Source organism: Erithacus rubecula, assembly GCF_903797595.1.
Source record: "Erithacus rubecula genome assembly, chromosome: 2".
Classification (NCBI taxonomy): domain Eukaryota; kingdom Metazoa; phylum Chordata; class Aves; order Passeriformes; family Muscicapidae; genus Erithacus; species Erithacus rubecula.
Genome location: NC_136685.1, coordinates 83,456,557 through 83,528,231, shown reverse-complemented (window position 1 = coordinate 83,528,231; position 71,675 = coordinate 83,456,557). Strand labels below are relative to the sequence as shown.

General features: G+C 40.0%; 3 protein-coding genes across 5 annotated transcripts; 2 read left to right on the top strand and 1 right to left on the bottom strand.

Annotated features, from left to right (window-relative positions):
• Window positions 1-20,350: 20,350 nt before the first annotated feature.
• Window positions 20,351-42,345, top strand: RHOQ (ras homolog family member Q). Of its 2 annotated transcripts, none has more exons than XM_079298024.1 (5): window positions 20,351-20,639; window positions 20,795-20,853; window positions 35,659-35,823; window positions 36,561-36,656; window positions 37,394-42,345. In XM_079298024.1, exons 1-5 carry the CDS (start codon window positions 20,498-20,500, stop codon window positions 37,424-37,426), a joined length of 495 nt encoding a protein of 164 aa, XP_079154150.1. In that variant the 5' UTR covers window positions 20,351-20,497; the 3' UTR covers window positions 37,427-42,345. The 2 variants fall into 2 exon arrangements, with proteins under 2 accessions (XP_079154150.1, XP_079154149.1); XM_079298023.1 differs by having other exon boundaries at window positions 37,390-42,345.
• Window positions 35,605-55,689, bottom strand: PIGF (phosphatidylinositol glycan anchor biosynthesis class F). Of its 2 annotated transcripts, XM_079298022.1 has the most exons (6): window positions 55,301-55,689; window positions 53,599-53,690; window positions 52,638-52,754; window positions 48,763-48,871; window positions 37,968-38,103; window positions 35,605-36,624 (listed from the first exon to the last, which is right to left on the bottom strand). In XM_079298022.1, exons 1-5 carry the CDS (start codon window positions 55,526-55,528, stop codon window positions 37,990-37,992), a joined length of 660 nt encoding a protein of 219 aa, XP_079154148.1. In that variant the 5' UTR covers window positions 55,529-55,689; the 3' UTR covers window positions 35,605-36,624; window positions 37,968-37,989. The 2 variants fall into 2 exon arrangements, with proteins under 2 accessions (XP_079154148.1, XP_079154147.1); XM_079298021.1 differs by lacking the exon at window positions 35,605-36,624 and having other exon boundaries at window positions 37,727-38,103; window positions 55,301-55,685.
• Window positions 55,690-55,731: 42 nt separating this feature from the next.
• Window positions 55,732-60,419, top strand: CRIPT (CXXC repeat containing interactor of PDZ3 domain). The gene is made up of 5 exons (XM_079298025.1): window positions 55,732-55,825; window positions 56,606-56,671; window positions 57,084-57,138; window positions 57,800-57,903; window positions 59,944-60,419. The coding sequence occupies exons 1-5, from the start codon at window positions 55,810-55,812 to the stop codon at window positions 60,006-60,008; spliced, it is 306 nt and encodes a 101-aa protein (XP_079154151.1). The 5' UTR covers window positions 55,732-55,809; the 3' UTR covers window positions 60,009-60,419.
• The last annotated feature ends 11,256 nt before the right edge of the window (window positions 60,420-71,675 follow it).

Genomic DNA, 71,675 nt, shown 5'->3' with positions numbered 1-71,675 from the left:
CAGTAGTTGCTGTAGTTTTCCCATCTACTTTAGATGGGAAAAAAGATAGTGGTATTGATGTGATTTTGGTTTTATGTGGTATCTCTAGATCAGGTTTTAAAATCTGTGCCTGAGATTCTTCAGTAACCTGAAGAGGATGAGAGATTTCAGGAATGGATGCTTTGTCCTCTTGGTTAGCAGGAGTTAGTGAGAAGCCTGATTGCAGAGAATGCTTTGAACCTGGAATCATTACTCTGGCACTAAAATCTGTTGAGGACTTTCTTCTGCCAGCAGAGGTTATGCCAATCCTTGCTGTTCATTTGCTAATTCTCTAGGATCAGAACATATGTAACACTGCTATCTATCTCCAAAAAAACTTTAGAGTTTGACTTAATTTCTTGGGATTCTTCACTGCCAGCCACCTCCTGCCAAGTGTTTTTTACATTTACTTAGAGGACAGATTTCATACCTGCCATGTGAGATGAACTCTGGCTGCCTGTATCTGTGAGGTTGCTGATGTTGAGTAGTTGCTCTTTTCAGTGTCTAAAGAATCCTGAGAAATCAAGGCCACTTTTTCACAGTCAGGTAGTCCTTGCCCCAAAGAGCTTATCAAGCAGAAACTTTAGAGAGAGAAGAAAGAAGTTTTTTCCCCTGTTCTTGCTGACTGACAGAGTTTGGCAGACATGATACCCTGCTGTGATACAGGCAGAGGGGAGTGAGGAGCATAAAGCACAAATGTGGCTTTATGTAAATACTTTATTGTGGGCTACCCCAAGAGTGACCCTGCCCTTCAGCACTGAGTGTGTCAGGACATTCAGTGTTAACCACTTACATGCCTATCAACAGATGGGAGTGAGAAACAGAAGATGGAAAGGAAGGCATGGATACAGAGACAAGGTAAAGAACAAAGTGAACTGCTGCAGAGCAGCAGCATCTTATGAAATACCTCTGCACTTCCAGGGACACAAGGAAATGCAAGCTGGTGGCCTATTTGTGTTATGTAATGTGCACGTACATCTAGGAAATGACATTGCTGAAGTTACCACTAGAGGAGCACTGTAGTTACCACTATTTTACCATCACACCATCACTCATAAAACACAAAAATATGGATGCCTTATAATTGACTAATAATTATTTTTTGTCAAGTTTGACAACTGTATTGGAGCCTAGGACTTCTGAATTTTCTGTCAGGATGAAAATCACATACAAGTAAAGCTACATGCCTTTTGTGAAATTTCAGTGAAAGCTCCAGTTTGTAAATTGTGTAGTAGAATTTACACAAGATGCCAACATAACCTTGATATGCTGCTCTGTGACATCTACCTTGCTCATCATGTTTTTTCAAGTCACTATGGGGAATGCTGAGAACACTGCAGCAAAGGAAATAATACCAGGAAAACTGCCTGAGTTTTGAAGGAACCCAGTATTAGGGAAACACTGGGAATACAATGACTTTTTTGTCCTTTGGTGTGATTAAATGCATAAATGCTCTGGGTTTAAGGGCACATTGGTAACTCAGATGTTAGGGTATTTGAAACTGTGGGATATATGTCAGTTTAAGTCCAGATAGCTAGGGATTAGTATCAAAGCTTATTTTAATACAGAAGCCACACAGGACTAAAGGAACTGCTTGCTTTTCTTCTTATACAGAGAGGGTGAAAATAACTCCTGAAGTGCTCAAGATTTATGCATCATTTAAGTCCTGTTCTGATGCTGCTAAACAGAGCACTGTGATGTATCTCTGCATAAAGGTGACCTTAGCACACCAGGAGTACCCCAAGGTGTCCATCTGGCCCTTGCCAGGACATGTGAGAGAACTGAAACTCTTCTTAATGGCAGATTTATAGTACCAGCAAGAACCTGATTAAAGCAAGAATTGTCCAAGGGTTTTCTGGAAAAACCATCAACATAAGTATTTTATTTATATATTCATTGAATTCTATGCTGTGTCTCATAAAAGTTATTTGTATTATTTAAATGTCTTCCACATGACTACTTTTGAATCCTGCTTCTGATCTAACCCATTTAATCAAGGTCTCTTTATTTTAAATTAAACCTCTACATTGGGATTATGCAGTTTATTGCTGATTTATATCCTAAATCATTGGTTTTCTACAGTTTTCCAAAATTAGACCCAGACTGCCAGAGACTGGCATGATGGAGTTTCTGCTGGAGCCTGCCTGCCAGCAGATGTAAAGCAGTCTTCTGTGAGCACATGAGAATAAACTCCCTTTAAGGTCAATAGCACTGTTCTCCTGTGTTATTGAAACAAAATCTCAAAGAGTTTATAAAGTCAAAATATATATATCATGATGATCTAGTCTGACTTCTTCTAGAAAACTGACCAAAGAACGAACCTAGGAGTTCTTATTAAGAGTCCAGAGCTCTCCCCTGAAATGTAGCAAAGCTTCCAGGAAGATATCCTTTCTTGTCACAGAGACTATGAACAACAGGGAATTCAGTACACCAAACTATCCTTCATTGTTAAAAACATGCAGATACATGCACAAATTGCTACAAGAGTTTCAGATATTCATAACACACTATATCTCTCTTTTTTTTTTTTTTTTGAGTCTTCCTTCCCACCTTACCATGGGGTTTATTGCTAATCTCTGCATACCAAAGGCAAGCTCTTCTGATTATTTTTTTTCACTCCTTATGGAAATTGTATTTTGACCAGCAATCATGAATAAAAGCACAGAGTCTACAAGCTCTGAGTTCCTGGGAATCCATGGGAGCAGAAAAAGCATACTCATGACTATGAATGTGTGGGGCATCCATGCTACCCTTCTAGTTACTGCTGCCTTCTGTGGGTCCAGAAAATCCAGAGTCTGTGGGGAAGCAAGCAGGAAGGAAAACACCACATATGTTAAATCCTCAGCCTTTTCTATCAGCATAGAAAACAGTCATAGACTAGCTCCTGACACAAGAATGCAGAATCAGGTCATTGCTGTCAGTCTGAGGGACAGATAAATGCCACACCTAAATAGTTATAGAAGAGTTGTAATGATCTAGCTAAAAAATATTGCATTACACTTCTTTAGTTCAACTAGTGTGGTGGAATGTGTATGTATATACTCTGTACTAGTCTGAGGGAAACTTCACCAGGATCACCATGGTTTAAAGGGAGCACACAGTTAAATTGTGTGCAATATCATCCCTCTGTTGAAACTGATCCATTTCCTCTGTGTAATGAACTGGTTTTCAAACTCCACTGCCTTGTCTGCACCACCATTTATACTGACAAGAAAAGGACACTTTACCAAACCAGCTGGGGGGATACTTCTTATCAGACCAAAAATTCTCAAGGCAAAACCAAGGGTAATCTAATAATGACTTAATGCCTTTCCTGTTAGGCTTTTTATTTATAAAGCAATCCAGGAAATGGCAGGAACCATAGGTCAGTATGATTGATCTCCATAAGCCTGTGGGTATGGAGGTAATTGCTTATTTCATGTGTGTGTGTCCATCAGGTTTCTTAGATAAGCAAATTCCTCTGTGTAAATAATCTTGTCAAATGACACAGGGAGAAATTTTGTCCAGCCTGTACTTTATATGCAAGCTGCTAGCAATTCTAGGACTCTGTATCTGTAGATCCCAGTGAAATGAAACCTTGTCCAAGAGTCCATTTGACTACTACCATCTTACAAAATACAGTGAAGGTACTGCATCCTTCTGTATAACAGTGCTGGAGCAACTCTGGGATTCTGCAGCACCCTGATGTCCTGACTAATAGAACAGCTGGCTCCTACCCAGCCCAGTAATCTACAGTCCTTAGAGGCTGCCAGCCTGAAGAGCAGAGCCAGAGAGCACTCAGAAGATGCAGCATTTCACAAATTCACCCCTGGAACATGGCAGGGATCAACTATGTGTGTGACATACACACACATGATGTGCCAGCTCTGCAGTTGCTCTGTGGTTCACTCTTAGGGGAGGTGTTAAGCTGTGGAAAACAAAAGTAAAAGGAGGAGGTGAAAATTGTTTGAAGGTCTGTTCTATTTCATTTGCTAGATGGCCTACCAAACATACAATGCCAGAAAGGTCTAGTTCCTGCCCTTTGCTCCTTCAATACCTCCCATCTGCAACACGGGCTGAGTGGAGGGGCATATGCTCCATAGATAGCCAGCTAGCTGTGAACATGCAGAGATCTCAATGGTCTAAGAACTCCCCTTCCTGAGTAGCCCCAGTGGCCTGTGGGCATTGGAGTGCAAATTCTTGCCCTGCAGTCTCTTTAGCCCCAGGAACAGGGAGTCTGATGCATATGCAAGTTTTGAGGTAATCAGAGGCCACAATGCCATGCACAGGCACATGAGAGGAGCTGGGATCTGACACAGTCCATTTGGTTGTCAGCTCTATTCTGATACCTACAAGAAACATTATCCCTTGCTTTGTAAGAATAAGCTTATTTGCTCGAGATTTGAATTTGAGGCATGACTCTAACACTGTCTGCCTTAGTTATTTAGCAGGAAATCTGCAGTCTCTCACTGAAATTATAGCAAGTCCCATATTTGCTCTGTATATGTTATGTAAGAGTTACTATTCTGGGCTAAGCTAAATTTAAAAGAGAAATCTATCAGGGACTCCCACCAGCAACTTGGGCATTGAAATGTTCAGGAGAATCTCCTCCTTTGATTAGGCAGATTGTGAGCACAAAAGCAGAGTTTGAAGCTTAATTTACATGCCAGTTCAAGTCAAAAGAGAAATTTGTAAAACCCTAGACAAATTGTCAATGATACTGTCATTTAATTTACCCCCAGAATAAAATTTCAGTTACAGTGACACATAGCATTTATAAGGGGGCATATCGTGAGGCGCCTCACCAATAGATTAAATTCCTTTTCTAGACTGGCTGGGAAGGGTCTGTGAAAATTAATTCTCTTCATTTCTGAATGTTCATGGATTAGGTGGGGCTCACACATAGACTTGTACAGCTTTACCTCCTACAAGTGATTTTTAGCTACTTTTAAGTGGTTAAAAAGTCAAGTGAATGCCATAGAATATGTGATAGATTGCTTGTTGTTTTCACCCTACCCACATTTTACTAAATAGCAACAATAATTGGATAACTAGTTAATTTACCAGCACAAAGAAAATTAAGGGGGGAAAAAAGGGATAAATACCTAGAGCTACATGTTCAAATGTTTACTGGCACCTAAGTGTAAGACAAACTTACAGAAACCTAGATGTTTTGATCAATGTTTGTAACATAATGAATATACACTGTCTCTGAAAACTTTCCATTCAATGACATAGGACAGCAGATTGTCAAAAGGCTTGAATAACTCTTTTTGGAAAGCTTTAGCAAGAAGGCAGATAAAGTGAGACTCCCCAAAGGATGATGCTGTGACAAACAGGTCAATACCTAAAACCGTGACTGATCCCACTCTGCTCTCTACCCTATTCCAGGCAATCTCATTCAGTTCAAATCCAGCTCCAAAGGCTATGGAAGGCCTTGGAAAATGCATGAGCTCTCTGTCCATCGTTTCCTGAGTGCTCTGTGCCAGAGGGGAGCCCATTCCAACCCAGCTAAGTCAGTTTGCTCCAGCAGCGTCAGGGTGACGCTCCTGACTGCCACCAGCACTTGAGGAAATTAACCAACGGGTTATTTTCCCCAAATACTCACTTCCAGTTCAATGAAACACCTTATCATGGGCCAGGCTAGCTGCAAGAAACACACCTGAGGGTTTTTAATCTCGGTGAAATGCCGAGAGCTGTGTTTTTAGCTCTCATGTAGGAGGAGATGGGTGCAGGCTCACCATGAAAAGGAATTGTGAATATTTACCACCATGGGTTTTCACGTGTTGTCAGTGTGTTGTAGTGTGAGCAGTTCTTTGCTGCTGATGTGGTTTCCACTGGGAAGGTGCCTTCCTGACACTGGGAAGGAGCTGGGGCTCATTGAGTCATGGGAAAATCCTCATCTCCACCCAGCACAGGGCTACTGAAAGCGCTGCTGCTCGCTCGCTGTGCCGAGAATCAGGCGGCGGCACAGCACTTTGAAATGTTTGTATTTCTGCCAAAAACAAGGACAGCGGCCTCCCCGAGTGGCGCCGCGTCCCGCCCGCCACCAGCCCTCAGGGGCCACAAGATGGCGCCGTGCGCGGCTCCCAACATGGCGGGCGCGGGCGGCGGGAGCGGGACGGGCCGGGTCGGGGTGCGCTGGGACCAGCACGGATCCTTTCCCTGAGGGAAACATGGAGCCTGGCGGATGACAGCCCTGCGCTGGGACCGGCACGGATCCTTTCCCTGAGGGAAACGCGGAGCCTGGCGGGTGACAGCCGTGCCCTTGGCCTCGAGTGCCACGGAGGGCACCCAGTGCTCTTGCTGGGGATGAAGGCTCAACCAGCCAAGCACACTCCAAACAACCAGAAGACTCTTGCTTGTGGTCAATACTTTACCCACCTGTAGCACACACTCACACCTCTCATTGTCCCCAGATTTTCAGGTTTTAATTTTCTTTCACTTTAGAAACTAAGTAATACGAAGATCTTAAGCAAAGTCTAGTCAGCGACAAAGCAGGGCACGAGCAGCAGGGCACTGAGCTGCTGGTTCTTCTGGGAATGTTCGTGCTTCCACTGGGATAATCCAAATTACCACTGCTCTGTGCACCAGGACTTTTCAAGCAAAGACCTTTGTGGAGCTGAAACCCAAATGTGACTGAAACCCCCTGTCACAGAAATCCCAGCCAGATCTGGTGTGCTGTCAACACCAGATAAGCGGGCTATTATGGCTCCAAAGAATTACCACTGCTCTTATAGATGGGAATAATTGTATTGCATTTCAATCCAACACCAGGCAAAAGAAAAGAAGGCTTAGAGTCAAGTAGTTGTTTAGAAAATTCTTACTTTTTATCTTCTGGAAAAGTGTGAAGCTGTATGGAAAAGTTTCAGGTCTGTAGTCCATGAGGAGCTGCAAAATGCAGCCATTTCAATAATAAAACTCTAAAATATACAAAAATCTCTGCACTTTTGGAACACTTCCCATTGGTAACTTGTAATCAGGATCAGTGCCAAAGCTGGGATTTTAATTCAGGACTTTTACCTCTCAGCCAGTCTGATTCCTGTGTAATGGTGCTATCATAGAAAATTATCCCCATGGAGCCAATTGCACCTTTGGGAATTTGGAAAAGGTGGGGCTCCCCTTCCTGCTGAAGTGGTGTTCAGCTGTTGAGAGAGTATCATACTGTGTCTTCCACCCAGGACCCTTCTGGGAATTGCATAACCCAAAATCTATGCCAAAGGAGCGGATGGATTAGGAGTTCACTCAGTACCCTTGGAAAATCCCCATAAAGTTATATATTCTTCGTGGGTGCTCTCTCCTCCTGTGAAATCACCCTGCCAGAGCATCCAGAGTGGCTTCTGGGACAGCATCAGGGCAGAGGTGGCCTCCTCGTGGCTGCAGCATCTCTCACAGATCCCTGGAGGACACCAGAGCTTGCAGCAGCTCCACTGACTGCAGGATAAAACTCTGAGGAGCCACGGAAGCATTTCTTCCCTCTGCTGTACCTCCTGCAGATTTTTCCTTGGGAAGGGATGATCTAAGCCCATGTGATTTGGGATTCAATGTTTTTACCCTAAAAACAACTTCAGTGCACTTCCCAAGTGAAAGTAAAGAGTTTTGCTTCTCTGCTGCTGTCAAACAGCTGTTAATAGTCCTTACAAAGTATATCTCTGTGCCAAAATTCAGGCTTCTCCTTTAAATAAAGTACAAACCAGCCTTCTGGAAATGCCTTCTGCTTATTTAAGTGCCAGCACTGCCCTCATCACTGGGGGAGGGAGGAGGGGAGAGAGCCGAAATATGAGGTCATGCTCTAGTCATGTGACTGCTGCAGCATCTGTCAACTGTGATACAGATACTGAGCCATAACTGTGCTTTTATGACATTCAAACCTGCTCAGCAAAGTCTCTCCTCCTCTCTGGTGCCTTTGCCCTTTCTCTGACTAGGGATCATCTTAAAAGTTGCCTAAGCAAACCTGCAGCACAAGTCACAAAGCATACATTTTGGTAATCCTGTTGTACTGAATATTGAATTGTACCACAAAAATCACATTCTAATTAAATCCTTTCCCTGCAAAAAGCTTCAGGCCAATCTCTTGGGTGGGACTGTTTGGAGTGGCAAATTTAACTACTGTGTTTCAGGAGAGCTCTAAGCCTGTTAGGCTGGGCAGGAGTGAATGCAGTCTCCTGCCTGGAGAAGCTGAGGTTTGAGTCCTTTTCCCAAACTATCTGCAAGATTCTCACCTCAGCTGCAGGGTGGCTGTGGAGGTTATGCAATCACTGGATAAAGTAGTTCGGGATTTGTTTGTTTGTTTGTTTTTTTCCCAGTGACTGTTTTATGATTACAGGGATAGCCAGATCCATTGTGGTTTACGTCAGGAGGTGCAGCAGCACACCAGTGTTTTCTCTCTCTCTCTCTGCAGCCTGCCTTCTGTATTGCAGGCTCAGAAGCTTTGGCAGCACAGTGTGGACACATTCCCATTGTTTACAAGTTCCCATTTTTATTTGGTGAGCCGTGGCAGAGAAGATGAATACAGACTGGGTCACCCCTGAATTATTAGAACCATAGATAGATTTAATTGTATAGAATCCAGCAATATCCAGCAGAATTTGTTGCAAGTGGTAAATTCATCACAACTGTACAGGGCTTTATAGATTAGCCCCTGTATATAACAGAAGTTACTCACTCCATTAGCCAAATGTAGATTTTTTAGGAAAATGTAATACCAAAATTCAGCTAGCTCAGCAACTTAATCGGCAGAGGCCAAGGTCGATTCTTAGGGAACATTTCTCTCAGAAGAGTGTTTTTTCTCCCAGAACATTGTAGCACTTCTTGGCAAAGTTGAACAGTTTCCTGAGTCAGAGGTGGCATTTGGATCATCATATTTGATAGCCAAGGGTGGAATCAGCCTTCACAAATCTTTCCAATCTTTTTAAAGCACACTTACCCATTTTTGCTGCTGCAACTGGTGGTTATGAGTCACATCAGCATTAAGCACCATGCTAAAGCAATTGTTTTCTGATTGTTTAAAGCAGGCTGCCTGGCAATTTCCTTACTTTACAGTTCACATCAGTTCACATTTATCTCATCTGTTAAGCACCATAAAACCACTGGTCACATTTGATGAGTTACAAGATGATTGATTATTCTCTCCACACTCACTAGAGAATCAGAGAGAAAAGCTCCCTAAGTGGTGGGAAGAAGGACTGCAATCCTTGCTGGCAGCACTGGGGCTGTCTCTGTCAGCTAGCAGTGATGTGGGAGAAGAGCTGTACTCTGTAGCTACCCTACAAAACCCATCACATACCCCTGAAGAAATCTGGTAAAGGGGGGAATGGAGAACCTCTAAGGCTCTTATAGCTGTTTGTTGGAAAAGGTGAACGAAGGAGGAAAAAAGTTCACCAAAAATTCCCCTCAAAGCTTTGAATCCCTTCTGCTGCTGCAGAAAGAAACCAGACACTCAGCTCTATGCTCCTGCCCATATTCCCTCAACTGAAGACACCCAGGTGACAGTGAGTGTGAGGTTAAGGCAGGCTTAAGATCACAAGTAGGTGAACATACTAAAGGCTTCAAATTGGAAATTGCAATCTCTGGAAAATTTTTGATCCATGAATAATTTTTACAGAGCTTACAAAAATTGGCAGAGGCTAATGCTGGCAAGGGAGAGGTTACATGGACCTTAAATGCAATTTGCTAGCAAAAATCCTTAGTGACTAACCCAGCTCTGACACCAGTATCAATAACAGCAAGAGTGAGACCATCCTTTTGGCATACCCAAATCTGCATCAGCCTCATCCCATACTTTAGTGTTATAATTAACAGGCATGCCATGAATGTGATGCTTGCAACCAACTAGGGACAAGACTTGTATCACACCCCTTGGCAGGAAATGGAAGTATATGTCTGTAGGTACTTGACATAGGAGAAAATTCAAGGGAAAAGACCAATAGAAGATAAGGACAGACTTCATATTCACTCCTAGGTATTTAATGTGTTAAGAAGTGCTACCAGGCCCAGCTTCTGTTTGATTCTTAGGTGCAGTACACACTGAAGGCTGCAAGTCCTGACTGTGTCAGCTGTAGCAGTTGGGTGTGCACTCTGTCCTCTGCTTGTCTCCTGGTAGCTTCTGACTCTTCCTTTGCATTCTGTATCCCTGCAGAATGAAATCTCCTGACTGAAATCTCCTAGAAGGCAACAATATCTTACTGTAGGCCATAGTATGACAGAGCCTAAGACTGCAGCAGGAGATGTGTTACTATGAATGCTTTTGTTTGTATATGGCATATTTTGCATTTGATAAATAAGCTCTGCAATGGGAGAGATTTCCAGATGCAAGAAATTCTCTGAGAGCTTCCTTAATAGAAAAAGAATTTGATGCTTGAAAGAACATAGTAACAAGTTGGCACTGCATCTAAGCCTTTTATAACAGTTTAATTCACACCCTCTCTCCAAATGTAAATTAATCCAGATTGGGAAATGTTGGAAATCTGAAGCAACGTATGTAATTTCGTACTAGCATAGGGGTGGGGAAGGAAGAATAAAAGAAAACATCCTGCTCAGATCCTTGTATGAGCATTAAGCCAATGTTTTCAAGCCTTTTGGTCTTGAGACTAATAGCACTGCTGACTCCAACAATCAGAAACTGAGCATAGGGTCCCAAACTTCCCTCCCCGGACCTGCTGAAAAAATTCTCTAGCATTTAAAACTTTACTGTTCAGCTTTCCACCTCTTTTTCAAAATCAAGAGGGCAAAAATTTTTATGAAACCAAACTAAGTTTGAAAATTATTACTTCAGAGTACAGATTTTTGAGGAAAAAGAAATGTGTCAATAGAAACAATATGGCAGAAAAATGCAATTCTTGCAAAAAAAAAAAAAAAGCTTTTAATGCATGTGTAGGAAAAACACAGATACAGACTGAATCGGGTGGAAATGCTTTTGTTCAGTTGTATGGCTATTCTGTAACATGGCTCCATTAAAATATTCCTCTCTAATTAATGATTTTTTTTAAAAACAGGCTACTTCCCATTAAATGTTCCTAGTCATACCCTAGCAGAGCAAAGGCTGGCATCCTGCAGTCAGTCAGACAGGTGGTAGGGCACTTGCATAAAAGCTGCCATTAGCATAAGCACTCCCAGCTGGTTCTGCCTTTAGCACTTAACCCTTTTCCCTGCTCTTTGCAAAGGATGGGTGTATCATGTCCTGAACCTGGGAACCCTGAGAGTGAGTCTGCAGATTACTGAGATGACCTAGTGAACAGGACTCATTCACTGCAAGAGAAGTAAATGAATGGAGATAATTGTGCTAATCCAGCACCTTTGCATGCAAACACACAAAGCTGACTTCAACTATGCTACATCCAGCCTTACTGCCAGGAAAGAACCTGAGCTGTTGATGTTATCCCTGATTTCAGAGTACAGGTCATTCCAAATTAAGGATGTTCATAAGCACAGCAGTGTTAATATCTGAGGGGGAAGGTGACCCATATTATTTTCCTCTGATGACTTATAATGTGCAGTTATTTCTTCAAATGCTTGTTCCCCTATGTCTGTCTCTATGGATTTCTTGTGGTCAGTAAGATTCTAGAGACCCACACACAGGAAGTGGCAGCATCTTATATTTTCCAGCTAGAGGATAACTTGAAGATTGCAGTTCCATGTCTGAAAACATGCAGGAGAATTTTCTACTGGCTTTTAGGATAACATGAAGCTGGTTGGTGAGTAAGGGAACTGAGATTTGTCTGATGCCAACAGACAATTCTAGAACAACTCAACCAGCTTGACATTAAAAATATTTACAGTATTTTGGCAGTCATTCTAGTGAACAGATGATCAAATTACTTATTTCTGGGAAAGAAAGGGGGCACACATTAGAACATGTGAGGAGGTGGCCAGTTACATTTAGGAATTTGTAAATTCAAAAGCAAGCCTATTTTGACCTGGGAAGAAACAGTGCTCTGAAAATATTTTGCATGGTTTCAATCACACTTAATCACTGGTTGCCACAGAAATCTTCCTCTGGGAGAGTGTTGGAGTTGTCTGTGCTTGAATACCTTCTTTTCCTCTCCTGCACTGCTCAACTGAACAAAGACTATGTAAAATTTATTTCTAAAGCAAGATTTCCTTTGTTTGGATTAATCCACTGACCAAATTCAGATATCACAGGAGCTGATGCAACTGGGCTGACTCATGCCACTGCTGAATTCTTTTCAAAATCTATTACTATAATCTGAAGTCTACATCAGTTTTATCTCCTTGAGCTCTTGAAATTGCCCAGCATCAACCACCACTTTCTGATGATGGTTTAATGGGTGGAAGGAGCAGTGAGTTTGGTGGCAGGTGGCTCCTGCATATTCCTGAATATTCATGAACATATCTTGAGGTGTTTCACCATTCTTAAATTGGCATGATAATGCCAGTTTTCCAGTGGAAAACATTTCTTCATGCTATTCTTTGAATATTTCAAATGTTTGAATTGACTTTAAAAGATTTTGTTCCTTGGCCCTTGCCACCACAGCACTTTCCAGCCATCCTGAGAGTTTTCAGGTTGTGGAGATGGAAGGTCAAGAAGGTTTCAGTTATCCTTGAGAGACAGCTGTGGTATACAAGTTTATACCAGAGGATGGAAGGGGTGAGAGGTGTGCATCCCCTGTTTCCACTGACACAGCTGGTCCTTCCTCTTTACTCCTCTGTCAGCATGACTCTTTTGCCACAGCATTTCCATCCTTTTGCAGAGCTCTAGAAATGAAAAATTCAGTAATGAGTTTGTAGCTGAGTTTTGAAAAAACTTGAACTAAAGGATTAGATTATCTGGAGTCCTAGGTCAAGACTTCAGCTTCACTCTATCTATACACAGCTTGGATCAGTTTTCAAGGGTGTTCATGTACCTAACAAAGAGCTCACTCATATACTTCTCAAAACCCAACAGTAAAATGTGCAGTGAGATCCACCAAATATTTAGTGACAACTGTTCTTTTATTTCCTTTTTTTTTCTTTTTTTCCTGAAGAGATAGAAGCTGAGCTTAGTTGAAAACTGGTGCAGTGTTTTAGGCTTCAGACAGTTATACACACATTTGTAAAAGCTGGTTTCTCTATATACCTTCTAAAGGAGTCAGCTCATCCTTAACTCAGTGCTTTCTGACTCTCTTTTGAGACAGAACCCATGAGAGCAGTAAATAAAGTAGCAATATGGTGGTGAACACCATTCACCTGGTATAAAAGAGTCAGTCAGCAGAAAAGTGTTCATACTAAACTACCATCTCCCACACAGGAAAAAACTTCACCCAGTCTATCAATGCATCTAGTCCTTACTAAAAACTTCAGGGCCCTTCAGAATTTTTTTCTCATCCTGAATCGCAGACTGACACATTGCAAAGATGCTCTTTTAAATGTATTTTAAGAATCCAGGGAATAGTGAATATCAGGTTTTTAAAGCATCTTTCCTTTTTACTGACTGACAAAACCCCTTAATTAATGCAGATTTAGGATTTCCTGGCAGGATTTGGAGCTCTTATAAAATATCAGCTTCAGCAAAATTCAGACTTTTGGAAGCCAGGAAGTACAGAGTTTAGGTCAACATTCAAGCAACCTTTATATTTCCCTCCTGGGAGCTGGCAATGGGAACAGGGAACTGGCAGTATTTGCTGAGTTGATTATTGCTGTATCAAGTGTAGAAAATTTAGTAAACTATGATAGTAGGGAAAATGGGAGGCCATAGCTTCAGAAGGGGCTTCAGCCTTACAGTGCTCATCACTCCTGTGGGTGGGATCAAAAGTGCAAAGCAAAGTAGGAAAAATACTCTGTGGGCTTAATAATACATGTGTGACTAAATGGTGAGTCGGGGGGTGGGGGGAAAGATAAAATTTAATTGTCATGGAATTTTTCTCTAGGAAATTGGGTCAGAGCATGCATGTAGAAGAAGTGCCACTTTGAATACAGTCTTTCCAAAGACAAGGGATGCCTGAGCTATAGTAGTTATACACCATGTTCTCTGAAAATCACTCACTGAAAAGGTGAACTATTTCCATTACAGGTATAAAAAGATTGAATTGAATGTTGCTTTATTATCCTCTGTATTTCCTGATTTCTCAGAAGTTCAGATTATGCTGCTATCAACCTTATGGAAGCAAGTGAGCAGCCTTAACCACATGCCAGCAAAGTTTTCCAGTAAAGTAATGTTTTTAATCAGGACTTTTTTGTTTTATATCTTACTAGTTCTTTAGGTGCTTGTAGTTACTATGGCAGCAACAACACTAATGGAATTAAATGTGACTCTGAAGCCCTCTATTGTTCTCTCTGTTGTTATATGGAAGGAGGTTGTCACTAGTCACTAAAATCTTTGGCATGTGAAGTTACCAACACCACAATGAGAGAATCCTCAGAAATTACGGTTCCACTTTTAATCCAATAAATACCTAAGAAGAAAATTATGGGTCTCTTCCCCCCCTTCCCTCCATTTCCCATCAGGATATACAAAACCTTGCCTGAGAAAATTTCCAGCATGTTCTTCTCTTCCAGCCCTATTAAACCATTAGCTCTCTAGAAGCTATTAGCACCTAAGGAGTTTCTAATGCTTCACAGTGAGTGCTTACAGCCCATGCTCCCCTGAATATGTTAGAGTCCCCAAGACTGGATGTCTGTTCTCAGGTCTGTTCTTAATGCAATCCAGCTTTCTCCACATGCCAGATTACATGACAAGTTGTTGAAGAGGGCAGCCAAAGAACAACCTGTCTTTCCCTACCAGCACAAGGTGTGGGAATACTGTGGGGTTGCCTGCCTTCCCCCTCGCTTCTCTTGTTCTCCACCCCCATTTCCCACTATCTATGCACTATCACTCCTTAACTCCACATGGTGCTAGATTTTATTTCACTAGGAAATAAAATGTGGCTACCTTTTGACGTGTGTAACATCCTTCAATCAAGACATATCACCATTTGGCTTTACAATTGTATCTTACTGGTCTACAGAAGATTAACTAATTTAGGGATTTGTTTCTGTCTGTCAAGCAGATGAAGAATCAAATTCAGCATCAATTCTGTTGAAAGAAGTCCGAACTTCAGGAAAATTCAAACTTGAATCCAGATTTCATCAAAGGTTGGGGAAAATCCAGATGTCAGTTTTAGGGTCAGATTCATTTATAATGAGTGGAATTTAAAAGGTATTTTATCATGCAGGTATATCTAGAGCCGGAAGATTTGTTGGTTGCTTAGTTGTTTCTTGCACAAATGGGAACATTACCAGGTTTACCAGAATTAATAAATAATAATTACTGGTAGAGAATCAAGGGAAATTATTTGCATTGGATTAGTGAAGCTTAATAAAAATAGGCCCTGCAATGCCTTGCACTGATGACATCTATCCTAGTAAATAAAACGAACTCAGAGTTTATTATCAAATACTGAGACTCAATTATCAGCACCGTGACATCCCTACAACATTTTTTTGGGGGTAGTTTTGGGTGGAGCAACACCATGATTCTTCTAGGGAACTCAGCAATGCCATGTAGGAATCAATTTTAACTTTCCAGAACCAGATATTTTGGGGATTAGTTTTGTTTCAAAATACAAGAAGGTATAATCTCACCAGGTTTCCAACAGATTTATTCTCTCTGGTGCTTTAAATCCTTGTGGAGAAAACTGAATTTTATGTCAGCCTGAATAAAATACAAGATTAACTTTAGGCATGGGCCTGGATCCGTGGACTTCTCACATTTGAAATTTAGTACTCTCTCAGAAGTTATCTGAACCAGACACTTTTGTGGTTTTTATTTTTTGTTGTTGTTGGCTGTTTCTTTCTTCTTTTTCTTAATATCTCTTTTGCCCCTGCCAAGAGTATGAGGACATAAGCTGTTCAGAGGATAAAATTTCACTTTCATTAATATTTTTGAGATTTGTCTTTGTTCTAATTAGTAATGCAATATGAACATTTTGCAGTCCTTAAAAAAACCCCAAAACTTCTGCAAGAAAAATCAAGCTGATTGAAGTATTTAATGATGGCACCTTTTCATTTATGTTACACTGTATGCTAACACTAGGCTAACTTAAATTGAAACCATAGTAATTTAGAAAATAAAATGTTTTACTCTGCAAAAAATAAAAATTGAATGCTTTGAAGCTGCCAGAACATTTGTATGGCTTTCTTAAAACATTTTAATGGAATTGACATAATTTCAAAAGGTATTCTTCTCATGGGATCTGATTTTTCAGAGAAAATGTTTCCACTGATGTATTTTCTTTGACCACCTTTAAAGCTGCTGTGCTAGAGTTGTTAAGGAAAAGCACAGAGGAGTGACTGTGACACTTTGCAGTTGCTACTGCAAATTTATTTTTGAAACATTTGTCTCATTCTCAGGAATGCAGTCTAATTTTGGTCCTGGTGCCATTATTTCACTTTTTCTATTTTGCTACTATGTTGCTTTTGTGAGAACTCCATCTCAGTTACATCCATGGGGAAAAGAGGAAACGTTAGTAAAGAATCACAAGCTGCAACAGTATGGCAGAATGAGATGAGACCTGTGCAGGAGTTTTCCAGGTAGGGGAGCACACTTGGTTGGTCCCTGAAGAGAACACGTTGTGTTTCCCCTGTTTACAGCATTCAACCCCATTTGCAGAAATGCACAGTCCAGTCCAGTAAAGAACCAGTGTGCTCTAGCAGATGACTGCCACAGGTGACCTAAAACGTGTCATCCTGTCATTCTGATTCCATATAGTGCTTGCCCTTGCTTGGAGATATCACCATGTTCCTGAAACATACAAGGAAGGCAAACTCTCAGCTGTGACCCTTTAAACTGAGAGGAAATTAGAGTGGAAACTGACATTCAGGAGGAATTAGATCTGCAACTATCAAATTGCCCATCCTTTTTCTGGCACATTGGGAATGTGTGATTTGTTTCCTCTGTATTAGCTGAGATACAGACACGTTCTCTGCATTACCTAATCTTGGGCAGAAAAGCAAAACTGAAATGATCAGATTCATAAATTGTGAAAGTGGTGTTCTCACTGCTTAGGAAAACAGTAAATTATTGTGACTAAAAACCAGGCTTGTGTTATTCTCACTCAGGTGTAACCTTCTGCTTAGGGACATCTCTGCACGAAGATGAGAGATTGATTGGTCTGAAAGACAATATGGTGCAAACAGGGCATTCAGGTGGCATTGCCCTTTTCACTGACTTTCCTAAAGGCTTAACGCTCCTGGTAAGTCTAGAAGTTTTTTAGAGAACCATGAACCGTGGCTCCAATCTCCCACAGACAGAGATGCCTAAAAAGAAATGAATCCTCTGATGGACTTTGGGCAACTAATTTGGGTGTTTTTCATACATTGCTTTCAGCTTTAGCTGGGACTTGGCATTTTTAGGGGTGTTTCCTCAAATACTGGTTATTTCCATGAAGTCATTTCACCCAACATGGGATGATGTCCACCTCTGTAGTGAGATGCATGGCCACAAGCTAGTGATGCTCAACAACCCAGTGACTAAGTGAGGCACCATGGTTTACCTGGCAGCTGAACAGGAGAGCTGGGACAGACTTGCTGGAGTGTACGCACAACAGAGTGGCAGCACAGTTGATGAAAATAACAATAGTGTGTAAATTTCTAGGTTAAATTCACAGAAATGTTAATCATGGACATGGACAGATCTATCTTTCCAAAGTATGTTGATTACACAATTAATACCACTTATTCTCTGCTTCCATAGACCAAACATGTCTTTTTCTGCTTGGACTAAGGCCCGGCTTCATTCCTTTCTCTTCTATTTTCCCTGCTGCTGGTAATGCAGATGAAGGAATTTTTGATCCTACTTCATTGCCTCCTGCCATGTTCCCACTTGCAAAATCTGTATACCCCAGAAATTGCTTCCAAGAAATGTTCAGCTGCACAATAATTATGGAGTTTCATTAGACTTGTGTCCTCATAGGCTTCCCATCATTTATTAGATCTTCTCCTCTACACACTTTTCTCCGACACTGACCTGAATTATTTGGAACAGGCCTTCCTTCTAAAGGTAATCTAGTTACATTTCTTCCTCCCAATGAGTTTCATATGCATACTAAATATGTTACTAAAGTAACATACTAAATACTAATGTAACCATTCAGCACACAGCCTAGAACTAGTCAGAAACTGTCCCTTTTGTGAAAAATTAAATGGAACTGTTTTCTTATTTCCTATCAAATTTACAGTAAACAAGGTGGAATAAAAATATATAAATATTTGAAATTATAAGAGTTTCTTTTTCACCTTTCATAATAGTTTATTTTACAACCTTATGAAAGAAGTTAGGAGAAAACAGCTAGATTGAGTGTCTTTAATAAAGATATTTAAAATAACATTTGTTATAGGTAATTATTTTAACACTTTTTATATTTGCTGAAAAATGGAAGGATATTACACAGAACAGATTGATCTGTCACATTAGCAGATTAATTCATGCAAAAGAAGGATGCGATAAGGTATCTGTCGTACAACACAGCTGAATTGAAAACCTCCACTGAGCCAGTCAGTTGACACTGAGCAGACTTTCACACATTCTTGAGGAGCTGCTGAAAGCCAGAGATGTTTAAGATAATAAACAAATTCTCAGGAACTTTTGGAGTGCATATTCTCCTTATAGCTGCACTCTCCTTATCCCACTGCTGTGGGTGCTGGCTGGAAAATTACATCTGTAAAGGGTGAAAAACAAACAAAGTAATTATTCTGTGGGTGAGACCAACAGTCCTACACCTCTACCAGTGATTCCATAGAGTCATATCACTCTGGGACTCTTGTAAGTTTTTACAAGGTCCCAGTCCTGCAGCTATGTGATTCTTTGACTGTTCAACCAGCCAAACTGGTGAGGAGAGAGCCCAGGTGAGTGTTTCAGTTCTTCATTTCTGTATCTTCATTTTCTCTAAATATTTAGTGCAGACTAATTGGCTACCCATTGTCTGAACAAGATGGAGGACTGGATGAGAACCATTTGGCTGAGATTGTGTGAGTTCAAAATGATGATTACAGGATTTGGGAAGCAACAGTAGCAATTAAACAAGCAGCAGAGTGGAGGAAGCATACTCCCCATCGATTGTGCAGATGGCAGCCTGGGCTGCTGTTGCTCAAGAGTGTAAGTGCTGGGTATCCCTAAATGTATACATTGGCAAGCAAAAGAGAAGTGCATGTCACCTGGGCCACTGATATCTGCATGATTTCAGGTCCCTCATGGGTACCCAGAAACCTCTAAAGCAGTTTTTGTGGGTGTGGTGCTATAACCCTGCCTGAAGTAGCTGCTCATGCAGGACATATCTGCTCACTAGGAAAAGCTGTTGTCTGGGAGACCTGTGTGCTGAGTCCTGTGCTGGCTGCCAGGTGACTGACTCTCAGTGAATCCTGCTTTATTGTATAGCTGGCATTTTCCAAGGGCTGAGGAAATACTTCCTGGGGCAGCTTCTGTCTGCTTGTGAGTTTGATGCTCTTTGGATGAAATGTGATGAAATTGCACCAGAGCAGGCTTGGATGTCCTGCTCACACCCTCTGAAGGCATGAAAGCTTGATTCACTAAGCTGAAAAACTTGCAAAGTAATAACTTCTGTATTTTGTCCTGGTTTGAAAATGTGTTTTATGGAATATTCAGATAAGCTTTGTGCAATGTGAGATTTGCATTTATTTTCTTCCTGAAGCATGACAGATCAAATAGAAACACAAACTACACAATGCAGAGGTCTCCTCGTGGCTTGCACAGTTGCGTGCTGGTTTTGTTATAATTGGATGGGGCTTGTAGTATGAATCTGGAAAAATTGTAACCTAAAAAAGGTTTCTGTCTGACTGTAGACATATTTCACACCATTTGAAAATGTGAAGTTGGAAACAGCTTGCTAAGGTGACAGCCTAGTGCCACTGAACAGTGGGACTTTGACACTAGTGGGAGCATGATTTCACTCGTTTTTCACGCAGTATCTACTCTTTCTAGGTTTTGTCCTCTGGTCCTTTAGCCTTGCAAACGGGTGCTCAAGCCTGTTCAAACGGCACACGTTCGTGTTCTTAAATCTGTTCCCGCTACTGAATGCAGACCCAAAGACAATAAACTCAGCGCGGAACAAAATCCTTTGGGATGCCGTTGATTGTTTTCATACTTACCGGCAGTCAGGGGCTAAGAGCAGAGGATGCTGCTGGAGTTTCCTTTGGAGGCACAGGGCGATGGCGGGGGACCACCACGGGACGATCGCGGCAGGGGCAGGGGGTGCCCGCATCGCCCGAGCCAGTGGCGGGGCGGGGAAGCGGCGGCTGCCGTGCATGCGTGTGCGGGCAGCGGGGCCGGGGCTCGGGCCCTGCAGCCCGCGGGGCGCCCCTCCCGCTCCGCCCGGCGGGCGCTCCGAGCGCGGCGCGGCGCGGCGCGGCCGGGAAGGCGGCTCCCGCCGGGCCCAGCGAGCGGCGGATGGCGGGGGGGCCGCGCCCGGCGGGGGCCGGCGGGGGCGCCCGCTGAGCGGCGGCGGCGGCGATGCCGAGGGGCCCGGCTCGGCGGGGCGCGCCCGCGGGGCCATGAGGGCGGGCGCCGGCCATGGCCCATGGCAGCGCGGCGGTCATGCTGAAGTGCGTGGTGGTGGGGGACGGCGCCGTGGGCAAGACGTGCCTGCTGATGAGCTACGCCAACGACGCCTTCCCCGAGGAGTACGTGCCCACCGTCTTCGACCACTACGCAGGTGAGCGGGCGGGGGGCCCCGCTACCGCCGGGGGCGGCAGCCGCGCTCTCGCCTCCCTCCTGCCTCCATCCCCTGGCCTTGCCCTGCCGGGGGGACCGGCAGAGGGGTCGGCCGGGCTTGCCCCCCCTCACCCGCTGTGTTTCTTCCCCTCGCAGTCAGCGTTACCGTCGGGGGCAAGCAGTACCTGCTGGGGCTGTACGACACCGCCGGCCAGGTGAGTGCCCAGCGCTGCCCGCGGACCCCGGCCCCGTCCCCCCGCCCGGCGGCGATCCCGGCGCTGAAGTTATTCGCAGGGCTGCGGTCCGGGCCGGCCGCTTCAGAGGCGGGCTGGCGGGGGTGGGGGGCGATTGATAAAATCCGGCTTTAAAAGAAAACCATCGATCCGAGCTCGATTCCCGAGGGCGGACAGGCGGAGACGGGCTTTATTTTTAGCGGTGCTGGGGCCGAGGCGCCGCGGCATCGGCCGGCGCTGGGGTGGGGGATGCCCGGCGCCTGCGGGGCAGTGACATCGCCGCTGGCCAGACCCCTTGCCCGGGGTGCCGACCCTCCCGCCGGCCCTCCGGAGGGGAAATGTGCCCCGCTCAGCACGGAGGGCACGCTGCCTCAGCCGCCTCGGGTCGGATGGAGAGCCAGGCTGCCGCAGCTTGCCTTGGTTGTGGTTTACAGCACTGAAATAGCTACAAAGAGTTGTTCAAACTAAAGGTGGGAATAATAACATGTAATTCTCAGCCACTGCCTTTGAGATAACCTGGATTTCTTTTGCTGACCCAGACAACTCAAGTGATTCCTTTGGTTAAGATTATTGCAGCCAGTTGTGAAAGATGCTGGGATGTCAGCAAGGCTCTTAAGTAACTTTAATGATGGATAAAATACTGGATGTTTGGAGGGGTCACTGATTCAAAAAGGGCTCCATGATTCAAGTCTTCTCTTCCTTAGCTTAACTTGCATGGCACCAGCCACGGACCAAGCACTGTCTCTGGGGTGAGAGTACTTTCTGGGGATCCCTTATTTGAAACAGTTTGTGATGGGTCTGACCCCAGGAGGTGCAGGCATCTCCCAAGGAGGTGCAGAGCATATACGGAAATGCAGCATGGGTTCCTGTAAAGTTGTGTATTCCCTATATTAAAACTTCTTCTTGCAGCGTGAGCATGTGCTTTGGTCTCACATGACCTCAGACATGCTTCCTTGTTGTAAAGAGCAACTAGTAAGACAATCTCACTGAACTTGCATAGACCGAAGCTGTAATTTTTAACCGTGTTGTTCCTATATTTAATTGAACAACTGCTGCCTGAATTAATGTAACATTTTAGATCTCCATATAGCCTTGAGTTAGGGAATCAGCATTTAACCAGTCTTATATCTTTGTCAGGCCTGAAATCAGTAAAAAAATTAATTCCATGAGAGTTGTAGCAAACAGCGCCATTTCCCGAAAGCTGATACCCTGAAGGGTGAGACTCTTCCCACAAAGACTGACTTCATGCTTGTCATCTCACTGACGTAAACACAAACTAGTCAAATTTGTATCAGTTAAGTGCATTTCTTATTACTATCATAGTCCTTAATAGTAATTGGTTCAGAACATGGCTTTAATATATTGCTTAAGTAGGTTGCAAACTGAGGATCTAGTGCTCAGACAAAGCATTTGGTTAGTGTGCAACTGATTCTTTTTTTTTTTTTTTAATGAGCATTGGAGAGTGTGAAAGTGAGCCTAGCACTTCTGTACATATGCACAGTTTATTTGGGGATGCTGTCTCAAACTGCTTCTGCTGGGCTTGTTGCTATTAATGTGAGCATGTGCTGTTAGCTCTGTGTAACCTTAACTAAGGTGGCTTTGTGGTACCCCACTCTGCCTGAATGTGCTGAGTGCAAATACAGGCAACCTTTGGCCTCCTCAAAAGTCAGTAGGGTAAACTGGCCAGTTTACAACAAACAGCAAATTAAGGTGTTCCTGTTATACTAAGAAAAACTTTTCTGTGTGAAGCTGTATGTAGAAAAAGTTAAGGTATGCTTTTCTTTCCAATTTCTGAAAAGCTGAAATCTTAATTTTGAATTCCAGGACAGTTTTTGAGGCACCTAGAAATAGATCTTGCTGGCCTGATTCAGAGGACCCTCAGTTCACATAGGGTGTTTTAATGAGGCTACCTTTACAGATATATCTGGTCTTGGCAAAACTCCCCTTTTAGTCAGATCTGACGTACTAATAAAATCTTTATCACTATCCCCATCCCACTTCAGCATGTTTGGGGAACTGGTGGACATCAGAGACTGCCCACGGGAGCCCCTCCCAACACCCAGTACAACTAAAGAAGGAGTCTGTATCAAGATGCTAGTCCAGCAACTTCATTCAGTTAAAAGCTGCTTTGTCAGAGCAGCTGACAAGCCTGTCTTCCTAAAGCTATGCAATAATAGAAAGCTTACATTAAAGCTTAAATATATATAGTAAAGAGCAGAAAAGACATGAGTTGATGATGTCTTCTCTGTGTTAAGAGCATGCTGTACCTGGTACATGCCTACTGCTTCCACAGACTTCTGTATGGATCGGATACCTTGCTGCCCAAAGTTGGGATTTCTGTGCCAGCATACATCAGTGCTTTTGTCTCTATTTCTGTCACTCGCAAATAACTTTACTCTAAAATATTGGCCTGATAGTATTGTTTTATAAAACTTGGCTCTGTGTGATCACTGTGGTATCAAAGCAGTTCACAATCACCAGAAAGTTTGTACTTCCAGCTCTGGACGAAGTAAATAGGTACATTCTACAGATCTCAATTCAGGGGGAAGAGGAGTGAAGGGGGTTAATGAAAATTCAGATAGTGACTTACTCCAAATCCATGCAGAAAGCCCATAGGAGAGGAAAGATTAAAGACAAGATTTTGATTCATAGCTGGTGCACAGCAGCTCTTCACCCTGAAATATTGGCTTATCAGTGTGTGGGTCTCTTTAACTTGTGTGGTAATGTATTTAGCAACATGTGACAGACTTTGCTTTGGCAGAGGAGTTGCAAGCTTTTGAGTTCATCCAGTACTCATTTCTAGCTCACTTCTCACAACACACACAGGATCACATGTAGTAACTATAACGATGACATATGGCCTCACATCTTCAAGAGTTTAAAGTAGGTTGAAAAATAAATCTATTAAAATCCCATTTTTTCCCTGGTAATATATATAGCAAGGAAAAATGCCACCAGTGGTTCACAAAGTTCAGTTTATACACAGACTTTTGGGTGTGTGTGAGTTCAAGAAGGCTTTTCTCTGGCTGAAAATACTGAGGCTCTGGTTCAGCAGAAAATAGCCAGTACAGCTGCTGAGCTGTGGAGGCTCTGAGAGCCCATTTGGGTTTGCAGCTGTGGAGGCAGCCTCCTGTGTCAGGGAGTGGGTGGGAATTTGGTGCCATTCCTCCAGCAATTCCTCCCAGAGCTGGAGCTAGCAGTTCCTCTTAGCCTTGCTGTGTGCACTGGGTGGGTTTAGAGCAGGTCTTGGTTTCCCCAGACAGTGAGAACTCTGGAACCTATCTGCATTGAAGATGCATGGACACACTGAAGTTTAAACATGCTTGTGATACTGATGCTTGGATGCCTCTGGCTTTGCAGCAGCCTCTTGTGGGAGACTGTGTGTCAGTACTGCTCTTCATTGAACAGGGGTATGTGGCAAAATCAGCTAGGGAATAGAACCATGGCTTCACCAGGGGTCTGTTAACATCACCATATTGGAGTGGTTATGAGCTGCTGGCAAGTGATTATCATTTTCCATGATACCAGAAGTAAACTGCCAGCTCTCAAGATGTTAACATTTTTGGAGGAATGTCTGCAAGCACTAACAAAGAGATGCCACATGTTCCCTTGCCATATCCCAAGTGGTCAGAATAAGTGGTAGGACATACAGGAATTGCTTTTTGGGGATTTTGCTCGATATCAAAGGCTGTTGTTTAGACAGTTGGAGTCCATCCTTCTGCCATCCTTTTGCTGTAGGATTTTAATTCATGGTGTCCCTTTCTTCCAGTGTGTGCTGCCCACGTACAGGGGGAAGTCTTGCTCTCCTCCTGTCTCTGCTGTAAAGGATGGTTGGGACCTAGAGCAAGGATGGGGAAGGCTGCAGTAGCAGAGCCTGTACTGCTTGTGCTGCTCTGGGAAGAGAGGTGGCATGGCTGTTTGGCCAAGCATCTGGGCAGTGCAGAGTGGGGTATGGTGAATCTTAGTATGGTGCAGCACCTCATAATAGCATTTATATCCCTCAGCATCACTTACTGTTGGCACCAGTGGGGCATGGTTGGACAAAGCTGTGGTGAACTGTGTTCCTTGGCTTTCTGCTTTTATATCTCTGCCTTAAACGCACTAGTACAGGTCCTGATACAATGAAGCTCTTGGTGCCTTCTCACCTGTCACCAGAACAGTACCACAAAACATGGTATTCACAAGCACAGAACAAGCCACTTCTTTGCATGTTTCAGCTGAGATGGTCACACTGGTTGCAGCCACAACCATTTTAATTCAGATGCACTGATTTTTTGGTTGTAACAGAAGGCCAGATGCTAAAAAAATTTTATGTTAAAGTTGGTCAGGCTGCTGAAGTGTATAAAGCTAACTCATTTATTAGGGAGATGAGTGTCTGCATTAAGGAGAGGTGTAAAAACAAATGGATATAAATGTGAAGGTGTCTGTGCGTGAGGTGTATTTATTAAATTGGATGGTCCCCAAACCTGTGGTGCTACAATAAATAGCAGTAATCTTTATACCCCTTGCTGGCTCTTTGTCTTGGCTTTGGTAGGTAGCCTGGTTTAGCCCTAGGTACCACTCCAGGATCTTACTGAGAGGCAGCTGCTGGTCTGTTGTGAAATTGAAATGTCCCTCCTCAGAACACACTGCTCCTTCTGAGTTGCCCCTACCAGGCAGCCGTAGCTCCAAATGTCAGCCTGGAGTGAAGCAGTCTCACACAATGCAAAGCCTGCCACCCTTTACTGCAGAGGTGTAAACACCAAAACCTCCAGCATGATTTTGGCAGATCTAAACATGAAATGTTAGCAATTAACATCCTGTCCCCTTTCTGCCCCCGCTGTGCCTCCCTCCTCCCACATGCATTTTCCCTCGCTCCCTTTGCATGTCCCAGCCGAGCTGGCAGCTGGCACTGGGAGGCTGTGAGCTCATGAGCTCACTCTTAGCCCAGCGTGCTGGCCTATGAATAGCTCAGCCTCCACTGAAGCTGCTCTGTGCCTCAGGATGTTGCCAGCCACGTAGATTTAACAACTGGATTTATGCAGATAAAATAAAACCATGTCTAGATTCTCCCTTTGCAATTTATGTTTTTCAGCATAAGAGGTGAAGTGTCTGAGCTAACAATCTCTATGTTTAGAGCTCTCTAGATAAGGTTTAAGCAAAGACAAGCTTTCTCTTTAAAAGGAAAAGGACTTACACCTTCAGATTGGTTATTAAAAATGGCCTTACAACAATAATACTCTCAGTGCAAAGCCTGCATCTAAACGCCTCTTCATGAGCTGTGACTCATGCTTTGAAAGCACAGTAGCTTTCCTAGAAGGATAGGTAAGTACTGTTATCATCAGATGGGGAGTTGCAGAATGGGAGCTTGTGTTCTGAGTTCCCAGAAGAATCCACTAGATAGATGTTGGAAACACAGGACAGTTACATTTCATTTTCAGAGTGCCAAAAGCCCCATAGTACTTCTGAATAGCTACACTGAGTAATGTTAAAATCAAATCTAAGGGATGCATTGGAAAATGTAGATCCAGAATATCTCTGCCACATTAACAGCAATTTGATGGCAGACCAAAATAAAGAACATAAAGCAAACCAAGTTTGACAGTTTCTCTGAAACATCAGTTTTTGATATGTTTAAAGCATATTTTTATGAAGACTACTGATCTAGGATGGACACATTGATTACATTGCCAAGTAAAAAGCCCTTTTTTCCCAGGCTCAGAGTCAGTAGACATCCTTTAGTTTCTGACAGAGCGCTGTCTGAATTTTACTAATTATTAATTTCTTTGAGGCACAGTGGCATCTTTCAATGCTATCCAAACATCACCAGCTAAAAAAGCAACACTGAATACAAATAGTTACTGCTCTTACAGTACAATGTTATTGTGTATCATCTTACTTCCCCAGTTCATTTTAAGATGGTGTGTGCACCTGCACTCAGCTGAGTATCATATAATCTACAGCTGTGCTGCAGGAGGCAGGAGTGATGAAATGGGACAACTGGGTAAGGTAGCATGACTCGTGCAGTTTTCCTGATAGAGAACATATGAGACCCTGGGAATTTTCGTCAGATCCATACTCAGACTTCTCCACTGAAATCTGTTCCTTGCCAAGAGCCTTCTATATTTTGGTAAATAGGAGAAGTATAAAAAAAATATCAGTTTTCATTTATAGCCTAACTCCTGATCCAGCCTCCAAACTACATCTTAAGAGAAAGTAAACAAAATTTAGATGAGAACACTCTCCATAGCACAGACCTGCAGTGCAAAAGGGCTTTCAGTGTGTTAGGGTCTAATCCAAAGCTCTGTGTTAGCTGGCACCCTACTGCTGATTTCAGTAAACTTTGTTCCTGTTCCTTTATTAAGAGCACATGGACAAAGTGGATGTAAAACCTACTTCAGCAAGGTTTTGTCAGCCCTGGGTACTCAAAATGATGAACCAGCTCTTCCTACCCACATACACCACTACCTAAAAAACCGAGGAAATCAAACCAGTTTTGCCTTTTGCTGCATGTGGGTTATTTTTAAATCTTTGGCCTTCTATCTTCATGTATCAACCTTCTTCTGTATCTGTGGGGTACTAAAAATTAATCTTTAATTTAAAAGTGAAAAGGATGTGTTTTTTCTGTATGGACTCCAGGAACCTGATAATTAAGAAATAATATAAAGCACACCAATTCCAAATCCTACAGTTCTATTGTGAATTATGAACTTCAACACCTAAGAATTGATGCTTTGGGGCAGAATTTCAGGACTTTTTTTTAAGCCTCCAAATTCGCAGTTGCATTTCTAACAAAACTGCTTCTCCTCTAATGAGAAAAAAATGCAAAATAAGGACATAGAAGAATTGTGTCTTTTTACTACTCTGTTCTGTGGTTTTATATGTAGTCTATTTGTTTGAATTAGTGATTGGGTGAGTTGTGTTAAGAAAAATGTCTGAATGCTACGTGACACTTTCAGCAGTTCTGAAGAGGTTGTGTCATTTGACACTTCACAGTTTCTGTCCCCAGTCTGTTTTAATCCTGCTCCATGCTGCATCTGTGCCGTGGCACGTGTGCAATAATTCTTTGTTATGCCAGCCACTCGCTGGTGTGCACATAAAAATGCAGGTGGCAGCATTATTCTCCAGAGCAAAGCAACATCTGTCAGCATCCTAGGTGAGTATATTGCTTCACATGAATAAAACACAGATTCAGAGTACCTCAGGCAGCTTGTGCTCTAAATTAGATGCAGTCACGAATGCTTAAACATCATCATTAGGACTTAATGCTAGTTCCTTGCTGGTCTGATTTCCAGTTGAGATTCAGTGTTGGAGTCAATAAGGGATGGATGCCAGGCATGACCTGGGATATGTTTTTAGTTATGACCAAGGGATAGGCCAGCCACAGGCAGTGAGATGGCTTACAAATTCCTCACTTAAGAAAAACTGCCTATGGCTTTTCTTTCAATTGCCTTAACATCTGCTGAGTGTTTTACCACACTCTTCAATAAAAGCTGTTAACCCTAGACTTGATATAAAGCAAAGTGCAGAAGACTCTAAGGAACTCCTTTAATTCCAGAAACTCTTTCACTGTGATGTGTTCACTCATGTGATGGCCCTGGCACTCTCCTGAAAAGTTGTGTGATGGGAGTTAAGTCTTGAGGAGACAGTGTGATGCTGTAGTCTTCTATCTGTTGCTCAACACTGAACTGAAGAATGTGGTTTTGGGGTTTATTTGTAAAAGGTGAAAGGGAATGGGACACCTAACTGATCAGTTTTGCTTGTGTGATCAGTCTTTATACAGGTAGCAAATTAAAAGACATGTCTGATAGCATATGGATAACTATTAAACCAATTCTTCTATAGCCTCTTTTGCCTGTGAGAACAGGTCACATTCTTTTGTGAAAATAAAGTGAGAGAACCCATCTTTCCAAAGAGCAGGTTATGTAGAGCATCCTTCCAGATCTCCCATGTCAGGGTGCATTTCACTTTTTAAACTTTGATTTGCCATATCTGAAAGAATGGAAAATCCTGATTGTCTGGCAGCAGACACAACAACTGGGGTGAATTCCTGTCTTGGGGAAAATGGAAATCTGATGTGTAAAGAATGCTGTTCATGAAGTCACTGGCAGTGAGAAAGAAATGCACTGAAGGACTGAGATTTCTCATGGGTGAGGAGTGAAAGGGCTTGTTTATGGCAGCTACTATGACATTTCTTAGGAGCTCCACAGTGGGTAGACAACACGTTTAAGTGAAGGTGTTAAGGTGAAACTGTACCTGCAGTCAGTTAATGAATATGTGTTCTGTTGATACAGATGCTGAATTAATAAGCCCTATAGAAAAAATCCAGGGACTTTCACTTTTAGAAAACCAAGAAGAAACCAGCAAGTTGAAGTTCTCTTGGTGATGGAGAGAAGATAGTGTGCTACTGAGACAATCTAGGAAAGTATTGTATCATCACCACATGGCAAGCATTTGGACAGTACTGAATCCCATCTTAAAGCTATGATCAAAACTGATCACTTAAAGGCAATTTTGTGTACAATAAAAGAAATATTCTGTTTTTCTGGTCTCTAATGCTCTAAAATCCATCTTATTAGGCTCCATCTTCCAGCTAGTTATTTATCTCTATCCAGAAGAGCTTTTCAGACATATAAGCAGCTGCACAGTTTTCAACTATGCCAGGAGCAAAGTTTTGTTATTAAAAAAAAAAAAAGATAACTCACAAACCCTGGGCTTTTTCAATGTATAATTCATATGTCCTTTCAACAGTTCTCCTCACAGGAATTCAGAAATGGATTTAGATCAGTTTACTTCATTTTTAGAATACAATGGAAGAGCACTTACTCTGCATACTTGCAGCCTTTTCTATAAATTAAAAATAGATGCTCAGCCCACACCAGCAGCTTTTTGCACTCTCTGGGAAACCTGTGTGAACAAACCACAACAGGACAATTTCTGCTTTCTTAAGCAATGCAAGCCATATCCTCAGAAGCCTGTGAAGAGACAGAAGGTCTGTAGTGCACATTTCCCCCGCAGTCAGGGAATAATCACTGCATCTTTCTTGTTTTGTGTGTTTAAAAGCTAGGGGCTACAGATGTAGGCAACTGAAAAATCAAATGCAGTCATCACTGTAGCAGAGCTCGGGTCACAGAATTGGATAAGCACACATTTTATGGCAATGCACTGTCAGTCCAAATTGCAGCTTTATGCCAAATGGTCCTGCATTAGTGGTGCCTTGTGAGTGGCAGTGCCAGGAAACCGGAATCCTGGGGGATGTTCCACCCTCCTTCCTTGCAAAGGGTGACAGTCTTACACAGCATAGACTGAAAAATTTGAAGAGTGTTTTTTAGCCAGGGAAGCAATTTGTGCTTGGCATGGGGCAGTACAGGCCACTTCCCTCTCTCTCCTCCCCCACCAAGCATCTCGTAGAATCAGAAACCACAGGGTGATTCAGCGCAGTGAAGTCTGTTTCCTGGTGTGCTTCTGGAGTAAGCAGCTGCTTTCCAAACCTTCAGAAAGAGGCTTTGCCTGGTGCTTTTGGCAGACCAGCCTTTAATTCCAAACAATTTGGGGGAGATGGCAAGATGTGTCCAGAGGTAGTTCTGAGCCATTGCTAAGTCCACATGTTATGTACATCAGTCATTATGGTTCACTTGTTTTGTTTTCCAAAATATTATGAGGGCCTTCTGAAACAGAAACTTATTTTCAGGGAGGAAAACCGAAAAATGCAGTCTTGAAAGACAGCTTTGAAATGCATTTCAAATATTGAAATATGGCAATTCATAATGAGAGAGGACTTCTGACTCTTGTTACTATGAAGTGGTTAAAACTTAAGACTTTTACCTGGGATTTTACTCTGCAAAACTCTGCCTCGCTGAGCCCCTCTGAGCAGTAGTGATTACCCTTTGCTGTATGAAGGTTGGATTCCTTTAGCAACTCTGCCTGATGTCTATTTTTGGCTTCCCCTCTAAAAACAGATGGTTGGGAGTGAGAACCTCTTCTTACGATTGCTGTTGTAAGCTGTGAAAGCAACAGATGGTTACTAACACAGAGATCACAAATGCAGAGGTTTTGAGCTCCAGTTTTTCTTCCAGTGGTGCAAGCTTTATTTTGTTTTCACCCATCTACTTTATACCTCTTAGAATAGAAATAGGTTTATCAATGATACGTGAGTATAACAGCTGAAGATGCATTCTTATAATGTCATTCTTAAGCTGCAAAACACATAAAATAATTACTTTGGTTCTGTCAGAACAGTACACTGACTGTAGATTAAAACATGACACATCTTAGGCCCTGAGTCAATGTTAATGACATATCAGAATTTGGTTTCTCCTATTTTCTTAAAAACACTAGCAAGGAAATAAAAATCAACCAGATGGAACTAGAATGTTTTCATGACTTGCAATGGCAGATCTGAGAGGCACGGATTTCCTCAAAGGTCTTGGTCAAGGTGTGGGGAAGATATTGGCTGCAAAGGACTAGTTGCCTTTCATCTCTTCAGAGTGGACAGAGACCCTAATACCATTGTGGTCTTGCACTACTGACAGAGGGGTATGGAGCTCTGTCTATGTCCATCACTTCAACTCAAGCTGGGAGGAGCATGATACCATAAACTGGAGGAGCTAAGAGGTTTCTAGAGTAACATAAGCTCTGTATCTGTGCCTTGCACTTCAGTGTTCTAATAAATAAAAAGAAATAGTGCTTTTTGTGTGTCAAGAAGGTTGTCCAGAAATTACTATATTCCACTTTGTCTATTTTTTTTTTAATATCCCACTGCATATAAACTGTGTACATCAAAGGCTTTTGGAGTGCTTTCCAAAGATTAATGCATTATTAAGCTAGCAAACCCCTACAGATGGGAAGATGCAAATGGACAGAAGATAATGATTTCCTCAGGACTACATACTGTGTCAGTGGCAGAATTTGGAACATAGCTTGTGTGGTTTTAGCTGTATCTTAGCTGATATCCATAGAACTGGGCAAAGGTATCAGTTCAAAGTCAAATGCACAACTTGAAACAGGACACTGTGTTCTGCTTTTGGTCTGAACAAACCCATGAAATGAAGAATATTATAAAGTTGTGGAATGCAATACCATTCTTCAGTCTGCATACAAAAAGCTTCTCAAGACCTCTGTTTCTGAACAGGGAAATGTTGGAAATAGCTAGATTTTGGACGTATTAGAGCACATCCACTTCACCATCCAAAATACAGTATTTAAGTATAAGACAGCAGAAAATCTCAGGCAGATTATTAGGTACTGTAACATGGAAAAGGAGACCTAAAGGACAGATTTTAAGGAACCAAGATAAAGGCAATGCTAGACATACCTTCAACCTACCATAAGAAGACATGGTAATTTAGGTCTGAATTTCCATTCTCCACTCTAAAAACAAAACCCCCATTTGTAGTTGATAAGCCAAGACCTTAGTTCCTTCGTCTCATCTCCTTTTTCATTTCTGTTGTGTACTGGCAGCTGTCCTGGATTTCCACAGGGATATTAGGGAAATTATGAACAGCCCTGCTGCAGTGTCATGTCTTTTAGAGGGATCACAGCTCCACAGAACGTTAATTAAGTCAACATTCTTGTGTCCAATTTTGTCTGAAGTTATTACAGCCCTCGTATTTTCTGTATTCACCTGCTTCAGCCAACCATTTTTTTAAGCTCTAGAGTATGTTGGAGAATGAGCTGTTTCACTGTCATAGCCTGGAGTTTTTGAGACTTATACTATTTAAATCCTTAGGGGCTTTCTTGTCCATCTTATTCACTTTCCTAGAATATTCTTAAATATTTTTAAAGCCTAAATACATATGCAGTGCTTCCCCAATCAGATTGTCTAAATAGTCTAATTGCTGTATAGCGTGGTGTGTACATGCACTCAAATTAGAATTTAGGTTGACTGGCTACTATAACAAATTTTGCTGTTGCATTTAATTTTAGAATAAACTACATTTATTTCCCTTACACTAGATTCAGGGAATAAATTATAGTTGAAGCAATAAGATTTTTCCAGGCTTCTCTATTATTCAGTCTAAATTAATTTGGTATTTCAGATTCTTCTACCAATTGTAGAAGTTATGTTGGCCCAATACATCAGAGAAAGTTTCCAGGTTTTATTGCTGTTTCTGGGAGGCAGAAGGAGTCTTGAAGCACAGATGGCCTACTAGATGCTGACAAAATTTAAGCAGGGTTTCCTCCCAGGAGGACTCAGGACCAGTCCAATCATGTGGTGGGAGGCACTGTTAGAACTACTGTCACTATTAGTATCAATGCAAATGTGATGTTCAGAGCACGAGCCTGAGAGCACTGATGTCTCAAGCTGCAGGACTGGTAGGTACAGCCAAATTCTCTGATAATTTAAGGAAGCTGAAATGCAGTGAAGCCACTGTAGCAATACCACTCACATCTCTGGCCGTGGTACATGATGTATCCAATCACATTGTACTTGCTTTCCATTTAACTTCTTAATTACACTGGATGGACCCACAGCTTGCCCAGTGCAAGTGGGACAGGATATAAATCAAAAGGCACATAAACAAATGCAGGAGCAGGAAAGGAGTTCAACCTGAGACCAGCTTTAAGACAATGATTAATATTTGCTATGAATAAAAGGTCTATCTGTAATTTGAAATGGATTAACTAAAGAGCTATTTTAAGGTTAATGGACTAACAATAATTTCTGGTGACAGTGAAATGCTTTCTCCATTCCAGAATTTAGTGCAGGCAGTATTCTAGTTATCCTAATCCATATATGAGATTTTTAGAAAATGTACAGTACAGGGATGGCAGCTCTTTGGTGGTAGGAACAAATTACAGCTTTTAACTAGATTTTTTAAAAACACACCTAATTCACTAATACCCCAAATATGATTTAGAGCTGAATTTCAGAGCAACTGAGAGATCCACTGTGTGTTCTTTCTTGCAGATTTTGTACTCCAGGGAACAGAGTAATTGGTAGTTGGGAAGCTTCTTTTAGGATTTTAATCTCCACCCCAGAAAACAGAGTGCAACCCTGAGTAAAATCTAGCTATATTCAGTAGAAGTGAAACATAAAATACATGCCTAAAAAAACCAACCGAGTGTTAAAAAGTTTCAACTTCCTGTGTTGATGTTTTGAAGTTATTTCTGCTTTCTATGATGAATGTCCACAGATTTGAAAAAGACAGAGTTAGTTTTTTTTCTTCTGAATCAGGGCAAGAGTCTGACACTGGCAGGGAAAACGCCTGTCAAATGTCCTAGTTTCAAAGTGGTGTCAGTTACTGTGGTTGTGAAATTGGGAAGCCATGTCAACAATTAAGCAGGCTCTAGCTAATTGACAAGCCTGTGTATAAAACTAGAGTGGATACTCAAAATAGCAAAAGAGTATGACAGTAATGATCACCTCCTTGCTACTGCAGAATTTCTGCCTGTGCTTGTATTTCCTCCAGTTCATGAGAACAGCAGCTCTCTTCCCATAGCTGTTGACTTCCAAATGAAAAGATGAGCCAAGCAGAAACTGTTCTGAGGAAGTTCTCACACTTTTTCTGAAATTTTAGTGACCATGTTTAAAACCTAACAAATCAATGAAGGGTGTTTTTGAGGGTGTGACTATAGGTTAATAACCTGGTGATGTGGCTGCTGCCAAAAAACCAAAAATTTAATTTTGTGGCTCATTTCATACATGGACTTGAATTACATTTCTGTCTCTATGTTTAATGAACAAATCATTGCAATATTTGTGATTTAATTAAGATGGGGAGTTTACATGGGGAAGAGGGAAACTGCTGCAGCAGCCCTAATAAACTGGTGTTTACCACGGAAGGTATAAATCCAGCATTAGTCAGTGTCTCTGCAATGCCTGGGCTCAGTCTTAGTTACTGATGTTGCAAAAACCACCAAAATTCTATGGCAGGAATGGTAAGGCATTGGCTCACTGCCAAAGACCAAAGGAAGCCTTGCAGAGAGAAGCTGGGGCATGTTCCCTCTGGCTATTAACTAAAACATAGGGCAAAAATCCACTTTCTCCCTTGCTAGAGACAACTGAGCTTTACAGCAGAGGCAATGCTCCCAGGTACTTGTCTTGCCACAGTATTGAATGCCCTGGCAGTAGGACTGCTGGCTTTAAATGCTGAGGCTCTAAATGTCCTAAATAATCTTTTCACACTAACTCCTCCCCCACACTCCCAACAAACAAACAAGGCATTAATATTCCACTGATAGTGTTCTTGATCCTGAATTTCTGTTCTGTCTGATCCTTTGCTGATTTGCTAATAGAAAGCACAGTCTAGACAAAAGAGGTGCCTTCTGATCCTTCTTACTGCCCTGAACATTAGGAACAGGACTGTAAGGTTTCTAAGAGATAAAGAAAATTCTAAAGAGGGCTTTATATATCACCTCTGTGTATGATCCAAAATAGAAGATTTATTTGCATCAAATAGCCTTAATCTAGCCTAGCTTTTTATAATCTGGATGACTCTACAGCAATCAAACCTGCTCATTTCTCTACAAATATTAATTTTTGATCTGCAAGTATGTTTGAACTAAAAGCCTTTCAGTTTTTTCCTTAAGTGAAAACTTTTTGAAAGGTAATCTTCTTTATATTCTCATAGAGAAGCAAGTTTCTATCAGTATTAACACACTTTTCAAAATATTTATATTCACATATAGTTATCTTCATATGTAGATTTTGCTCTAACAGCGATACTAACTAACCTGGAATAGTTTTAAACATTCAGAAAGTTTGCCTCAACAACCTTGACGAAATACAAATACAGTTTCTATATAGAACTGTTAAAATACAGGCAACAATCTAATATTGCAGATAACAGAATTTTTCTTCCTTAGGAAGACTATGATCGTCTGAGACCTTTATCTTACCCTATGACCGATGTCTTCCTTATCTGCTTCTCAGTGGTAAACCCTGCTTCATTTCAAAATGTGAAGGAAGAGTGGGTACCGGAGTTGAAGGAATATGCACCTAATGTTCCCTTTTTACTAGTAGGAACACAGGTATATTTGGTTCTGTTCTATTTAATTAAACAATTAGGATCATTGTACAGTGCCTTTTCTCTGGGCTAGAAGTTGAGGCCCAACAGGACCTGAGCAGCACCTCCTGCCTTTGGAGGAAAAACCCTTACAGGTGGCAGAAAAATATAGCTCATTGGAGAACAACACATATCTATCTCCATTGAAAAAAACCAAACTTATGTCCTTTGTAAACAGGGTGGTAAGATGGGCTGCATGTCTCCCACGTGACTTTCTAAAAAGCCATGTGACTTACAGAATAAAATTGTCTACTCATGCTCATGTTACTGGAATTACTCGAGTCTACAGCTATTAGTCACATGCAATATTTGCTCAAGCAAATAGGAAAAGGGGAGAAGTGAGACAATTTCCTCTTACTTCTTGTGGGTAGTGGACTGGGCTTCATTTATGAAGTGACCCACATATTTGTGTTACCTTTGGGTTAATACTTTTGCCACTTCATTTAGTATTCTAAGATAATCACATCTAACTGAAGTGCTGGATTACAGAATAAATGTTTCTTACTTCTGAACTAAAGGTTCACAGCTTAAATTTACGGCTTTTGAATCAGGAAGGGTCCATGATCTGAATCATGACATGACTCCATTTCTATAGAGATAATATTCCACTGAATAATTCTCTTTTAAAAAGAGGGTATCATATATCCTGCTGACTTTTGTTTAGAGAAAGTATTCCAGCATGACTTCAATCTTTCTTGCTAGATTGATCTCCGTGATGACCCAAAGACTCTGGCAAGACTGAATGATATGAAAGAGAAGCCCGTATCTGTGGAGCAAGGACAGAAGTTAGCAAAAGAGGTAAACTGGATACTCCTAAATGAAACCAAGTAACAAAGAACAGCAACAATAACAACAAAACACCTCTATTTCTACTTGCCTTTGTCCTCCTTTACCACTTTTTGCATATCTTATGAAATCTTGTGACTGCTTACCAGTTAACGACACTTGCATTAATGAATATAGGGAAAAGCAGACCTATGTAATTACACTTCCTTGTCAGTAATAGTTCTAATTTTCAGTGTAGACACTTGTAAAAGCTATACAAGCCATATAAATATTAGACAAAGATAATTAAAATCTGCAGGCTGGCTGAGGTTGGGAAGGGACCGCTCCTGTTCAAGCAAAATGCTGGAAGCATCTTTTGGACATTATCTGAGAATGTTATAATAGTGTTGTAACTACTGTGTGGATAACACTTATCAGGACACTTACAGAGCCTTTACTTTTGAAATACAAATGGGTCACGTGATTATTTTTTGCTCTTTAATTATCAACCATATCTTAGGCCTCCACTGCCAATCTAAAGAATTTATTTGTTTCCCATAGAAACCAACCAACTTAAATATCTTCCAGATCTTTGGATGAAAGACAAATCTTATTTTCTCCTACAGGGGGGTGCACATGCAGATAACTTTTTTAGATTGCAGCCAAACAATATAATGTTGCTGGGAGGGGGGAGGAAGCAGAAGTGTCCAGATGGAATTGAGCAGCTGAGACATACTGCAATTGAATTAACTTATTTTCTTGACAGATAGGAGCCTACTGCTATGTGGAGTGTTCAGCTTTAACACAGAAAGGACTGAAGACTGTTTTTGATGAAGCTATTATAGCCATTCTAACTCCAAAGAAACACACAGTGAAGAAGAGAATAGGCTCAAGATGCATAAACTGCTGTTTGATCACGTGAGAGACATTTGACAATGGCCAGGCTTACTGTGAAATTCTACTGATTTTAAATACAATGCATTAAATACAAAGTGAATTTGTTCCAGGTTTGAAAGTTAAACCTATGATTCTGCCTTCTACAACCAGTGAAATCCAGAGGAATAAAATCAAACTCAACGAACTTGTAATAAGAAGCCACCACATCTGTTACAAATATTTTATTCAGACTGGAAGGTACAATCTCTCAGGGTTACACAGTCTAGAGGAAGCAAAAACTGCACCATGCTGAAATGGCATCTATGTGATTTTACTGAGTGGAGATGCTTGGCCTGAAATACTCAAACTGAATTGGGACAGTCTTCTGCTTTGACTATATATATATATATATATCTTAAAAAACCCCAACTTTTGCACAGTCTGTATGGAATCTGCACAAAGAAATACCTTGTCTCTTTTCTTGCTCCAGTTATCTGCTTTTGTATGTAAGCTGCTTCCGGTTCCAGTGTATCCACAGAGGTGCAATAATCAGACCAGCCATATAGCCAAAGGTAGCTCCAAGGGAACAGGAAATGGGCCATACCTGGGGGGAGAAGGCAAGGTAAATGCAGACAATAAGGAAAATGTCTGTGGTTTTCTGTACTTCATGAGCACAAAGTCTAGGTACTGAAAGACAGTAGTCTTATTCTACTTTAAAGCTTGATATGTGCTTTCCTAAAAATGCCCAAAGCGTAACAATCATCTTCATGAACACTAAATGCTGTTGTACAGTTTTTAATTGATACGCATTAAAATGTAAGCAGGCTTCTGGCTATTGCAGACTTTAGTTTGATAGTCCAAAAACTATGTGGAAAAAAAACCCCTTAGAAGTATTTATGTCCCTTGAAGCATTCAGCTGACCTAACTTCCTACTCTGCTGCACACATTTGGATACCTACAGATTTCTCAGCAATTTCTCCTTTCAATCTCCCATGGTATTTTGAAACTTTTAGGTGTGCATAGATGAACTAGTATTCATATAAGGCCAGAGACTGAAATGCATAAAGGTTTGTTGACTTTTTTCCTTGAAAAATATGTAAAAGGATAAATTTCCCTCTGATGGAAATCAGGGAGGGAACACAAATTTGGAAGCTGACTGAACATCTTGCACCCAGATCATCAAACCTGTAGTAAGCCAGTTATGTCAAAGAGCTTTAATTACATGTTCTATTTTCTAGTATAAGAAAGGGAAGCTAATTCAATAGAGCTGACTAACAAACCATCTTGTACGGACCCAGAATAGTAATGCCCTTTATTTATTTTTTTTTAATTGTTACTGATTTGCAGGGAAGAGTGGCCAAATCAAGACTTAACCAGTTTGTCATCAGATGTAGCTTGTAGTACCAGTCCAGAACATACTGCATTTGATGAAAGTCTCACCTAAGGTGGTGATTAATTTATTTATTTTGGAATAAATAGAATTCCCAGGCCTCTTCAAAATTCTCCTTTGCTTTTTTTTTTTTTTTTGCAAGGACAGTTTTGCAGTTCCTGCTGTACAGTGCATATTCCAAAAGCAAGTACAGACTGGACTCTCCTATTATTTTGTTTTTAAATTAAGGGCGATATTCCCCCCCCCCCCCATAGTACTTGATACTGAGAAATGCACTAGACAATAGAGGAAATATCCCAATCTCCAGCCTTCTTTTCTACTTCACTTTGACTTGCAATTCATGAATATCAAATGAACTTACTCTTAATGGTACTGGTTCCTCCTTTCATTCATTTTCTTAGCTTTCATTCTTCTCTTTACTTCATTATCACTTAAAAGAATACATTTATTCACATCCTTTGATCATGAGAATTTTAACTATGAATAAGAGTAATGCATTTTGTACTCTGCTCTTTCATCTTCAATCTCCTCAGTTGCTTCATCTTCACATTCCTTAGCATTTACAGCTTTATATGTTATTTGGAGGTCTTAAGGAGTGTAGCAAAGATAACTATTAAACAAGGTGCCTTAGGTACTCTTTATTGACCTTGTTTCATTCTTTCATACATTCTGTCTCTGCTGCTTGTTTTTGTTGCTGAGTATTTCAGCAGTTGCCTCTCAAGCCAAAGATTTGCTTGTTTTCATTCATTTACTGTGTATTGTACATCATCTATAAAAAGCCTTGAGAGGCTTTGGCATAGTAAGGTATTACATATATTTGAAACTTACATAAGTTTGTGGCCTTGGCTAAACTTACACTTCAGGTAGGTCTTTTCAACTTTTAAATGAAATGTAATTATTTCTAGCATTTTGCATATTACACACTTTGTCTAAAGGACAAAACAATAAAGTTCCTGAAACACTTCCCCTCACTCCATAACATTCAGAGGAACACAATTCACACTTTTTTATCCACTGATGAAGTCAAATACCACTCTAATATCCACAAAACTATGGACAAAGGCTTCTTAATGCAGTGGTGCTTTTTCATCAAATTTGCTGAGTGATCAATGATCAATCTTTCATTAAATTTTTACCTACATTAGGTGAATTTGTAGTTGCCTATTTGCTTTTCAGAACTATAGGTAGATGATGGACTCTGAATTGATCATACTCACCTAACTAGAGCGCAAATATCCCTGATGACCCAATGACCTTGTATATTGTGCTATTTTGTGTATAGTGGATGATTATTGGTATGATTAAAAACATCTCTGATGATTCTTGTAGCCTCTTTCACCTGACTGAACTGCAACTTGGGATGTGTTTTCTCAATACTATGTAACTTTTAATATAATTATGCCTCTGTCTGTCTCGTAAAACATTCAATTTTTGCTTTGGTTTTTAAAAGTCAGTGTTACCTTATGTAAGTTTCAGGTTCTCTCTCTTAAAAGTTGAGTCTCTGACCTCTGAACACTCACAAATGGCAGGTGGCAAAGATAGGGAGCAAAGGGAAGAAAACAAAACATCTCATCTCTCCATCTATGAATAAGACAGAGACACCACCTCATCCCTCCCAGTGGCATGGAACAGAGGGGTACTGGGCCAGGCACTTATTCTTTCTGTGCTGCTTGGACAGCCCAAAGTAGCTCTGAGGGCAGTTTACTGGCTTTTTGGAAACTCCCTAAGCATAGCAGTTAAAAGCCTGGACTTAAGAGCATTGCTGTCCTTATGCCATTTTCTCTAACCCTCAAGAAAGGGCAAAAGCCCCTAACAAACAGGTAATAATACCAGTTCTGCACCTTTTATTCTTGACCGATGGCTTTTAGGCTACATACAGCCTGAGGCACCCATGGGTATATCTAAAGCAGCAAGTTATCAAAGACAGATTAAGATATGGCTCTTAAGCACACCAGCTGCACTAAAATAACACCTCTTTCACATGCTTTTGACTGTGGATGAAAATGGGTTGCTTCTTTCTGTGGAAGTGGGTTGCTTTATTTTGTATTAGCTGCTGGCCTCATTTTTTCTGAGACCCAATCACTTCTTTCTGGACCTTTCTAAAATGACTTTGACTTACTCAATTGGCCTGCTTTTGCCCTCTCATATTATCTCAAACTTGGTTTAAAGTCCTTGACTTGGTATGAACTGCCTTTAAGTGATAAAAATCTAAGCAGCAAATATCTGTCTGCCTGTTTCAAGAGATTTCATTCTGCTTGCTTAAAATATGCAATTTGTAATACACCCCTCTCATCCCCTGAGAACTTTTCAACTCAGTTCCTCCTACATCATGCTCCCTTCTGCCTTGAGGAAGCTGACATATCCTGCCTCAGTACTGATGTCATGTCTGGGCTGGGTCAGCAGCAGGGAATAAGATGTTTAGCCACATGGCCTAGCTGCATTTTAGTTGAGGGGAAAAAAGGCTGATATGGAGAGAGAAGTGTGGGGAGCATAGGAGATAGAACAGAACATTTTTCATGAAACTGTCATGAAATGCCTTATCTGTCTCAGCAGCTGGGAAGCATCAGCTACCATTCTCACAGCCTAACACAAGAAGAATCAGTTAACATATCAAATGCATGATGAAAAGAGCAATTTAACAACCTGTAGATGATTACTAGGAACCTGAACAGCAGCTTGGCAAAAATGGATCTTAAAAAGAACAAAAAAATGCATTTTAATGAACAGAGCATGAGCCAGTATTTAATGCAAAATTATTCTGACTTCTGCTATTCGTTTAAGTTTTCTTTTTGCCTTTTCATCTGGCAGCAGTGTTAGGATTTAACAGGAATTTCTTTAGGCTTGCTAAATAGACACTGCAGAACTGCAAGGTATTTAGTATATATTAGAACTCATGTTAAGAATAATGACTCAAAATAGGAATTGCCAACATTTCAGGACACAAATGAGCTAGTTTTCCTCAGTGTTCTTTATAACACCTAAGATTCTATGAAGTGAGAATGCTTAGCATATTGCATGGAAAGCAGAGCATGCTGCAGGATCCCAGCAAGGTATCTAGCTCTGCTGGACTATGCACGTAGCTAGCTAAACCAGAAATCTGACTGCATGACAGTTTTGTCATCTGAGTCTGGCATCCCAGGCAAGGGAATTACACAGACATTGATAAGGACATAAGGGCCAGCTTCTTATAGACCAGAGGAGCATCACAAAGTTTTTAAAGATTATTATGAAGTAAGCAGCTTCCTGCTGGAACTTTCATTATACAGATACAGTGGGGCAATCTACTGTACTTACTTTTCTTTTTAGTGAACTTAAGAGTGTTTTTCTCATATTCCTGAACACGATTTTATGTATGCTTACTGTTACAAAAGACTCATTTCTGACTGTCAATTAGAAGGCTATGTAATAATTTTTGTTTCATTTTAAAACTGAATAAACGAGCACAATTATTTTCCCTCCCTGTTTCTAACATGCCTTAAATTCCTGATTGTTTAGTCTGCACTGTCTTAAAATCTTCAGTACATGCCTTTAATCTATTTTGGTTGCATGCACATGTTAACTACAAGTATCTTATCACATTGTACAGAATGTGTGTGCTGACAAGCACACACCAAGAAGAAAGTGTGAGGTTTTTTCCAGGCTGGCATTTGTAACTACAAGTTGGTTTCATGGATTTGTGTTCTAAAGTTATAGCAAGCATAACCACCTTTAACCTCACCATTAAGGTTTACACTGAGAAAACACTTTATTTAATAAACAGTGATAACCACACTTAAATGGAACAAGCTTCTACCTCTGTTTAAAACAACTCCAACTGCATATTATCCCTTCTTCTCACATAAAGTAACTCCTCTTAGAACAAAACTTTCACAATGGGTAGTAGATCCAAAAAGGAATACAAGAAGGAAACTCTCTGACTTGCATTAAGATCCAAAGTAGAGTCAAAGTTTAGAGTCCCATTTCAGCTTACTTGAGTAAGCACCAAGAAGTGTACCCAAGATTCTCCAGATTATTTTTCAGGCTACAAATGTCTGAGAGGCATCGAAGGCTAATATTTACAGTCATATTGGCTAAATTACACAGCAGTCAGACAACTCAGATGAGCTATCTCAGCACTACCTATTATGTTTGCAGTATCCACTATGAAGTAGGAATACAGCAATTTTACTTCTACCTAATGATAATACTGTAAGCAGAATATTGTTTCAAAGTCACTTTTTACCACAAGTAAAAGGTAGTACAGATCAAAACTACGCTACAAAAAACCCCCAGATGTATGGGAGAGTTGCACACAACAAATGCAGAGGCATGATTTAAAAGTCTGGTACCAAAACATGCAATAAACACAGAACTCCTCAGTGAGCTAAATCCAGTTGTTGTCAGTGGCAAATAGTTCCACCACACAGAAAGCATGCTGATAAAGTTGTGGTCTTTAACTATACCATGATGTTCTGCAACTAATTTCCTCAGGCTGAGTAGAGAAAGGATGTGCCTTGTAACTCCTACATCATCCCCTTCTTTTCAGTGGTGGTGTGTTTTCAGGTTCCAATTCTCAGTGACATGTGAAGCCAGGATGCTGATCACATGTGATTATTAAATGTGCACCATAAACTGAAACAGGCAATCTGGAAAAACTAAGCCACTGCAAAAAAGGAAGTTATTTTCTATTTCTTTGTAGAACTGTTCTAGCTAAATGTAACCCTTATACACCCATTGTGCAGAGGCCTAGAGGCAACTGAGATGGATGTAGAACTCCAAGTTACCTAGAACAACCTTATTTAAATTATCACAATTAAGTGTTGCAAACTGTTCTAAAAATTGCTGGAAAATAAGACAACAATCTCTAAACACTGCCTGTGCCTAACTTGCATTCCTGTAAAGCAATTACCTATACCTTTGTCTGAGATAGGCTGAATTCTACATACCTACAACCAGGAATAAAAATTGACTAGGCTTCCCTGATCAACTGTTTTGCACAGTTAAAAACATTTTCTTAAAGCTAGCAGAGGAGTAACATACATGGCATGCTTAAAAGTTGCTTTAAGAACAAAATCACTAAAAAAAAAAAGAATCACAGGACATAAACTGACTTTCAGCTATATATTTTATATGTCTAACAGAAATGCTTTATATATTTTTCATTTCCATTCTCAAACTAGCATTAATTACCTGAATAATGTTTATTTCTGAAACAATATTCTGTTCCTGTTAAGTAATATTTACTTAGCATAGAAATTGTTGTATGCTTTAAAAAATGCAATTAACCTTATAATTTTTAAGGGTAGAGAGGCACACTAATCTGAATATCCCCTGTATGCAATATTTTTCAAACATAAATATGGAAAATAAAGTGAAGATTTTCTGAGACATCTGAATTTATCTCAGTTTTGTTGCATGTCACAAGACATACACATGAAGAAGCAATATGTTTCCTTTGGTTTGTAAATAAGTCATGATGAAGTAGCATTTGGGTTTTAGTCATTAGCACATTAATTGGAACTCTTATTACGAAATCCATCATCAGGTTTACTCCACAGAACCCTGAAGTACTTTGAAGTAAAACAAATTCTAGTGAAAGATACATAGGATGCTGACATCCAGTTTTCTGACCAGGTAAAATCCAGGTAATAGTGCCAAACAATTCTACTGATACATCTCATGTAAAGCAATGACTATCAGAACAACCTTCTAATTTTTCTATTATGTTTGAGGGAAAATATGCTAGATCCAAAACAGAGGGCCAAGGGCAGGGAAACAGATTAGCAAAATATGCAACCGATGCTGTTTTTTCTTTGAAGGACACAAAGCAGCAAAGTGACAGCAGCAGAACTGTCGTATGTATTACAGTGGCAATTCAGACAAGTAGCTCACAGAACAGTGCAGACAGCTTTAATACTCCACTGGGATTCCAGCATTCCCTCCAACCTGTTTGCTTTAGGTGAGTGACTGCAGACCACTTTCATTTGAAGCTCATTCTATGAATAAACCACACTTCACAAAAGCAGCTTTACATTCTCTCCTTTCTGAATGACTTGTCAATTTAAAAGTTGATTGTAGACACTCTTCAACTGTCTACAGTTTAAAGTGTAGACACCAGATCTGATTGTTAAATCTCAAGTGGGAAATATGCCAATTCAAGACAAAGTGACTTTTTCTGTGAACCTTGCCCCATACTATATTGTTCTAACAAAGCTAAATCCAGCAATATCATTTTTCATACCAACCTCACATTTCTGTACCAGATGGGTATTTTGTAGTTTTGACAACTTTTGACATTCCAGGGCTGCCAACAGAGCCCAAGGGCAGCAGCAACAACCCTTTGGTTTGCTTTAGCATGTGAAATATCTCAATTATTGCTGATCCCTCCAGTTCTTGTAGTACAAATTTCACCTTGTCTGTGACAGTCTGTCAATAATGAATTGCCCGAAGGAAGCAATGCAGCTGTGTTTACACTGCATGTTGTTACACCACAAATACTAACTATAATCAATACAGATCCATCAGAACCAAATTTTGCAATATACAAACTTTAAGGCCTTAACACTGCTCTCTAAAATAATCTTTAGTCTTCCCCAATAAGATTTAAAACACATTTTCTGCTTTAAAGCAGAACCACTTCCACTACAGATAAAAAAAAAAAAAATTGTTTACAGCACAAGGCTAAAATACAAAAAGGAAAACAATTACTAATGAAACCTCTTTTTATCTCAAAAGCTGGTCTTGAGTTCAAAGACTAAGCTGTTCCATTTGAATCCATTTTTGGATAGGAAAAGGGTAAATCCAAAATTGTAATCCTCAAGCTCTCTGTTTTTAGGCTAATACAAGAAACAGCTGATGTCAGAAGCACAGCAGCTTAATACTTCACTCATACAGATGTCTAGAAGTAATTTGTTTTTGACTGTGTTCTGATTACTTTTAAGTCTACATTAAGATATACATGATTTCTTTTAGACCTTGCTTGGGACTGAATCTGTAGGTTTTTCCTTACCAACTAGAGTTCTAGAAAGTTCTATACAAAACACTAGTAGTCATTGTACTTGGGGGAGATTAAAAATATTATTAATAATCCTGCAGCTCTATTACATGCAGGTATTTTTATGCTCAGTAAGTCAGTGGTCAGGTCAGGAAGAATCAGCACAGAAGATCTTCCCACACTAAACAGATCTGCAACAACACCAGCCTTTTATGAGGATCATTCTTGTTTCCCCTGTCTGAGGTTGAAGAAAACACAGAAAGCACCTCTCCTCCTCTCCTCTTTCACTGCTACAATGAAAGAATTTAACGTGAGTTTCTGTAATCACCTGACATCAAGTAGCAAAAGGAATACTCTTGTGCAAAGGGGCTTTGTGCCAATGCCCAGTGAACTTCTGAAGAACAGAAATGTCTCTTGGTTCTGAAGATTTCTGAGACAGACATGCAGCTGTCACTACAAGCAATACCTGGGTTGCTGAATCCATACTTTTCAGCAGGAACAGAAAGACAAAAGACATCAGCTGTTGCATGAAGTTGTGTTTCCCCAGAAGCTGATTCACAATACATCTCAGCTTGGCTGAGCTGGGCAAGCTGGGAAGCAGTGTTTCCTGGGCAAACACTGAAAACACCTGGTCAGGACACTGCCCCCACTTCTGTGGTTTGGTGACTGATATTTAAAGCACCATCTTCACAAATACATCAGATTATTAATAGGTGATTGAAAACTTGAGAGTTGTGAGCAGGATCCTTGACAAGCTATTTTAAAGAGGTTGATTTCTGCCTTGAAGGTTGTTACAATTTTGGTGCTTCACTGTGTTGCTTCACTGAAACAACTGGTTTTGTAAAAACTATATTACATTTTGACAGGAACTTCTTCCATCGCCCCTAATATAGCAGATCTTAAAAAATTAGAATTTAAAATTGCAGTTTTCAAAGATTGTTGGAGTGGCAGCCTGCAGGACTGATAGGCAAACTCCACTATGACTGCACCCACATCATTAATGATCAAGCAGGTAAGACTCAAAATGGAACAAAAAATTCTTTCCCCACTCCACTATTTAAAACTCTACAAGTAAGATGGAGAAGTGAGAATGGGAAAAACGAGGGGAAGGGAAAGAACAGCAGCAAATGCTCCAGATTTAGGCAAAAGAAAATTGCTTTAATGGCAAATTTGAGAGTCATAAACTCTACCCTGCTAACTTTGATATCAGGAGCATGCCAGAAATGATGATGGAGATGGTGAAGGAAAAGAGAAATTCAGACACACAGGGAACACAGGAGAGCATTCACATCCAGAAACAGCTTGGGTATCTGAAGTTTCTGCAGATGTTTTGCTGTTCTGAGAATTTATATTGTATTGTTTTAGATGTTTATAGAACTAAATTTTCAGTCATATTTGGCTTTTCTTAATTTGGAAGAGTTTTCAAACAGAGAAAATTTTCAGACCATTATCAAACTCGTGTCTCCCACTATTGGAAGATGTGGGAATGGACAAAAAGCTAAAAATTAACTCTACCTAATTTATCTGTCTTCAGCTATTAGTGTCTTTGTTTTTGTTAATGAGCCCCCTGACCTAAGTTTTCCTCATATCATTGGTGCATAAAAGTTGAAGGTTTTTATACACAGCATATTAGCATAGTCTGAGGTTTTAGGAATAAAACAAAACCTGCCAGATGAGACATGCTACTTTAAAATCCCATCTGAGCAAGGAAAAAGTGCTTGCCTCTCATTGGGACAGGGAAGTGAGAATGACTTGGAAAGAAGATAGGAACACAGGAGATTGCATTTCAATGAAACCCTTGATTTTTAGGTAACATTCATGTCTGTTAACAATTAATTAGTGCCAACATAGATCTATGCCAGATTGATGGTGAAACACCTTGCAAGAATAAAACCAAGTGTTTTCAGGGAAGAATTTTTTTTGCTTAAAATATTAATCTACCCCTCCATTATTTTTGAAATACAAATCCTAATGCCTAATTACACTATTGCAATGAAAGACTAATGGCATAAAAGCAGGCTTTGAGCTACTTACAGATGACAAATTTTAAGTGCATCTGTAAGCCACAGCATCTTTACAACATCACAGAGGAAAAGTGTGCTGCCTGCCACACCAATTTCTGGAAGAAACCTCTGAAACCATCTGCTTAAGAACAGGCCTGGCAGACACTACTCAGCTAAGAGTGGATGAGATTGGTAACCAGACGAAAGAAAACATCCACTGAGCACATGTAGGAAGAAGTTGTTACTGGTGCCATCATTTTATGGCAGTTCCAGACTTCAGTTATGTTTAATTGAATCATTGCTCCATGCCAAGAAACGTAGTAAGAAAATAGCATAAACATTTGAATTTATAAAGATAGAATCTGCAATGCCAGCTTCACATTTTTCCTTGCTCTACTGAAGAGCAAATGTTTGCCTACCTTTGAAATCCGAAGTGTTTAGTACAATGCTTTGGCTACATGATCTAAATAAATTTAAAATACCTTCTGTTAAGTGCTTTTATGGAAGAACAGGAAAGCATCTTTCTTTGCCTAGCTGCGAACAATAAAAGCTACTAGACTGAAGGCAAACTTGAAGCCATCTTCATCATTTCACATTTCTCCTCCAGCTATCCAAATTATTAGAGCTCTATTCCATTATAAAATCTGCATGCAACAGACACTCACAAGCATGTAACAAAAGAACCTATTTAAACTGGAAGTAAAAATAATGCATTTTACTTCCTTAGACCCTATGCACAGATGTTTCCAATGAGTTTTTAAAAGTTTGGCATAACTCTGTAGGAAGAGCTTATGGCCAAGTGCAATACACCTGAACAGCTTCAGAGGCAATTTGTGCAGCATGCATCTCCAGAAAATTAGCATTTTGTACCTTTATGGTAAGGGTATACATACTAACCTGCCATGGCCGATCCCAGTCAAGAGGAATAGGAAATGCTCCAAACCAAGCTCCAAGTATACTGCACATGGAAGTAATCTGCAGACTGCTTTCCCAGATGGACATAGCTCTGTGAAAAGTGTTATAAGTTTTCAACAACAGCAGAAGTTACCATGGCAGAGACTAATATCAGATTTCTCCCAAAATTTTTGAGGTTATGAACAGATACAAAAATTCAAGTATTTGATAAATAGTATGCAGGTTTCTCCTAAATCATACAAACTAGAAGTGAAATCTAAGTAGCATATTTTAGTTATAATTACAATCTTTTTATACCACACTTTCAGGACTTTTTTTTTTCCTTGAGACATTTACTGCAAGAGCTAATTTATGTTACCTGGAAATACTCCTATTGAGTTTGAAACACTGCTAAACTGAGCAATGCATGTGCTGTTTAGGTTGCATGACATGAACCCTTGGTTTTGAAGAGAATGAAATTTCTTTGCTTCTGAGTACACACTGCTGCACTTGCTATTGACCAAACAGCTCACAAGTTTAAAGCAAACATTTTTCAATGTTTGCAGAAAAAAAGGTCTTGCAGACCACAGAACTGACAATACAAGGTTGACATTTGGATCAGAACTGTTTCTTCTACAATAGCACAACTCTTTTAACTTAAAATACATCAGGTTCACAATTCTACCCATTTGAGATTCTTTTTCTTGAAAAGTCTCCTCCTAATATAGCTGCAAAACTGTTTAGGAGTCTGCATACAGAAAATTCTTGTGAATTATTTTCAGAAGCTGAATAACTGAGCAGAGAGCTGTTGAGCAGAACAAGGAAGAGAACATTCACTACAGTCTTAAAGCAGCAAAAGAGACAACAGAATACACCAAGGACTGACTGAGGTACAGTTATACCTCACAAGACATCTTGTGTGTGTGGCAGATTCACCAGAGACTGCTGTACCATATGGAGATAGCAGACTGAGTCCAAATGCAAAACAACAGAATTAGCAAGGCACGGTGCCCAAGTGAAAAACAGCCATTGGCAGTTTGGCAACTATTTCAGCTGCTAATTGAACCCCTCTGCAGCATGGACTGGCTACCCAAACACAACCTGACTTGTCCTCCAACATTATCCTGACAGAGAAATGCTCCCATTACTCATTTTTCTTCATGGAATGACTGACACCTACTGAGATTTTAGAAGGTATTCTTTAAACCACCACATAAACTCCTCATTTGCATGAGGCTAACAACTGCAGCAATGTTTACAAACTTCACATTTTCCAGGTTTCTTCCATTTTAAACTGAAGATAATCGTGCAAACAAAATGATTATTATTTAAGATAAATGAACACTAGTGGCAGAAAAGTCTTGAGAAACAAAGTAAGTATTTCACCCCTTTAAATAATAAAACACATTCAGTTCAGCTTTAAATAATGTTTGAATTAAGAGGTTAGCTGACATAAAATCTACTGAGACAGCTCCTTCATAGAAAAGATTTGGAATTCTTGGCTGCAGCCAGACTAAATATGCCTTGGTGTGTGATGATGCCTACATTTACAATGGACATTTCAAATCTATAAGAATATGCAGTTCACAAAGTGATAAAATAGGCATAAAGAAAACAGGAAGGAGCCCTAATGTCATGGTTTTTTACTGTTTTTTTGCAATATCCAAATAAAATCTCTTTTCTACCCTGGTAATATCTTATAATTGGTATTATACCAGAAATTTCAACACAATTTCTCATAGCACTGATTTGAAATAAACAGTCTCCAAAAAGAGAGAGAAAAAAAATGCAATTGAAAACTGGTTCCTTACAGACTTTTATGCAGGAGGCTGTTTCAGCCAAGTTATTGAAACACTATTTAAATAACAGCCACACACTGCCATTAATGCTGATAACCCTATCTGTAGCTTTTACTTTCCTCCAACTGCTCACAGCAGCACCTGATCAGTGTCACGACACTGACATCAGTCACAGCTCTAGATGTCAAAATAAGGAGCCCAGAGATGCTGATGTGGGCTCACCTCTTTCCAAATGCAGCATTAATGAAAGGGCCCTATTTATAGCCAACTGAGAATGGAAGGGTTTGTGATGTAGAATACAGACTTTTCTCACACATTCTATGTGCATATAGGCTTAAGGTTACTTAAGTCTAAATGCACCCAGGTACTTTTAAAACATATTCTTTTTTCACACTAAGCTATACACTTAATCAGACTTTCAAGCCTGCTACAGATTCCCTAAACTCTGCTTTCTAGGAAAGCAGCTCTGTTGATTTTACCTAACCAGCCTTTTCTTCCATTTAACCAGTCCCATCTTATTCCACATGGTTAAGGTTAGAGACAATCTTTCAATATAGCATGACTACATTCATCTCGTGCCCAGAACTAAGACATTCCAATTTTGTGCAGTCAAACGAAAAAACACAGGATTATTTTTAAATGAGCAGCTTGCTATAATCCATAAAGAAACCTGCTACTATATTTCTTTGTAGTTTACATTCACTCAAAGTGTAAACAAACATCATTAATACTAAACATTTTACTCTGGCAATGTCACATGGCTCACTAGTAAGAAGTATTACAAGTCCTCATAGAGAAAGTGTCAAGACAACTGTTTCCTACACAAAGATTGCACTGAAATTGCATTAAGACTAGGAAAGAAATGCATCAACAGGCATTCAAAATCTACCTGGCACAAAGACAGACTGATATTATCAAGTATGTTACTTCAATTCAGCTGTTATTTCCAGTTGCAAAACCTCCAAAGATGGTCAAGTGAATCAGCAATGATTTATTCTTGCTAAAGAAATCCTTGCTTTTATTACAGTATATTCAACTCTTTCACTGAAAAAACCCAAGTGTAGATGGCTTGAATAAAGTCTCAAGATAATTTTCAGTAAGCTGAGAACAGATAAGCCAAAGTTCAATACCTGAAACTAGTATTAAAGTCTACCTTTGTCCTTCCCTACAGGAGTGCAAACCAAAAATAATTCCATATAATTCCAGTCATTCCAGGTCAGCAGCATAGTATGACTTTTCACTTTTTGAGATAAGACTTCATCCTTGTCATCAACTAAAGGGGAATAAATACTAAAATCTTATTAGATCTTAAGCACATGTGAAACCTCTTTATGTTTCAGTGTCCCAGTCTTTCAACTATGCTATTATTTATGGAATGCAAAAAGGCAGAAGAAATGGTAATCTTCTGAAAAATACATTATCTTTGATATATGCTAATACCATGACTGCCACTGCAGGTGAAAATGCAGTTAGAAGGCTTGTTCTACTTTAAACATACTCATGAAAAAAATAATGCTTGAAAACTCTGACACTCAAAATAGCTTTCTTTGAAATCGAAAAAAGAGTTAAGATTATATATTTAAGAACACAGTAAATCATGTGTAATTTTCAACATTATATTCAAGTTTAAAACTGTGCCTGTTTAAAGGCAGTAAGTTTTAAACTTCCTATGTCTACTTTAAAGGCTGCATTTATGAAGGTACTACTGGATCATTTGCAAGACTCTCCATGCACAGCTTGGTATCAGGTCTCCCCTTTATTTGACAACCATCATATAGGACTGCACAATGTTTTCACTCCAGTAGAATGTGCTGGAAACTTTACTTCCTTCACACACATATAAAGTGAAATTTAGCATCTGAATACCAAAAATAAAAAGCCATTTTTCTGAATCACTGTCTTCAAACAAATCTTTGACAGAAAAGCTATGTATGCAATGTATGTAATCACAAATACAAAAACCACCCATTCTTGAAGGAAGTTTTATTTTCTTTACAAAAAATTGCACTATATATGGTTTCCATTAATTCTGCCCATTTCCATTCAGAGAAATATCAGAAACTTTAGATGAGAACTTACCCATTTTTACTAAATACCCGTATCCACGCCTGTAGGTTTGGTCCCAGCAAACACAAGCACTGTAAAGTGGTAAATGTAGACAGAAGAACTGCAAACAAAAACGTCTCAGTCACTGACCTATAAAAAGAATATCAGAAAATTAAGTGAGGTGGTTGCTAATGTTCTAAAAGTTTCCAAGATTTAGGAAGAATAAAGCCCCTCTAAGTCAACTTGTGAAAGCATGTGTGCTTTCTTAAACTGCACATAGAAGAATAAAATATTTTCTTCTTACTCTGTAGAATAGTAAAGGAAGCTGGAAAGAGTGCTGCTGTTATCTCAAGAGTGAGATGTAATAACTTTTTGAAATGCCTGATACCTGTAACATTTTTTAAAAAACACAGGTGTACCTCACATAGATCATTAGCTCTAAATTGAAGTATGCTTGGATATTTACTTCATGATTCCATTTATTTTTCCAGTTTGGTGTTGTGACAGCAACCATGAAACCAAACTACATGATGCTATTGTTAGTCAGTAACTTAGTGTAACTTAACAACCCTGGTTGCTTCATACTTCTTTTAAACTTTCATAAAAGCTAAAACATTAATATTAAAAGTATGAAAGACATGTGAGATGTGCAGTTTAGAATTTTATAGGGAAAATAACTAAATGAAACTCCAAAAAATGTTTGTGCCCATATGTTTAACATAAAAATTAAAATAAAAGGAGTTGTTTGTCTTACTATTTACAGAAGTCTCATTTAAGAGCTGGCTTCCAAAAACTAGAATTGAACAAGCAAACAAAAAGACCCCAAAACAATCCAAAACCAAGAGAAAGCTAAACCAGCCACCCTTCTTCCCCCAGCCAGGAGCTTATCCCTTAACTTCCAGAGTACCAGAAAATACTCAAGTACTTATACCAACATCTGCAAGGAGAGCTGCCCCTTAGAATGTTTAGAGAAAGAGAGGGTCTTCTGACTTACTCTATGAGAGGTGCTCCATAAAGAACAATAATCGCATGAAATAGTATGCAAGACATGAAAAAGTATATACAGCATTTTAGAAATCTGGATATCTAAAAAAGAGCAATGAAATATCAGAATAATGCTTCAAAACAGAACATAAGTAACATACACAGTCTATATCTTATCAACAGCATTGTACTCTAATTACTTCTTTAATTTCAGCTGCAGCACAGTATAATAGCATGGCATATTTCAAAACAGTTTTCCATATATTAATGCTTTAAATAATTAATTTTAAAAGATCACACTCCACCCACAATGTTTTTTCATGCATCCCATTAAACGGGGCAAACAAACAAAAAATATAACCAGAAATTACAAGATAACCAGAGGCAATTTTATTGGATATTTTTACACTTCTGTTTTACATCTGACTGTCATATCCATTCATTAAAAGGCAACTCTCATAAAAAGTGAAAAAAAAATTAAATGCAAGAAAACATACAATATTAAAAAGTCTGTTACACAGAGAATCAAAATTACATTAACTAAAACTACATTTTGAACTTGGCATTTTAAATTCTGACTATATTTGAGAATTATCCATAACTTTCTGTAAGTCTGCAAAACATGTAATTTTCTATGAACTTAAACAACAGTTTCTGGGTACTCACTATATCACGTAGAAGCAAAAACACTTGATAAACAGTTCTGGTTAGGTCTGTTCTGAGCAGGTCACCAATGTAAAATCCATAACTTTCCTTGAACCCTTATTTCTCTATATTTATTCCTTTCTATATTTATTTCCTGGGATGAAATCTCACCTAGAACATGAAGTGTGCTTCATTTTTAAATCAGGGATGGTTAAAATGCTCACTTTCCATCACGGTTTTGTGCATTTCACATCCTTCTCAGTCAGCAAAACTAGACAGAAGCTTTGCATACAAAGATATGCTCACAGGGACGATTACTTAAATGTTTAGGAACCACCTCGGATCACTCACTGTGTCTTGCCTGGCTCAGCAAGTCAGGAGTACAAGACTATCCACCTGACTGGAAAACTCTGGGGTATTCCCCCACTGCTGGGGAAGTCCTGAGCTGCTCCAAAATCACTCTGTTCAAAAGCATTCCATTTATACCTTTAATGGTCCCCGTTGCAAGCTGTAACTACAAAAAGTTTCTCCCAACTTCAGATTCTTCTGTATGCAAATTTCATCATACAAGGAAACGGAGCCATTTTAATACTTTTCCATATGACTTTAAAAATCGTTCAAATGCAGCATAGTATCTCTTTTACGTATCAGATTCTGAGTTTTTTTCTTTTAAAGTTATTACAAACTTACAGCCACACACGAGAAACGTGTGATGACATTTCTGCTTGCTATATCCACTTATCAAGAAGATGAGCCAGGCCTGGACTACAAAATGAGTTCTGTGCCATTTCATTTTGCCACTGTGCAAATTCTTGGGACTACAAATAATATTGCATTGACAAGACACAGGAAAGCATAGAATCACTCACCCGAACAGGTCATTCATAGATAGAGAAAGTTTAACACCATGAAAATACTGAAAATTTTGTTTCAAAAGGTACTACACTCAGCTCCCTAATGGAAAATGAGAATTCACCATCAAAAATACTTTATTTCAGAGAATTTCCTTCCCCTCTGTACTGTTTGATAGCAACTTAGGAATTAAAAAAAAAAAATAAAAATCTTACCTTGTGAGCAAAGGAACGCCTCTTGGAAGACTGATTTGGTTTAAGGACTAAGTGCAAGATTATATTAAGGGTAGCAACACAAACAGAACAAATACACAGCCACGTGAGGTGCGTTCCCAGGACGCTGAACCCTTCCAGGAAGACGGCGGGGATGAGGGCGGCCAGGACGATGGACAGAGCGCAGAGCAGGTTGGCAGCCAGGAGCCTCCCGACCTCCGCCTCCCTCATGGTGTCCGGCCAGCGGCACCTGCAACACACCGAGTCCCGCCCGCTCACCGGCGCGCCGCGGCAGCGCCGCAGGGCGGCATCTCCCCCGCCGCGACGCGCAGGGCAGCGCAGGGCCCGGGTGAGGATGTGGGGCTGGGAATGGCGTTTGTTCAAAAAACAAATCGCGCCTCTCACCGCGGAGCGCCGGCGCCGCCGGGCAGCGGAAGGCGGCGGAGCCCGAGCGGCGGCACTTCCGGGGCGGTGCCGGAAGCGGCGGCGGCGGCGGCTGTGGAGGGGCCGCCATGGTCTGCGACAAGTGTGAGTACCGGGCTGCGGGGGACCCTGCCCGACCCGCCGGGCCCTGCCCTCACCGGCCCTGCCCTCACCGGCCCTGCCCTCACCGGCCATGCCCGCGGGGATCCCGGGCTGCCCAGGGTGGGCCGCGGGTGGCGGTTCCCGGCAAGGCCCTGCGTGAGCTGTCATTCTCCGCCTGTGGAGCGCATCAATTCGCATAGTTTAAGTGATTCTGTCCTGTATCAGCAATCGCGTGAGCAGCAGGGCCGGGGAAGGGGTTGTCCCGCTGTGCTGGACACTGGTGAGGCCGCATCTCGAGTGCTGCCTTCAGTTAACCATTACATAGACACTGGGGTGGTGGAGCGGGTCCGTGGAAGGGCAGCAGAGCTGGGGAAGGGTCCGGAGCACAAGGTCTGATGAGCAGCAGCCGGGGGTATTGGGGTTCTTCAGTCTGGAAGGGAGGAGGCTCGGGAAGGTGGGTGTCGGCCCCTTCTCCCGGGCAATAAGCGACAGGACAAGAGGACATAGACTTAAACTGGGCAGGGGAGGTTTAGGTTGGACATTCGGAAGAATTTCTGCACAGAAAGGCAGATGAGACCTTGGAATGGGCTGCCCAGGGAGCTGGTGGAGGAGTCACCGATCCTGGAGGTGTTTAAGGAAAGCCTGGACGTGGCACTCGGTGCCGTGGTCTGGTACACGGTGATGATCGATCACGGGCTGGACTCGATGAGCTCAGAGATCTTTTCCAACCTAATTGATTCTGTGCTTCGGAGTTTTTTTCATTTGTAATGTTTTCTTATGTAGGTGAGAAGAAGCTTGGAACAGTGATCACCCCTGATACATGGAAAGATGGTGCAAGAAACACTACAGGTAACCTCAGCAAGGTTTACAACTTGGTTTTGAGGTATTATAAAGCTATTTGGGCACCTGAGCTATGTTACCATCTTAAGACTTTTTATTACTAATCAGGTTAAATATTAAGTCATGTACTTTCCCTCCCGTGCTGATTTAATGCAGTAGGAATTTATTTGTCCAGGATTTGTCAGTATTGAATTTCTCTGGTTTTGTTTTCTGGTGTTTTTTTTTTTTTCTTCTTCATGAGAGGACTATACATAAAGTATTTAAATGGAGTGTAAAGTGTTCTGTTACCCTGTCTCCTAATGCTGTGCTGAATATTTTCTCTGTCACTTTATTTGCATACAGGAAAAGTTGTAAATGAAGATTTTTGAAGTATGCTTGGAATGGGGAAATTGATTTGGTTATTGATTTGTTTATTTTGTAGAAAGCGGTGGTCGCAAATTAAATGAAAACAAGGCATTGACCTCAAAGAAGGCAAGGTTAGTACTTAAAACTGATTTTGGCTAAGAGCATCAATTAGCAAACTAAGTGAGGCCTGTTTCCTGCACTCCTGGGCCACTACTCCAAACTTGTCCAAAATACACTTAATAAAGTAAAGTTGAGGGGATTATGGTATTTGATTTGTTGGTAAAAATACATCCATGCATATTTCATGGGTGCTTTCTGCTCAGTCATAGGGTGTGGGCAACTATTGTACTGCAGGTCTCACTGGGATTGCTAGGATTTGATGCTTTTGTAGGAGAGAAGCTAAGAATATTTATTTTCTGTGCTAATATTGCCATGATAATCTCTTGACCATTTCCTTCATGTCTTCAGGACTTTCTGTTTGCAATGGGGCAAGATACTGCTGGAAGGTGTTTAAGTTCAAAGTCATGTAGTGTATTAGTAAAAATAAACATTTTTAGTTCTGCTTTCCTGAAGTTGTTGTCTGTAATGGAAGGAATGTTTCTTAATGGAGAAAGTGGGAGCTTTTCTGCATACTTTGTGTAGCATGTTATAAATAATTCTTGTATTTTTTTCTAAATTACAGTTTTTGTTGGAGTTTCTGACTGCACCCTCTGGCTTAGACTTTTTAGTATAAGGCAGAAAGAAAAACTTCATTTCAAGGTGTATAAATAAAATACTTCTACTTTTTCCCAGGTTTGATCCTTATGGAAAAAACAAGTTTGCAATATGTCGGATTTGTAAGAGTTCTGTCCATCAGCCAGGGTCCCACTATTGTCAAGGATGTGCCTATAAAAAAGGTGAGTTTCACTGAGTGCCAAAATACCCCAGTTTGCCTTGGAACAAGAGAGAAGGCACAGCACTTGAATGTGTATTTGTGAAGGAAAGGCTAAGATGAGATTTAATTGCTGTCTTCAGCTATTGATAGGCAGGCACAGGGAACATGGAACCAGACCCTTAAGTACACAGTAATATAATAAAAAATAGTGTACATGGGTTAGAATGTGGAAAATTCTAATTACGTACAAGGAAAGCAATTTTTCAGTCTGGGAGTGATCAAATATTCTAGTTGCCATCAGTAATATTCTAGGTACCATCAGAGGTTGTGGAATCTTTAAAAGAGATATTCAGAGCATGACTTAACCTGAGCCAACTTTATCCAAGTTGTCATTCTGTAATTCTGCTTCTTTTAGAATATTTCTGGTATCTATTTGGAAAAATAATTCTGAACTTAATCTTGGCAATTGCATAGAGAACTGTCAACTAATAAGTTTTATTTTCCTTAATTTAAAAAAACCCAGGTCTTACAAAACTCAGTTGTTTGTTGCAGTCCCTTTTTTGCTCCCTTCTCTTCTTTCCCCTTTTTTTAATAGCTAAATCTAAAATTCCTGGATGGAAAAAAAGCACCATGAAGTCAGTTCAATGATTAATGCCAAGGAGTTTTTACAGCATGTAATGTGAACTGATTTTTAGATGTACAGCTAAACCTAGACAGTAGTAAGCTTTGTTTGTGAACAAAGCTTGTAGTTCAATAGTTATGTGCTGTGTCACTGAGTCAGTGGTTTAGCAGCCTGCTATAGGAATGTTGCCTGCCAGGTCCTCCCCAGATGGCTGCCTGAACCCATATGGTGGAACCTTGTACTCTTTCTTAAACTTATGTCTGGTTTGGGTGGGCTTCAGGTTTTGATCTCTATCTGTTTTGTGTATCCTTCCAGGATGAACCTGTTATCTTCATAAAATTAAGAATTTTCTAAGTGCTTTAGGTTCTAGCTCTCACCATCAAAGATGTCATTAGGGCATCCTCCTTGAAGCAAATGCAGTCGTACAGCTCAGTGCTTCAGCTGTTGTGTATCTCTGAAATTGAGAGGCAATCTCAAGTTAATTAACCCTCAGTTTAGACCTGAAGTCACTATTTAGTGGGCTGAATTTTGGTCTCCAGAGTAAATCATGTGGCATGTTCCCTGCTGTTCTCTTCCCTAATGGACTACTAGATATGTGTCCAGTCATGATCTCAATATATGAAAGCACACAATTTGGAGAAAGTAGGAGTAGATGCCACTTGACATTCTTTGTTTGCTGGTGAATGTTTGTGTAAATTGAAGTGTGGTCATACCAGATAAAAGACATAGTACCTTTCTGCTCTGAAAGGAGAGGGAAAGATTGAGACAACCCACCCCTCTGCCAGTTTGTGTACATTTGGATGCTCTGGTCTTTAGACTTGACACTTAGAGTTTAGAGCAAAGTCCTTTGGGATATCAGTGTTTTTCACTTCAGCTCTCAGGTTTTCTTTGTGGTCATTGTTTTTCACTCCTGCTCTATAAATACCTTAATTCTATGAAAACATATTCTAAACTTTCTCAGTTCTCTGAAGCATCCCTGTTAATGCCCCATTTAGCAGTCTGTTGGTCACTGTGTTTTCTTAGCCCTGCTACTTTCTGTCCATCTCAGGCCTCATTTGGCTACAGGATTTAAAGTGATTAAGAACACAACATTTTTACCTTTTTGTCAGAAGTGAGCCTTTCCTGGCTCTCTTCAAGCATTCCAGCAAATTCTAGAGGCTTCCAACAGTATTGTGAATGATAATGCTCTCAAAATAGAGCTTATTTTCTTTAGTGGAAGGATTACACACACACTAGTCATATTAACTTGTATTAGGAGTTACAATATTACTTCAAAGTTTGTAGTGTCTGTTGAGAATGTCTGAGAGCAGAGAGATTGCCAATAAGAGCTCATTTGAACAATTTCTTGGAAAAGATCCTTACAAAAACATAGCAACTGTGTTTTTGAGGAAAGATTTTAAAAATTTTGAAATAATTTACACACTTTTTGTGTGCTTATAGGCATCTGCTCAATGTGTGGCAAGAAGGTCTTGGATACGAAGAACTACAAGCAAACATCTGTCTAATTGTACTGACTCATCTTTTTATGAACTTTAGCTTCTGTGTCTTTGTACAGTAACTTTTCTCTAAATTGATTTGTGAATATTACTTTCTGGAAGATAGTACATTTACTTGGAATGAGATGTAAAGACAGTCTGCTTGCCTAAAATGTACATATTATTTGATTATTATTGTTTTAGCACTAATATTAACCGGTATTTAAAGGTAATGGCTTTCAGCAACTGATGTAGTTCAAAGGGAAGGAGAAGATCTGAGTGTAGAGCTGGAAACTATGTTGCCTCAGGATACAAATCTTTGAGGTGAATACTTTTTTTTCCCCCCTATCACAAGTCTTCTGCTTATCTCATGGTAATGTTTTGTACGTGTATAAAATATGAACTTGCATCACCTCATTAAAGTATCTTCATTTAATTGTATGCCTGTAAGTATTTATAATTATTCTCATCCCAAACTATTATGACCTTGCTCATTTTAATGAATTTTCCTGTTGTATTTTGTTTCTGACTATAGTATGGTTGGTTAAATCACAAATTGTTAAACTAGTGAAATCTGGTGTGTTGCCCTGCCAGTTCTTTCTTTAGTATTGTTGTGGTTTAGCCCCAACCAGCAACCAAGCCTCATGGAGCTGCTCCCTCACTCCCCCACCATCAGGACTGGGGAGAGAACTGGAAGAGGAAAAGCTTGAAAATTTGTGGGGTAAAGACAGTTCAATAGGGAAAACCAAACCAAGAATTAATTCACTACTTCCCATGGGCAGGCAGGTGTTCAGCCATCTTCAGGAGAGCAGTGCCTCATCACCTGTTATGGTTTCTTGGGAAGACAAGCTCATCACTCAGAATGTCCCCCCTTCCTCCCACTTTACACAGAGCATGGTGTCATATGGTCTGGACTATCCCTTATTGTCAGTTGGGATCACGTGTCCTGGCTGTGTCTCCTCCCAACCTCCCAGACAGCCTCAGCTTCCTCACCAGTGTGGCAGTACAGAAAGCCTTGGCTCTGTGTAAGCTCTGCTCAGCAATAACAAGCACTTCTCTATATTATCAGATCTGTGTTCAGCACAAATCCAGAGCACAGCCCCAGTAAGCCACTAACAGTGAAGAAAACTAACTCCACCCTATGCAAAACCAGCACAGGTGTTAGGATTGATCAGCTATTCCCTTGTTAGCTCCAAGGAGACTTTATATATGGTATCAGATGTCCCAAGGCAATAAAATAATGAGCATCAATTTCTAAATATCTCAGTCTCATAATTTTCTACGTTAGTCTGTCCTTTAAATACTTGGTTTGAATTCTGTGATGTAATTGCTTATATACATGTCAAATTTAAGACATCAAAGCAGCCAGCCTGCTTTTCAGCTCTGGTTTGATACAAGAAGTTAATCTCTGAACATGAGAGGTTGACTGTGGCTCAGCAATTCTTTTGTCCTTTGCTTAGTTTCTATCTATTAAAGTAATTTCTGATATGGAGTGTAATAATTACTCCTTCTGCATGTATTTTGAGAATAAAGAATCATACATTCTTAATTCATGGTTAATTCTTCATTCTTAATTCATTCTTAATTTAGAGCAAAGAATTAGTCATTCTTAATTTATGGTGGAGTTTTTACTAGACCTATTTAAGTATTTACTCCTCCCTGCAACCTCTTCTTGGCAATTTCTTGCTTCTGCAACTGTCAGCTGTAACAGAAAAACTATCAATGGGAATTTCACTATGAACAGATACTCCTCTATTCTGGGTTTCCTTTTGTTCTCATATTATTATAGAGGAAACTGCATGATTAATGGAAACTGAAAAAAGGGCTGTTCTTTCTGTGGGGCTAAATGAAGAACACTGAGCATACAGTTGTCCTCTTTGCTGTTGCCTTCCTGCCATGCTGTATCTGTGCTGCAAGTAGCCCTCTAAAAGGGATTGTCTGACATTTCCTGTCATCCTTAACTATCCATTGTTGAACATTTATCACCAAAGTTTCTCTTTCAAATGTGTTGGCTTCCTGAAGTTGCTAAAGAGGTCATTCTTTTTGGCATTTTATATTTGCTGAGAAGCTTTGTCAGGATAGTGGAATGAACTTCCCAAAAGAAGAGAGGAATGCTGCTGTTTTTTTTTTTTTTTTTTGTAAAAGCTTTTCCTACTGTAGCAACTGCATAGAGGTACATGGATTAGCTAGCTGGTCATAGCCTGGTGGTGGCTACTTGTTTCCTAACACATCAAGGAATTCTCAAATTAATGTATATCTCTCTGACTCATCCTTTATATGACTGAGAAGAAAATATCTGTAACTGGCTTTAAGTTTTGCAGTAAATCTTGTCAGAAGTATGTTTGACAATTTCAGGTGGAAGGTTCTCCAATAATCCCTGAACTCTTCACACTTTATGGATATGTTCTGTAAGATTGATTGATTTTTGATATTCTGTAAATAAAACTTCTAAAACTGGCCAGTATCTCTGTTTCAAAAGAATGACATCAAAATTCTTGAATGAATTGGCATGATTTGAATGTTTATTACACCTTATAAATGTTGGCATTGAATGGATACTTCCTTTTGAAGGAGGTATTGAAGATTGAAGAATAATAGGAATTTAAAAATATGATGCTTGGTTCATAATTATTTTGTGAATTGAGCTTTTGTATATTTGTATCCTATCAATGGACAGCTACTTTTGCATGTTAGAATCTGTTTTTGATTTGGTAGGGTTTTTTTTAATGGTGGATACAAACTCTTTGGTTTTTCTAGTGGTTTTTACATGCTCAGGTTATTTAATCTGTGGCTCTCAAAGCTCCTCAGCTTCAGGAGATTATCAGTTCCAGAGATCTGTAAAATTTGCTGATATATTACTCAACTTTCAGAAAATCTAATTTCCCAGCAATTATTTTGAAGTCTCAGTGCTTTAGGTGTAGATCACAAGGCATCCACCTCCTGAACCTCAGAGATGTGCCACAGTTCAAGGCAGCCTTGGCAGAAAAGCAGTTAAGGGTAGTTATTAAGCTTCTATACATCTTCAATATAGTTGAAATATCATATAAAAGCATAGTGTTTTGTAATCATGGGATGTCTTTCCTTAGACATTATGCAGTAAAAAACAAAAGAAAATTTGTAATGAAAAATTGCCAATTTTGTTTAATGTACTGAGAAGAACACAGTAATATTCCCAGATGATCAACCTGTCCTCTAAATCACAGGTTACATAAGAGATTTGTGCTGCCAAATTTCATAGGATTAGAATTTTCCTCAGTACTGCCGAATTCTTACACTGTCCTTGCTGTGTGTTCATTGGCCAGAACTATTACTGAGCTAAGTGTAAGCAACATTTTGGTGCAGAGTATTAAGACAACAGATTAGCTACACTGTGACTGGAGAAGCCAATCAGATGAAAATTTAAAAGGGGTTGAAGAGTCCTTTTTGTGTCAGGGCATTCTCCCTTTTTTTTTTTTTTTTTTTTTTTTTTTTTCAACTCTGCTCTTCCTGCTGCAGAAGCTGGAAAAAGTACCATCCAAGAATGATCATTTGGCAATACTGTTCCAAAGCATTAAGACTGTTTTAATTGTTTACTTGTAGAACTGTGGTGGTGTTTTCTTCCCTATTTGGTTTATTCTGTTTATTCAGCAGAATAATAACCAGAAAGACTTTTTCTTCTATACAAGGATGCCACTGACCACTTTACATTTAGTTTTTCTTGAAAATGGCCCAGACTTGCACCAAAAACTTCAAATCTTTTGCTTTGTTTTGTTTTTTGTTTATTTGTTTTTGGGTTTTTTCAAAATAAGAGATGTACAGCTTTCAAATGGTAAGTCTTGTACCTGCTTGTTCTGGCATCATTCCTATCATCAGCCCATCTCTCTGCAGTGCCTCAGATTGTACAAATATTCCAGTTCTGCTCCACCCAGAGACACTTAGGCCATGACCCTCTGCCAATCTCCCCACACTTCTGGGCAAGAATGTCTGGTGCCTTTGTATTATCAGTGGTCATTAAAGCTATATACAAAAGTTGAAAGCCATTCAAAGTAGTGCAATAAACCATGTTTCTTTATTTTCCTAATAAAAGCTGTAAGTTTCCTAGATACATGAGGTTCCCCAGTGTGAGAGATTCATTATTCATTGGAAGATGATAGCACAAACTCTATATAAAGACAAAATTTTGTTTATGATAGGGCCTCTATGCTATGACTTAAAATTCTGGAGTCTTTAGAAATCCCCTTGATAAATCATTGTTTTTCATGGATTGGAACTGTGCTTCCTGATTTTGTGTAAGTATATACAGCCTAAAGATGTGCCTTTTTCTGTTATTTGCTTTGGATATTGGAGAATCCAAGAGTGGTTTTTGGCATGTTGCTCCCCAGGCACTGACCTACCTGTTACTTAATAGAACTGTCTATTCAGTGAGCACTGGTTCAGCATGGGATCATGAATGTGTATCTCCTTTGCTTAAGAATTTCTCATTAGATCACTGGTTTAGAAAATAAATGTGGCCCAGTGCAAAAGGGAACAGTGGTGACAGGAAAACTCTCCCTGGATATCATGAGGGAATGAAAACATTGGTGCATCACACTGAGGTTTGCTATTAAGCAAAAGTATTTTTGCTCTCCCAATCAGCAGAACTGGTTGGGCAGTATGAGAAAGCCTCATGGCAGCCCTTAGAAATAACAGACCCAAGTGTTTCTTTTCATGGAGGTTATAGCTGTGCCTCATATGAAGACCAGTTGGTTTTGAACTGCTTGTCTTCCTCCCAGATGTGTGATTTTATGGATGAAGTTGTCATCTGAAATTCATCAGGAACTGGTTTTCTATCAACTTTTATGGGAGAGGCAGTTCACTTTGCAGAATGTGTATTCATCATGTCTGGCTAATGCAGAAAATGCAAGTGCTGTGTTGGCAGTGTTACTTACTGTGCTTACTTCTTGCACTTAAAGGCAACAGAAAAAGCTGTGTTCAAGGAACCTGGAAGAATCTGAAATTTTGCCAAGCAAGTGAAGAAAGATGGATTAAGTATTTTCCATGTGGGTATTGCTAGTAAAAGGTTGCTTTGTTACATGGTTCAGGAAAGCATCACTGACATTTTATTTTTTTTGGCTTTTTTGCATTCATTTGTGACAAACAGAAAATAGATTTTTCAGGCACTGGTGACTTGATTACCAAATAACTACCTAATTAGGCAGCCATTTTCTACTACTGGCTTTCTAGTAGAAAACTTCTCAAAACTACTCCTTCCTTTCTGTCTCTCTCTTTGCACTAAAAGATGCAAACTGAACTTAGCAATGTTAGTGACTCATTAGGCATCAGCACTTCCAGCAAATGCACTTGCTGTGTGCTCATCTGCCAGCTGCTATTGGGAAAACAAATGTTGAGGAGGGTTTGTTCTCTGCATCATCACGGTGCTGATGATCCAATATCAGTATTGTTAACTGTTTCAGGTCACATGCAAACACACAGAACTCCCATTTGCCATTTTCTACTGGCTAATGGGTCCCATCACATGCATTTTAAATATATCATAACCAGCCCAGTCTCCAGGAAATTATTACTTGCTGTTGATTTTTGGTTATTCCTTTCGCTGCCGTAGAAGGTAAAGATTTTAAGTTAATACAGCTGCCAGATTGTGTAATGGATATTTACTGTTCTGATATGTTTACTACTGTTCAGTAACACAGCAGTGCAAGTAAGAGTGTGTGACAAAAAGCATGGCTCTCAGAGAGTTGGCTTCTAGCTGAGTCCAATTGTCGTATTTTATTGATTAAAATGTTTAAATGCTAATTGGATTAAGCAAAGACTTTACTCTGACATCTTATATTTTCTGTCTTTCTGTGGGAGGCTTTTGAAAAAGTGATGACATGGTATTTCAGTGATGAATAGCTTTCATTTTATGGCTTTCAAAAGCATTCCTAAAGGATGGAAAGTAAAAAACAACTGATATAAGGGAACAGTAATTCTACGGATTTTCAGAGTGGTTTGGTTTGGTTTGTTACTAGAGTTCCAAAGAAATCTTTGAAAGATCATAGTTTGTTTATGAAGTGTCAGCCTGAATTTGAAGTGAACCTGAAGCTGTGACTGCATTGCTCTACCTTAAAATAGATCCTTGTTTGGATAATGAGATATTAGTAACACTAATTGCTGCCTTATCATCAGAATATGTGAAATGTAAATTCAGAGACTTCCCAAACTGGCACATTTCTGGAAATAGTGGACAGGTAAGTAGATCAATATGGATTTACATAAATTTGGTAGGGCTGCCCTGAAGACAAAGAAGGGTGCACAGTCCATGTGGCATCTGCAGTGCTGTTGAGGAGGCACTGGGAGGAGAAACTCCTGCTAAAGAAGAAAGTGTCTAAAGAAAAGCTAAAGAAAAAAGTGTCTGCTAGTGAGGGCAGCAGAATTCAGATTCTAGAAGTCAATGTATTCAAATTTACTTTCTGTGGCAAATTCTAAAACATTACAGACAGTGAACTGTGTGAGTGAATCTTTGAAGCTTCTAGGAAAACTGTATAGAACAGCAAAAACAATTTATTTTTCAAGTGTTTACTGCTAATATTCACAACCCTTCCTCCCCTTCCTTTTTTGGGGGTCCAGATTTTTTGAGTAACATAGAAGCATTTGTTACTGGTGAACTTGGAGTAAGTGCACTTCTGATAGTTGCACTGAGGGAAGAAATAGATGACCAGGTATTATGACACATGAATTAAAAAGAAAAAAACCAGTTTTTAAAGACTGTTGCATTTATTATAAAAGAGAAAACTTTAAAAATTATTTATCTTAGCTGAATTAAAAACAAATGATCATGCAAATATTAAGGTTATAAACCAGCTTGCAATCTCCATGCTTTTTTATTCTATGAAATATTTCTGAAGATTGTTTTGTGTTTTGGTTTTTTTCAGAAACAGCTGGGGGCCAGGGAGTTGGGTTTTTTTAAAGTTTGAGTTTACTTAAGCAAATAATTGTAAGTTTCAAATCCTTTCCAGTATGAGACTATATATGGCAAGGACATGAAGATTCTTCAGAGGTGAATATACAGGTTAGCCAGGTTTTGACAAATGTGCTTGTCACATGCTAGCTGTGAGATGCAATTCTATAAACACTGCTCAACCATAAAGTGCCATATGCTCTGGCTTTATTCCTGCCTTTATATTCATAATGAAAATGTCCCCATTTGGACTGAGGGAGAAAATGGTAGGACTAGAAACAGTAAAAGTGTGTGGAACACAAGTGCACACTTCTGTCACTGAGCACTCTGTAAGCATTCGTTTTCCCTTACAATCCCACACCAGATGGATAAATAAGAACTACTCAGCTGATTTGTCCAAGGCTGATGAGGAAGTTCATGTCAGGTTGGGATTGGAACTCAGTGAAAAGAGCTGTGGCACATGTAGATTGCTGGGAGATGGCTTCTCTCTGTCTGCCCTTTCAATGTGCAATCTTTTGGTACCTGTATGACCAGCGCACACCAAGACAAGAGTTTGACCCAAGAAGTGTTTTAGTGAAGGAATAGTGAAGGAATTAGCTAGAAAAACAAATAGAGCAGAGTTTTCATATGGGATTTTTTTCCCCTCAAGGTCTATTCAAAGTTTTCCATAACATTTTATGTGTGTGTGTGTAAGTTTCATACCAGTACTTAATACTTTGGGCTATGCAGCTGTTTTCCTTGTATAAACATTTCGTCTGTATAATTGGTCAGCTTTCAGCACTGATTAAAGTTAAATAGGAATTTTGACATTTAGTGAGCACTTCATACATCAGACTATCAGTTCAATTTGTTCTTACTTGAACATGTATGGGCTATGATATATTATCCCAGTTCTGCCAAAGATTAAGGCATATCCAGCTTCTTGTAGGGCATTTTGTCAAGAAGATGGGTCAACAGGATTACAGTGCTTTGAAGAACAAGTGTATCTGAAAGTACATTTGCATTTGAAAAATGCTGTATTTATAAAACTGGTAAAACTAGGAATGCTGAATGAATCAATTATCTGATAGGAAAAAAAAACCCAACCCAAGAATCTACAGAATCTATAACAACTTGATTCAAATTAACAGTTAGATTTTGTCACACTTGTTGATGGAGTATAGTATCTCTTTCTCCCAAGTATTGCCCTCATTTGATTTAGAGGTGCAAATATCTAAGGGTAGTCAGAGACCTAATTTCCATTAAATTTATTTCATTGAGAATGGGTAAAGGAATTGCACATCAGGCTGTGTAATAAGATACTGCACAGTATGTGTAAGGTACAAAATGTGGCATATCAGAACAAGTGGTATTTTTTATGTACCATCACCATCTGATTTACTGTTACTGCAGGTTTCTTTCCAGTAAAACTTTAATAAAAATTCAGCTTGCCATTAGTGGGTATATAGTGATACAATAGGAGTTGATTTTTTTGTATTACCTTGTTGGTTCTGTATTCCTTTCAATAAGTGGGAAGCTGTTCTGAGCTGGATTTTCCAGCTAGTGGTAAATAAATTGCCTTCACTGGGGGACTGAGGCAGGCTGTTAACTGATGACTGAACATTTTTGGTACATGGAAACAGGCTGAAGGTGCAGTACTGATATACATTGCATGGTACTTCATTGCATAATACAACCCTTCTCAAAGTTGTTCTAGAAAATTGCTTTAAGTTAAGGAAAAGGATTAAAAAGGTTTTTTGAGGGCTAAGCAAATACAGGTTTTTCTTCTTTGGATTCTGCAGAAGGCCCCATAACATTTCTATGTATTAGAGAGTCCTAATTTCAGGATATAGAATCATTTCTGTGGAAGAAAGGGGCAGTTCTGGAGGAGAATGGCTCTCCAGTACTATATATCCCTATTTCATTGTAGTCCACTCAACTGAATTCCAGCTAGTGACTTTTAGGTATGAGCACATGATTGCCTTGGTGTTTTTCTGGTGGGCCATGAATTTCAAAGGGCAGCTTAACAAGCAGCTGTTTCTGAAGGGTTGTGGCATCTTTGTCTAACCATGTCAGCTGGGAATTTTAACTTGCACCTTAATTCTGCCAACCAGATAGGATAGAGGGCAGAGCAGAAGCAGATTACATCAATCTTGTATTTTCTGGCTATTCATAAGCAGGATGCTGCCTGGGGAGACCTTTTTTAATCAAGGCATCTTTTAGTAAACAACCCATAGAACCCTTTGAAGTGGGGCTGAATCCTCTAGAGCAGGGCTTAGTGGTCTGAGTCCCCAAGGATGTTTGGTCATCCAGTTCTCCTTAACATCTGGTTAATGCCTGTGTGTATTTGGGAATATGTAGTTAAGTTTTTCTTCTGTAGGTTTTGTGGGATGAGTTGGTTTGTTTTTGATTTCTTGTGTGGGAATGAGTAGGTGGTTTTAGATTCTGACAGTAAAATGTTACAGTGGCATTATGCTGTGAACAGTGAGAAAATACCTCATCTGTTTTTTGTAGGGTAGCTATGAATTAAACACTTTTATTCTTTAGCACGAATTTTAGGAGATGCAAGGTGCTAACAGAACATGAGAACAAAGCTGTGAAGTAGCTGTTTCTCTGATAGAGTTTCTCCAAACATAACACAAACACCACATATGGTAGCTCTAGTGTCTGGCAATTGTTTTACTGTTGGTGCTGTCAAGCTGTTGGAATCTGTTTCCATTTAATTCTTGATCAGCATGAGAAATTTCTTCCTTGGGTTTTGAATCTTCTTGCAAGACTGCAAAATAATCATAGAACAATTACAGGTGGAAAAATCCTCAAGGTTTCAAGTTCAAACTTTGACCAAATATCACCATGCCTACTATACCATATAACAAAACACAAGGTCTGCTTGTTTTTTGAACACTTCCAGGGAGTATGACTCCACAATTTCCCTGGGCAGGCTGTTCCAATGTTTAAAAATGCTTTCAATGAAGACAATTTTCCTAATATCCAGCCTAAACTTCCCTTGGTACAACTTTAGGCCGCTTGCCCTTAATGATGCTTGTGATTGGTCCTGTTTGTCAACATTGAGCAATACACATATGCATCCATAAAGTGATTTGTTAAATCTTTAATCTGAGTTTCATATTCTAGAATATTATGTCTGGACAAAGGTTCACAGCAGTATCATTTTAACTTTTGAGAACAGCTCTGAAATGCACTTTTGTGCAGATAAGCAGCAGTGGCCATCTCAAGGCTGAATATCCCATTGCACGTGAATTAGCATAAAATGAAGCACGTGAGCACCTCTGTCTGCAAATGACTTCACCAAGGTCCTGGGAACTGGGTCCAAAATCAGCTTTGGCAACTTGTACTTGTGAAGTAGCATGGAGATGGTCCTGCTGTGCTCCAGGCACACACCATCACATTTGAACACCAGGTAGTGAGGTGAGCTGTTGTGCTAAAAGCATTTGTTCAATGCTTTGAAAAGCCAGTAAGTGTAGTACTAATGAGCAGTACTGGGCTGGGAATATAAATGATTGTACACCACCATAACTAATCTGACAAAGAAGGCATTTGGGACTGTTCATAATATCCTATGTACTAGTTACCATTGCTGTATTCTTTGTAGAATTATCTCTCAAAATATTTTTGTTTAAGCAATACTCAGCTGCTGTTACAGTTTAGATGATGTGACTGCTGTGGCTCTTCTGGGGTGCATTCAAAGAAGGCATTAGAGAGTCCCTGTCCCATTTGTATAAACCAGTGAAATACATGACTCACTTTCTGCAGCTCAGCTATGACTGAACCCATTTGCTCCTCCTCTCTGGCCAAGTTCATGAGGCCAGTATTAAACCAGCACCCACTTATTTTATTACATATTTTAAACATTAATAAATTTTAGAATCTTCTAAGATCAACATATGAAAACCGTTCTTCTATCTGTAAGATATCTGTCAGCCATGACAAGGAGATCTTATTTTACCAGTGTGATCTATTTCCAATGCATCCTCAGCCTCACTATCACAGTCATAAAGCAATCTCCAGTATCACAGTCCATTTGTTGTAGTTACAGTAGGAATACAGTAGGGTCACTGGCAAGTGGTACTGTTTGCTTTGGGGTATAAGGACCATTTTTTCAAGTGTAGCGTGTATGCTCATTGTTTGATAGCATCAGCCTCCTCAATGAAAAGGAGAGCTCCTCTATTGTGAGAAATCTTTTTTTCTACCCAGAAAGAAGCACCAGTCTGGAAGTTACAGGTATTCTTGGTTTGCTTGCAAAAGTGATCCAGCAAACCTAGCAGATGCCCAGCTAAGCCATCTGCAGCTGCCAGTAAAATATGTACATACAGTGGCAGACCACAGAACCTACTCTTCATACAGCTTCCTGCCAAGTCCCTGCCCACTGAGAAGGCTGGGCAATAGGAAAATATTTGCAGCATGCCCTTGAAGCTATTTCAGTTCAGGGTGAGGAGCCAACTCCTCAATTAAGCACCTCTCACACAGAACACCCTCCTGCCAATCTTTCTGTTTGTAGATGATGGCAAGTGTTTTGTGTGCAAGCTTTCAAGAAGTCAGACTGAGAAATGCTGTCATGAAAGATAGCATTTCTGTGGCATGAAACAGCCCTGCCAATAAAAAGCTGCAATTAACCATATAAATGATAATAAAATCGTACTATGTAAACTGTAATTTCCTACCAAAAAGAATTCTAAGATAATCTTTGTCACTGATCTAAACAAATCTCAGTCTATCATTGGCACTGTTCCTGTTGTCTGTGAAAGAGCCTTGCCTGCTATGAGAAGAGGAAAGTATTCTCA

Excerpts from the sequence above, each read along its gene's own strand:
- RHOQ (XM_079298023.1), top strand. The coding sequence starts at position 20,498 with ATGGCCCATGGCAGCGCGGCGGTCATGCTGAAGTGCGTGGTGGTGGGG. Across the intron at positions 20,640-20,794 it reads CGTCTTCGACCACTACGCAG|TCAGCGTTACCGTCGGGGGC; the intron begins GTGAGCGGGCGG and ends TTCCCCTCGCAG. Across the intron at positions 35,824-36,560 it reads TTTTACTAGTAGGAACACAG|ATTGATCTCCGTGATGACCC; the intron begins GTATATTTGGTT and ends CTTTCTTGCTAG.
- CRIPT (XM_079298025.1), top strand. Across the intron at positions 56,672-57,083 it reads TGGTGCAAGAAACACTACAG|AAAGCGGTGGTCGCAAATTA; the intron begins GTAACCTCAGCA and ends TTTATTTTGTAG. Across the intron at positions 57,904-59,943 it reads AGGATGTGCCTATAAAAAAG|GCATCTGCTCAATGTGTGGC; the intron begins GTGAGTTTCACT and ends GTGTGCTTATAG.
- PIGF (XM_079298022.1), bottom strand. The coding sequence starts at position 55,528 with ATGAGGGAGGCGGAGGTCGGGAGGCTCCTGGCTGCCAACCTGCTCTGC. Across the intron at positions 53,691-55,300 it reads GGCGTTCCTTTGCTCACAAG|ATATCCAGATTTCTAAAATG; the intron begins GTAAGATTTTTA and ends GCTCTTTTTTAG. Across the intron at positions 48,872-52,637 it reads CGGGTATTTAGTAAAAATGG|AGCTATGTCCATCTGGGAAA; the intron begins GTAAGTTCTCAT and ends CACTTTTCACAG.